At 50.8% G+C, this 68,628-nt stretch overlaps 4 protein-coding genes across 8 annotated transcripts in view; all 4 read left to right on the forward strand.

The window, feature by feature from the left end:
• Positions 1-2,430: 2,430 nt before the first annotated feature.
• Positions 2,431-23,192, forward strand: Spire2 (spire type actin nucleation factor 2). Of its 2 annotated transcripts, none has more exons than XM_055621124.1 (14): positions 2,431-2,493; positions 7,046-7,402; positions 9,153-9,233; positions 9,349-9,513; positions 10,150-10,236; positions 10,580-10,703; positions 11,919-12,007; positions 12,608-12,797; positions 14,477-14,592; positions 16,186-16,320; positions 16,498-16,565; positions 19,768-19,795; positions 21,193-21,308; positions 21,673-23,192. In XM_055621124.1, the coding sequence occupies exons 1-14, from the start codon at positions 2,464-2,466 to the stop codon at positions 21,893-21,895; spliced, it is 1,809 nt and encodes a 602-aa protein (XP_055477099.1). In that variant the 5' UTR covers positions 2,431-2,463; the 3' UTR covers positions 21,896-23,192. The 2 variants fall into 2 exon arrangements, with proteins under 2 accessions (XP_055477099.1, XP_055477098.1); XM_055621123.1 differs by having other exon boundaries at positions 11,838-12,007; positions 21,673-23,188.
• A 2,581-nt stretch (positions 23,193-25,773) lies between these two features.
• Tcf25 (transcription factor 25) lies at positions 25,774-55,618 on the forward strand. Of its 4 annotated transcripts, none has more exons than XM_055620785.1 (19): positions 25,774-26,161; positions 32,713-32,874; positions 33,681-33,755; positions 34,489-34,607; positions 35,170-35,223; positions 35,342-35,407; positions 40,378-40,460; positions 41,463-41,593; positions 42,831-42,930; positions 43,645-43,738; positions 45,022-45,114; positions 45,241-45,346; positions 47,172-47,331; positions 48,666-48,753; positions 49,603-49,761; positions 50,663-50,753; positions 51,399-51,478; positions 52,559-52,631; positions 52,980-53,236. In XM_055620785.1, the coding sequence occupies exons 1-19, from the start codon at positions 25,970-25,972 to the stop codon at positions 53,136-53,138; spliced, it is 2,085 nt and encodes a 694-aa protein (XP_055476760.1). In that variant the 5' UTR covers positions 25,774-25,969; the 3' UTR covers positions 53,139-53,236. The 4 variants fall into 4 exon arrangements, with proteins under 4 accessions (XP_055476760.1, XP_055476762.1, XP_055476763.1 ...); XM_055620787.1 differs by lacking the exon at positions 52,980-53,236 and adding an exon at positions 54,962-55,618 and having other exon boundaries at positions 25,775-26,161; XM_055620788.1 differs by lacking the exon at positions 52,980-53,236 and adding an exon at positions 54,965-55,618 and having other exon boundaries at positions 25,775-26,161.
• Positions 55,619-59,278: 3,660 nt separating this feature from the next.
• Mc1r (melanocortin 1 receptor) lies at positions 59,279-60,232 on the forward strand. The gene has a single exon (XM_055621333.1). The coding sequence runs from the start codon at positions 59,279-59,281 to the stop codon at positions 60,230-60,232; it is 954 nt and encodes a 317-aa protein (XP_055477308.1).
• Positions 60,233-63,537: 3,305 nt separating this feature from the next.
• The window catches only part of Tubb3 (tubulin beta 3 class III), a 7,709-nt gene continuing 2,618 nt past the window's right edge, over positions 63,538-68,628 (forward strand). Inside the window, exons 1-4 of the mRNA XM_055621430.1 lie at positions 63,538-63,674; positions 63,728-63,825; positions 65,463-65,629; positions 68,002-68,110. Of these exons, the coding sequence (XP_055477405.1) occupies positions 63,538-63,674; positions 63,728-63,825; positions 65,463-65,629; positions 68,002-68,110 (511 nt within the window). The remainder of the gene's footprint in view (positions 63,675-63,727; positions 63,826-65,462; positions 65,630-68,001; positions 68,111-68,628) is intronic.

The raw sequence follows: 68,628 nt of genomic DNA on the forward strand, positions 1-68,628 counted from the left end.
GGCAATCTCAGCACTCGGCGCAGTGCTGAGGGTACCCTTAACATCTGCTTGTTTTGTATTATCTCCAGGCCTGGCCTCTGGCTGTGTAGTCACTGTTGTCCCAGGAACTCACAGAGCCACAGCTTGCTCATCAAAACCCCAGACTCACCTGGCATAGAGGCACATGCCTGGAATCCCAGCCCTCAAGAATCCAAGGCAGGAGGATTGTAACAACTTTGACTTAGGCAATAATGGTCTGTCTCAAAACAGCAATAAGCAGTCTCCCCAAATCTTTGCAACTTGAAGCATAAATAGATCCGTAAACCATTTGGCACATCTTTTGGTTGACATATAGACTCTTGTTCTGGCAACTTGACACAAGCTGGAGTCATCAGAGAGGAAGGAGCTCAGGTGAGGAAATGCCCCCATAAGATCCAGCTGTAAAGCATTTTCTCAATTAGTGATCAATGGGGGATTGCTGAGCCCTTCCATGATAGGTGGAGCCATTCTGGGCTGGTCGTCCTGGGTTCTATAAGAAAGCAGGCTGAGCAAGCCATGTGAAGTCAGCTGGTAAGTGGCACTGCTTCGTAGCCTCTGCATCGGTTCCTGTCTCCAGCCTCCTGCCATGTCTGAGTTCCTGTCCTGGCTTTTTTGATGATAAATAGCAATGTGGAAGTGTCAGCTGAATAAACTCTTTTTCTCCCCATTGCAGCAATAGAGACCCAAACTAAGGCAACTATTTAAGCTTTAAAAATATTCTACTTGGGGCTGAAGAGATGGCTCAGAGGTTAAGAGCACTGACTGTTCTTCCAAATGGTCCTGAGTTCAATTCCCAGCAACCATAGGGTGGCTCACAATCTGGTACCCTCTTCTGACATGCAGGCAGAACACTGTATAAATAATAAATAAATCTTTTAAAAAAAATTCTACTCGTGGGTTAGGATCAGCTCAGTTGGTAGAAGACTTACACAGCATACACAAGGAGGCCCTGGGCTCCATCTCCACCAGGTAAAGTGGGTGTGTCTGCACACAACTGTAATCTTAGTACTGGAGAGGTGAAAGAAAGGGGGTCAGAAATTTAAGGTTCTCTCAGGTACATGGTATGTTTCAAGGTCAACCTAGGCTACATGAGACGTTGTCTTAAAAAAAAAAAAAAAAAAAAAAAGTCCAACCAGAAAGCTGCTCTGGGCTGAAGGCTAGGCCTGGCTGCATGCTCAGAACCAGCTAATGGCCACCAGCTGCCCTGCCTTCCTGACTCCCAGAGTGCCTCAGAGAATGACCTTTGCCAGGAAGCGCCCTTATTCTTGCTCAGTTTTCATTCACCTTTCCAGTGTCTGAATCCAGACACAGCTACAAATTTTTGTTAAACATCCAATATGGGCCGGGGACAGAGTCTCTGGGGTCACAAATGACTGACAGCGTGCTCTTTGAGCTCTTTCTTTATTGCCTCACTGATGTTGGGAATGGATTGTTTTCCATTATTTTGATGGATCACGGGCAGTCGCTATCTTTGGCAATCTTCCTGGTTCTTGATGCAGTTTGAACATATTTGTGGAGCTAGCAGGTTTACTTAGCAGACATTGTCATGTTTGTTATTTTTTAGGCTCTCACTTTATTCTAGAACTTAAGGAAGATTTAGTTCATATCCTTCCGTGATTCTGCCTTTACACATGATTAAATGATGGGTGGTGAGGGATGGAATCGGGTAATTGGGGTGTTGCTGGTGGCCAGATTCTAAGGTCTCTGGCCTGCCTCCTTGAGCCACCACCACTTGGCAGCTGTGATACCTAAGAAGCTGGACTTCACCCTTTACCTTCAGCTCCACATCTATGAAATGGGTGCTGGAGCTATCCACCTCCTGGGCTGCCCTTGAGTAAGCCCTTGAAAGTGCTGACTCGGCTCTTGGCATTTACAGGGACATGTTTAGTAAATAAACTTGCAGAGTGCAGCTTCCACCTGCTTTTCAACCCAGGAGCTCCTTTGAGAGGGGCCATTGGAGAAACCTCAAACCAAGGATCTGCCATCAGAGGTCGGTTTATTTACCCAGGGCCAGGGTTTCTTATCTTCCGTTGTGTCCTGGCTCACAGGACCTCTGTTCTAGGGAAGTGGAATATCCATTTCAGACCACTGGTCTTTCCTGCAGTGACAGCTCACACAGACAACCCGGACAGACTCGCACACAGTCCCGCTGACTGGCCTCTGAGCTGTTGCTGTGGACCAGAGGGTAGACAGCTGTCTAGGAGCAGGGTCCACCTCACATATCACATAAGGTCTGCAGCCTGAATCCTGCCCAAAGCTGGCTTGGGTTGGGCCCTGGGTTTCTGTTCAAGGGGCCAGGTATCTTGGGGCTATTGTGAGCTTTCTAGTGTCGGGGTGTGCCGTGTGCCTCAGGGAAGATGGAGAAGAGGGAGAAGGGATGAGCAGCCGGCCTGCCGGGGTCCAATGTCATCTTGACTGTGTTCTCTTGCAGAGCCGACGACGACGATGGTGCCTCCAGCCAGCTCGGAAGCCCAGGTATTTTAGATGATTACTTGGAAGACAATACAATTTATATGTTGTGCTGGTTAGGTATTTTTGTTGTTGTTTGTCAACTTGAGTCATCTGAGGGGAGGGAACCTCAACTGAGAAAATGCCTCCAGAAACTCAACCCATGGGCGAGCTTGAGGGGTGTTTTCTTGGTTCCTGCGGGGTCTGGGGTGGGAGTGGGGGCAGCCCACCATGGGCAGTGCCACGCCTAGGTGGTGGTCCTGGGTGGTGTGGGAAATCAAGCCCTGAGGAGAAAGCCGCCCCGGAAGCAGCACTTCTCCCCGTGCTCTGCTTCTGTTTCTGCTTCCAGGCTCTGGGAGTTCCTCCCCTCAGGGAAGGGAGCCACAGCCTGAGGGGTGTATGCTGAAATGCACCTTTCCTTCAGCTGCTTTTGCTCCAGGCATTTTATCACAGTGGAAACCTATAAGACACTTGTATTGAAGAATGAAAATTATAAAGTGTACAGAGTTACATGGTCCTTTAAGGGAGGCAAGGCACAACTAAAACACATGGAAGGTCTTAACTGAGAGATTGAAGCCGTTCACAGGGGCCAGGCAGGGCGAGGAGCCAGATACTGATCCCACCCCCAGATGGGGGAGTGAGGGAGAATACTGCTGACCTCACTTTTTGGGCTACCAGAGAGAGATATGGTTTGCAGAGCAGGCTTCTCAGCATGGAGTTCAAGGGCATGAGAAACCAGCCAGTGACCAGTGATCCAACCTCTTCTTGCATTCCTACCCGTTGTCTTGAGCTAATGGTTTGAGTCTGGTGTCTGTCTTTGTTGTTGCACATGGTTTCCAGGCAGGGTAACCACTGCTGGCCTCAGCTTATCAGGTACTGAGCCCGGGGGAGGCTTTGTACTCCCAGTCCTTAGTGTCCTAAGTAATGCTGGGCTTACAGCTGTGCACTGCCATTTTGCCTTTCCACTGCTTTTTCACTTTATTTCTTTCAGGTTTTTTTTTTTTTTTCAGTGAGTGATATTTTATCTACTTGTCTCTTGAAAGGCAGTCCCACTTGTATCCTGGGATGAGAAGGGACTTTTGGGGACCAGAAGAGAGCTGCATCTGAGTGGCAGAGTCAGAAAGCGGGGTTCCAGGACATGTTGATTGCTCTGATGTTTTTCCTCCTTTGAATTATGGCCATTCAATGCCTTCTGAAAGCATAATTTTAGTGTAATAATAATTTATAAGGCTGTATGCAATGGTACAATCCTGTAATTCCAGCTACTTGAAAGACTGAAGCTTTGAGGAAAAATAGAGATGTGAAGAAGGGGAGGGAGGGAGGAAAGAAACCTTTGCATTTACGTATTTAGCATGGCAGCCTTCCCAGGTTGAGGTGAACGCAGACCAAGGGGGTTCCATATGTTACATAAAAACAGTGATAACACCAGCTCAGAACCTGTGCCCCCGTGCTGCTGCTTCCTCCTCCTCCTATTTTTTTTTTTTTTTAATGTGTGTTGGTGTTTTGCCTGCATGTATGTCTGTGTGAAGATGCTGGAGTTACAGACAGTGGTGAGTTGCCATGTCAGGGCTGGAAATTGAACCTAGGTCCTTTGGAAGAGTGGTCAGTTCTCTCATGTGCTGAGCCATCTCTCCAGTCCACACACATAGTTCTTAATGCCAGTGATAAGATTATCCTGCTCCCTTGGAATGCTGTCACCTAAGCAACACTACTGAGCATTGCTTATGAACTCTGTGAAAATGGTATTTTTTAAAATATATAGTTAGCTGAAAATTGGGTGAAGAACAATTGTATTTCTAAGACATCTTCGTCATCACGTGGCTGCCGGTTATCTGTATTCACGGGTATATTCTACTCAGATAGTTTATTTCCCTGAGTCCAGGTCTGCTGGCCTGGGAGATCAGCTGACCCTTATTGCCCAGAGGTGCAACTGCTCCGTGGCACTTGGCGTGTAAACACCGTAAAAATACTGGTAGAGAACTTTGAATGAGGGAGTCCCGAATGGACCGTTCTCAGAGGCCATGTGTTAGCCTGGAAGCTCCATCCCCAGGAAACAGGGTGAGACAGCCACTCAACATGAAGCTTCATTCCAGCCTCTTGGGTTTCATGCACTGCCTGGGCAGCCCCTCTACCTTCAGTCAGAGCCCAGGCTGATGGCCATGCGTGAACTTGCAAGGCCAGAGGTCCTGAGACTGGCCGGCTGCCGGGCTTTCCTAAAGGAAAGCATTCTTTGTGTTCTAGAGAAAGTTTCCAGTGAGTTGGGGCCCATAAAAGCTTTTACCAAAACAGCCATCATCCAAGAGGCTTGGGTTTAACCCTTCCCCTGGCTTGTTGCTGATGTAAGCCAGCAACCAGGCCCGGGGTTGGGTTGCTTCTCTGCCGTGTGCCCTGGGGTGGGTAGGAGGCCTTCTGGCCTTCTTCTCAGTCTCTCTTACTGCCCCAGCAGTGCCACACAACTGAGCATCACAGAGCTGTGAAGCACACACGGGTCCTGTGCCACCTTGCTCTTACCTGGCACCTACTGTGTGACTTCTCCGTCTTTCTGTCTCCTTGCCTTGATAACCTTCCCTTTCCTTTGGCATACCCAAGAGTCTACAGAGTCCTCAGGCTCTGTTCCCAGGGCTCTCTACCCTGGCTGATGGCTGATGACTAAAGCTATGCTATCTGCCACCTGTCAGGTGTGACCAGCCTAGATGCTAGTGCCATGCCCTCTTAATCTGCACTCAAGGGTGTGCCACCTGTGACTCTAACCTGCTTAAGGGACAGATAAAACTGGAGTGAGGGCAGCAGCAGGGGTGGGCCAGGGCTTTGCTCCATTGTGCCTTTACCCTTTCCACCAGTGCTCTTGAGCGGAGGGCTGCCTTCCCCAGGCCCTTTAGGCTCCAGCATCTTCTGAGATGTCCCTGTAGGACCCAGAAACCGTATCTCTTGCCTCACCCTGGCTTTGACCTGTTGCTGCTCTGCCTGCCTCAGGCTCAGGTTTCCTGGGATCCCCTGCTATCCAGAAGCGAGTGGAGGAACCGCTGGGGCAAGACAGTGCATGGCCTCCTGATGGGGCCTTGGTGGTGTCAGTGCACGGCCTTCTGATGTGTCGCAGCTCCTTCTGCTGCAGTGACCTCTTATCTAGGCAGTGTAACAGAAAACTTAGAGCACAGCACAGACAGACCCAACTCCCAGCTTCCAGCTGTGATGAAGTGGCCTAAGCTATTCCCGCCTCTGTCCCTCTGTGTGTGAGCGGGTTGTTGTGAAGGTTGAAGAGGAAGAGTTTTGTGCAGGCTCAGCACAGTATCTGACATAGTAGAGCTGTGATGTGTATGTGCCTTTGACATTCTTTCTTCTTCACAAATACTTATTTTGTTTTATGTATACAAGTGGTTTTTGCATTTGTTTATTTATTCATTTATCTATTTATATTTCTTTATTTTGCTTGCATAAGTGTCTAGTGCCTGAGGAGGTCAGGGGAGGGTGTTGGATCCTCTGGAACTGGAGTTATGGACGGCTGTGATCCGCTATGCAGGTGCTGGGAATTGAACCCAGGACCTCTGGAAGAGCACCCAGGGCTCCTAACCACTGAACCATCTCTCCAGCCCCAGATGGCCTGTTAAAGAAGGACAATATGAAAACCATTTATTTAGTACTATTGGAAATTGATCCTCAGGTCTCGCCTGTGCTAGGCAGTATCGCCAGCCTCCGTTAATCTTTTTATTTTGAGATGGGATTTCATTAAATTGCCCACGCTGGCCTCAGACTTGCTCTGTAGTGCAGACAGATCTTGAACTTGCAGTCTTCCTGCCTCTGCCTCCTGAGTAGCTGGAATTAACAAGCTGTGTCACCGGGACCAGCCTGTAACAATAAATATAATATTTGTTTTAAGATGGGTTTTCATTATGTATCCCAGACTAGCCTCAAGGTCAGGGTTATCTTACCTCAGCGTCTCCAATGCTGGGATCACAGATCTGTGCCACCTCACCCCAATTTATGAAAGCCTTTTAAAGCATAAAAGCAAGTGCTATGCAAATTAGGGGCACTGTTAATTCCCCTATGTATTCAGCCATGCTGGCAGCCATTGCAGTGAATCGGCTGGGCCCTGGCTCAGGGAGCTACCACCTTTTCCGTTGGCGTGAATGGGCTCAACCTGCTCAGAGTCAGGCTAGCGTGACCACACTGTATAAAGGCCTTCCAGTCTGGTATGTGTGGTCTGCGTTTCTACAGTGCCCCACTGTGGCATATGCCACCTTGTCTCCACGATGAAGAACACATGAGCAGTCTGTGAACAGGTCTTGTGTGGCTGTACTTTTCCGTTTCTCTGGGTGAAATACCTGGGAGGGGAGGAATTTTCCTGTTCTCCACAGTGGTTGTGCTGTTTGGGGGAGCATCTTTTCAACAGTGGTCCGTGTTTGGGCCTTGATGATTGCCCTCTGGCAGAGCGGTGGTATTTCTGAGATCTTCCTGTCTGCCGTTCTGCCTGGCGTCTCTGTCGCCCTTGCGGTGGTGGGTGCTACTGTTTGCGGGGTCCCAGTGCCCTCGTGGTGGCTCAGAATGCCGTCTCTGGTGACCTTGCGACTCCCCTGTCCCTTAGATGGTGCAGTCACTGGGCTTCGCTGTCTACCGCGCGCTGGACTGGGGGTTGGATGAGAGCGAAGAGCGAGAGCTCAGCCCGCAGCTGGAGAGGCTCATCGACCTCATGACCAACAGCGACTGCGAGGACAGCGGCTGCGGGGCGGCGGACGAGGGCTACGGGGGTCCGGAGGAGGAGGAGGAGGCCGAGGGCGGCCCCCGGGCCGTGCGCACCTTTGCCCAGGCTATGCGGCTGTGTGCTTCCCGCCTGACCGACCCCCACGGTGCGCAGGCTCACTACCAGGCGGTGTGCAGAGCTCTCTTTGTGGAGACGCTGGAGCTTCGTGCCTTCCTGGCCCGGGTGAGGGAGGCCAAAGAGGTGAGCAGGATATGGGCTGCCAAGTGATTGGGCTGGTTCCGGGTGGAGAGAGGGAGAGAGGGATGGGAGGTGGGGAGGAGGGTAGGGAGGCGATGGGGCCCACTCTTGGTTGGCCAACAGGGGTTAAGAGCCTGTGCCTGACAGTACCTTCCTAGGAATACCCGTAACCTCCCTGCCCCTCCCCTCCCCCACGCTGGGCACCGTTGTTACCTCCACGCCTTCTTTTCACGTGTTTTCAGAGAAGGAAATCCGCGAGTGGCTCCTAGCCTTTGCTTCTGCCGTCTCACTCCTGCCGCCTCTAGATTAGCCATTACCCTCCCTGGCCCCACTTCCACCCCTCAGGGGGGAGACCTCCTTACTGTCTGGCCTCTTTGAAACCACAAATCCTTCAGAAAATGTGATGCAGACCCATGGGCGTGGAGATTTGGGGCAAGTAGGCGAGAGAGCCCCTTAAGGCTATTTGCTATGCCTGCCAAAGGCCTACGTCATATTTTGGTGGTTCCCCCATTTAAAAACGAACAGGTACCACCTCTGAGAGTTAGGGTACCCCCACCCCAGTGCCGAGTCTCTTTTCCTGTAGCCTAGAAGGGTCATAGCTAGCACTGTGACCCCTTGGAGCAGCCTGCATGGGCTTTTGGGGAAGTTTGAGTAATGGAGTCTGGGACCTGGTTAAGCCCGCTGATGTAACTGTCACATACCAACCTTGGGAGGCTCTTCTCTTCACCTCCTGCCTTCCCTCTCAGCATCTCTCTGGCATCTTAGAGACATTCTTCTGGCTATGGTCCCTGTGGCTGGTGGGTGGTCCTGGACTCCTGTCCTTTCCTGGATATGGTCTGTTCTCTTGCTCAAATCAGTTCCTCACCCAGACAAAAGAGCTGCTGCTTTAGCCAGAGCTGGCACCTCTGCAGTCCATTCCACGGATCCTAGAGACAGTCACGGAATGGGTGCTGGGGGTACAGGGTCCTGGACGGATGCACCTGGACCAGCCTGGGCTGGCTTTGTGGGCAGGAGCAGGTGCTCGGGGTCAGATGTAGCTGTTCTAAGTAGGACAGGGGAGCTATCCTCTAGCCCCTTGGCCTTGGGGTCCCATGCAGCAGTGTGTCTCAGAGGAGTTTGGCAAGCAGCCTGAAAGCCAGGGTCACTAACCGGTTCTGTCCCCACTGGGTGGGAGCTGCTGAAGGGCTTCTCTAGAGTGAGGGGTTGTGAGCTCCCCAGGCTGCCACCCAGGTCCAGAGCCACCAAGGCAAATGGGTCCAGCATCTTTCTCCAAATTCCCAGCTGCCTCAGTCCTGGGCATCTTTCCAGGGCGCTCACTGTGATGTTATCTGGGACTGCCCCCTAGGACCTGCTGGCAGCTCACTCTGTCACCCAGCAGCCACCAAGTCCACCCCTGTTTGCAGACTAACACTTGCTGCACCATGCTGGACTCAGGCAGTAGACAGCAGCTGAGGGAGCACACGCAGCTTCTGAGATGCTGGTCCTTGGTGACCAGCACAGAGTGGGCTGTGCATAGAGAAGCAGCCACAGCTGTGGCAAGAGAACAGCTGGGCTCCTGGCTTGGCTAGGATGCTGGGTGACCTGAGGTCTGGGGGGCAGCAGGCGATGCCCCCTCCTCTGCATCAACAAGCCGTCCAGAGAAAGGACAGTGCCTCTGTGGATCAGGTGGGAGCCAGGGCCACGTGGACACCAGCAGGGCCCTGCTGTGTCCCTTGCCCTGCCACTTCTTCACTAACTAGACATCTGGTCCCAGATGCTGCAGAAGCTGGGGGAGGATGAGCCACGGGTAGAGAAACCGCTGGCCGAGCTTGACCACCTGGGACACACGGACTGGGTAAGACGTGGGCCCCTCCCGGCCTGGGACAGAGAAGGGTACAGTACGCGTGGAAGGGTCTGTGCTGGAAAGGCCAGGCATGCCAGAGCCAAGGCCAGTTTCTTCTCTGGGCCAGGCCCGGCTATGGGTGCAGCTCATGCGGGAGCTCCGCCACGGGGTGAAGCTAAAGAAGGTGCAGGAGCAAGAGTTCAACCCACTGCCCACCGAGTTCCAGCTCACGCCCTTTGAGATGCTGATGCAGGATATCCGTGCCAGGAACTACAAGCTGCGCAAGGTCATGGTGAGCCCGCCCCACCCCTCGGTCCTCTGCAGCTCCCTTCTGCGGGTCCTCCACCCGCTGTCCTGCCCCCTGCTCGCTGCTAGCATCCCTTGCCCTTTTCCTTGTGCTTGATCAGAGTTTGATATTCCCCTGCAGCTGTGACTAAGGCAGTTGCAGCTGATCTTCCACAGGTCTTGGCTGCACTGGCGCACAGTATACTTAGGGCAAGGAGAAGGTCCTTGAGGATCGGGAGGGGCCTAAGAGAAAGACACATATTTCCATTTAGCACACATTTGATCCCCTGATGTGTACCAGTGTTACTCTTCAAATGTCATCCAAAGAAGTTCATTTCATTCTCCTGACAACCCATGAGCTGGGTCCTTCAGCCCCATTTCCTGAGGAATGTTTGGTTCAGATGGTTCTGGCAGCTGAGTTTAGGACTCATTAGGCCTTGAGTGCTGTGGCCACTGCTGGGTGTGACCCATGGATCTGTTACGTGTGTTAGGGAAGCAGCTGGGTCCCAGGGAACAGAGGCCATAGGAGGGAAGTTAGATGTGAAGACCAGGCTTTAGCCAGGGCTGTGTGGGCCTCTCCTGGTCACTTTAACACCAGCAGCTGGCTCTTGCAAGCTCAGGGTGTCTCTGCTCCTCCTGGCAGGTGGATGGAGACATCCCTCCCAGAGTGAAGAAAGATGCTCATGAGCTTATCCTCGACTTCATCCGTTCTCGACCCCCACTGAAGCAGGTACCAGCTCTACAGGCCCTCCTCTGAATATTCTGGGGCCTGCTGCTCTCCCAAGAGGTGTATGAGCAGGCCTGCTTCCTGAGGGTGGCTGTGGAGGACTCTCGAAGCCTGGAAGGCTGCAGAGATCCCCATTGCAGAGTCTGTGGGTCTGTGTCTTCTTCCTCTCGGAGGGGGGGGGTGGTTTGGCCATTCACACCTCACAGCTGCTGTGCACAAGGCCTCCCTGGGTAACGTTTCCTTTGGGGTTATGTGAACACCAAGTCTCCTGGACCGTCTAGATTTCCCCAGGGAGGGCCACGTCACCACCTGCCTCCCCTTCCTACTTAGCGTGTCATGTCGGCAGGTCTCGGAGAGACGGCTTCGCCCTGTGCCACAGAAGCAAAGAACACCGCGAGAGAAGATCCTGGAGGAAATCAAGCAGGAACGGAGGCTCCGTCCAGTGGGGGTCCAGCACCTGGGTGCCCGTGGTGAGCAAGGGCTGCAGGACAGGAGAGAAGGCATCGCCCAGTGGACCTAGCTGGGCCTGTGGAGCAAAGCCCTAAGAGCTTATAATATGGGATAATAATAGTATGGGAAAGGGACCCAGGGCATCTTAACTTTATGCTATTTTTATTTTTGTAAATCGAGGGGAGTTATAATGGTCTTGCAAAATCTTAAGCAGAGGTCTGTAAAAGTGAAATAATCTTGTACTCTAGACTTTGATCTGATTTCGCCCTTGTATGTCGTTGTAATAGACGACAAATTTCAACATTTGAGAGGAAAATGAAATAAGCAAGTTTCAGAGTGATTGGGAGCCAGGCATGTATTGAGATGCTGGAGGTCTGGCCTTTCTTGCAAAGTGAGGATGGTGACCTTCAACCCTGCTTCTGCTGGGCCTTTGGGAGGCTGGGTGGTCCTTTTTGGGCTAGAGTTACTCACTGTTAAGGCGACCAGCCTTCTGCTTCCTTTCTCAGTGGAGAATTAAACCAAGCAGGTGCTCATGAACCTGCTCACTTCCATGGTGGGGTTATCTCCCACTCAGTGTCCACTTCTGCACTTTCCTCCTCTTCCTTTTTGCTCACTGTCCACTCCTGCCCTGGGCAGCTTGCCTTCCCTAACCATCCAGTCTCCCCAGTCTCCCGTTGACCTTCATGCCTGCCCTATTCAACATCTATTCTTCTTTTCTTTCTTTCTTTCTTTCTTTCTTTCTTTCTTTCTTTCTTTCTTTCTTTCTTTCTTTCGAGAGGGTCTCACTGTGTAGCCGTGGCTGACCAGGGAGATCACAGGGGTGGATGCCTGCCTCTGCCTCCCAAGTGCACTTTCATCCCTAAGTTCAATGTCTGTTCTTGCCCTGGCCTCCCTGTCTTCCCCACTTACTCTCTGCTCCTGTCCTGGCTTCCTCACCTCCCCTGTTCACTGTCCACTCCTGCCCTGGGCCCCTTGTGTTCTTGCGGATCATCCACTGTGCCTGTGTGTTCCTTTCCCTCCCTGACCTCACCCCACCCCCACCTGGTCTCATTGCCTGCTCGGTGCTCATTTTCGTGCTGGCCCCCTCCCCCTCCCTTCCCCCCCGCCTGTTTTTTTTTTTTTTTTTTTTTTTTTTTTTTTTCCCCTGCCTTCAGGATTTGGTTCTCTGCCCTGCATCCTCAACGCCTGCTCTGGGGACATCAAGTCCACTTCTTGCATCAACCTGTCTGTCACAGATGCTGGGAGTGGAAGCCAGCGTCCACGGCCCCGGGTCCTGCTTAAAGCCCCCACCTTAGCGGAGATGGAGGAAATGAACACCTCTGAGGTCAGAGAACAGGGATTCTTCAAAAGCTCATACAGATGGTCTGGGAAAGGCTTAACAGGACAGGGGTCTGTTAGCTGAGTAGGTGGTCTCTGCAGCAAACCCTTGGGTGGCAGGTAGCTCACTATCCCTTCAGCTCAGAAGTAGCCTTGGACATATGGGGCAGTGACCTCTGAACAACAAAGGCAGAAGTGGAAGTGATTTTCCTCGTGTTGGGCAGATGAGTAGCTGGGTAGCCCCCAGATGTGAGAAGCTGGTCCCAGTGAGGACCCCTAGCCCACCGGGATAGAAGAGGACCTCCGTGCTGGCCTTTTCAGGGGCCTCAGCCTTCCTCAGAGCTGCCTCCTGCAAGATTTTCTGGAGGACCTCAGGGAACAGTTTGATTATTGAGACACTTGCCATGAACCATCCAAAAGACAGGAGGGCTAGTGACATTTAGAGGATAGCCCAGGGCCTCAGTGGGCCCAGTTAGCCAGCACCCTTGGATTCCCCACTGCCTTGGTCCAAGGATGAACAAGGGAATCTGGAGAAAGCCATCAGAAGTGGAGGTGGTTGGTCAGGAGGGGCCATGGTCAGGAAGGACTGTGCCTGATGCTCTTCCAGGAAGAAGAGTCACCATGTGGAGAGGTGGCGCTGAAACGGGATCGCTCATTTTCCGAACATGACCTGGCTCAGCTTCGGAGTGAGATGGCCTCTGGCCTACAGTCAGCCTCTCAGCCCCCAGGGGGTTCAGAGCCACCTCGGGCCAGAGCAGGCAGCATGCACTCCTGGAGGCCCAGCACCCGAGATCAGGGTAAGTGTCACCTTTACCAACACCGGCTCTTCTCACCTCCATCCCACGGACCTTGTGGTGCAGGCCTGACCTCACACCTTTAACAGGCAAGTACCCAAGGTGTGAGGCATGTGCCCTGCTCGAAGAGTCCAGAGTCTGTTGCCACCTAAAGCAAGCATCCTTGCTTTCCATCTGAGGATATAATCAACCACCTAGTCTGTATTCTTTACAAAACACCTTCTAAAGAACTCAAATCCCTGAGGGCCGGACAGAGGGCTTTGTGGTTAAGAGCACTTGATGCTCTTGCAGAGAAAAGGGGTTCGGTTCCCAGCACCCTCACGGTGACTCATCATTTCCTAGTTTCAGCTACAAGGAATCCGATGCCGACTTCTGGCCTCTGTGGGCACCAGGCACACAAGTGATGCACACACATACACTCAGACACATAGAATAAAAATAAGTAAATTAGGCCCGGCATGATCGCACACACATTTAATCCCAGCACTGGAAGGCAGAGGTGGGGGTGACTCTCTGAGTTCAGGGCCAACTGGGTCTACAAGTGAGTTTCAAGAGAGTTAAGGTTACCTTTCTTGAAGAGGAAGAGAAAGAGGAAGAGGAAGAGGAGGAGAAGGAATAAGTAAATGTTTTTGAAGAAAGCATTCAAATTCCTACAATTCTCTTACCCAGAGATAGTTATTATCAAAATCCTGAGATGGTAAGAGAGCTGGCCTGACCCTTTGTTCCTTTTTCCTTTGGCTCTTGAAGCACCTGCCTTGTCACCAGCCACTGTTCCCCCGCAGAGGACTCTCACTGGAAACAGTCACCGGCTTGGTTGCACAGGGTTAGTCCATCAGTTAGTGGCTGCACTCACGCTGAGAGCGGTCAGGGTTAGGAATGGGTCTGGGGTCTCGGGAACCTACGATCCAGTATTTGTTCTGCAGAAGGGTGCGAGGCCACATCAAATCAAGCAGTGACCCCCAGTGAGTTTCCATCTCTAAGGGGGTGCTGTGTCTCTGAGTGGTCCGGGCTCAGCCTTGTGTTCCTGCATAATTGGCTAATTGAAAGCCACAGTTGATCAGCAGAAAGCAGTTTTCAGCACTGAGTGCAACCCTGAGCACATATTTTGATACCAGGAAGTGAAAACTGTGGAGGAATCTGAGTTTCTGTCATGCAGCTTTCCTTATAATTTTTTAAAATTAATTTTTAAAATTTAGTTTTTACTTTTGTTTTTCAAGACACAGTTTCTCTGTGTAGCTCTGGCTGTACTGGAACTCATTCTGTAGACCAGGCTGGCCTTGAACTCAAGAGATCCACCTGCTTCTGACTCCTTAGTGCTGGGGTCAAAGGTGTATGATGCCATTGCACAGCTTGATTTAATTTTTATCTTATGTGTATGGGTGTTTTGCATATATGTATGCACCATACCATGTGTATGCATGTCTGTATTTGTGTGTGTACCACATGCGTGCCTGGTGCCTGCTGAGGTCAGAGTCAGGTACTGGATCCCCTGGAACTGCAGTCATGTAATGACCCACCATGTAGGAGTTGGGAATTGAACCTGGGTCCTCTGCAAGAACTGCTGAGCCAACTCTCCAGCTATCCACTGGACTTTTAGGTTGCTCTCCATCCCCAGTCCCCATTGTCCAGGTGGCACGGCTCTCCTGCCAGGTACTCTTCATGGGCCTGTGTTCTTCCTCCAGCTTTCTGTCCTGTGAGTGACCAGGCCCAGCCTTATCCCAGCTCCGCCTTGCCCAGCAGCTTGAGCTCAGTGGATAAAACAGAGGCTTCTGCGACAGACACCAGACACCTGTGGCTGGTAAGTGACAAAGGTAGATTGCCTGGATGGCCTCTTCTGCGTCAACCTCATCTTTTCCCAGGACAAGATACCAGCAAGGGAGTCAGGCAGCCTCAGGATGTATCTGGGTTCTAGTCCTTGTACCTGGTGAGGTTGTTCTTTGCTGCCACTTTCTGTTAGACGTTGGTACTGCGACCCCAAACCCACAGACTTGCTTTTCAAGTGGCTCCTCAGGCGTAAGTGCTTTGCTCAGTTTCTGTGGGGTCAGGATAGATTGTGAGCCCTGGCTCGTGGGACTCAGGGCAATACAGCATTGTAAGTAGTATGTTATTTTGTGTTGTGAGATCTCAAAAAGCACTTTCTGGAAGACAGGCTTTCAAAATCAGAGCTGTCCTGCTGCGACTTGAGGTGCCAGGGTGGGCTGGTAACCCTTGGGGGCCTCCCCTTATTTGAGAAGGAGGGGGGACAAGAAGAGAGGGGTGTGAAAGTGGGACTGGGAAGAGGAGGGAGGGGGCTGGGATCAGGCTGTAAAGGGAGTAAATAAATAACAAGATGTAAATATGAGATTTGGGGAAAGGAGAAGGAAAGGCTATAGTTTATTAATAAAAAGATATTTGTCTGTCAAAAAACAAAAACAAACACAAAACTGGAGAACCTGGTGGCCTTCAGTCCTGCCTGAGTCCCTGCATTTGACATGGAAACTTTTAAAATTTACTTTTATGTACATTTGGTGTCTGGCATACATATATGTCTGTGTGAGGCAGTTGGATCCACTGGAACTTGAGTTACAGACCAGGCAGTTGTGAGCTGCCATGTGGGTGCTAGGAATTGAACCAGAGTCCTCTAAACCGCTGAGCCATCTCTCCAGCCCCAGCATGGAAACTCCTGACTGCAGATAACTAAGAAAAGAAAGAAGCTGGGAGTCCTGATGCTGTTCCAGGACTGAACAGTTCTGCCCAGGTTACCCACGACACACCCAAGGAAAAAATGCATGATTCCCATCCTTGTGGCTTGCTCATCCCTACCCTACCTCCACAAAAGACAGCTATCATGTTGAGTTCTGTGTGCCTGGTGTTAAGGATTATATGTTGTGTTACCTCAGGAGAGCCAAAACAACGCCATTTTACAGAAGAAGTGGGCTTAGAAGGTCTAGTGTCGAGTTTTACGTAACACACTAATAAGGTTAAACCAGGATCGCTTAGTATAATGCCAGTTAGGGCAGATAGTATGCTGGGGACAGAAGAGCACACTCAGGGCCAGGCAGGCGGAGGATTCCCAGGGCTCCTGGGGACAGTACAGATCGGGGGCAGAGCAGGGAGGGAAGATTCAGTGGTGAACACTTCCAGGGAGAAAGAAGGTTGGAACCATGGTATGTGTTTGCAAGCAGGAGATGGAGTTTTTCTGGGATGGATGGGAGTCAGTGGGGGCAAGGTCAGGGTCTGGGGGCCACAGGACTGGGAGCTTTGCTACAGCAGCAGGGCCTTCTTGAAGCAGATCCAGTAGTAACTGAGCTGATACACAGACTTCAGTAAGTTGCCAGGTTGTTTGGACTGAGACCAGAGAACCGGGATCCCTAGGGTGCTGAGCAAGCCGGACCCTACCCGTTGCCCCTAGGAGTTCAGCCACCCTGTGGAGAGTCTAGCCCTGACTGTGGAGGAGGTGATGGACGTGCGACGGGTGCTGGTGAAGGCCGAGATGGAGAAGTTTCTGCAGGACAAGGAGCTCTTCAGTAGCCTTAAGAGGGGGAAGGTGAGACTTGGGTGCCCAGGAGCAGGGCAGGGATGTTCTGGGCACTGGAGAGTGGGAACAAGCGTCTGGGGCTTGCTCAGTGGTTGTGTAGAAGGCCTGAGGCAAGCGCTTGCCGGGACTGGGCTTGGACTCCAGTGGCTTCACACACTCATGCTCTAACCTGGCCTCTTCCTGCAGATTTGCTGCTGCTGCCGGGCCAAGTTTCCCCTGTTTTCCTGGCCACCCACCTGTCTTTTCTGCAAGAGGTGAGCCTCTGTCAGCACACAGACAAGGGGGACAGTCCCCCACACACAGCCAATTCATTATTCTCTCTCTCTCTTTCTCAGATAGGGCCTTACTATATACCCAGATTGGCCTCAAACTCATAAATGGCTGCCTCAGTTTCTTGAGTATAAGGGACTATAAGGTTTTTTGAGATGGCGTCTCCCAGTTTATAGCCTTGGCTGGCCTGGACCTTACCATGTAGGCCAGGGTAGGAGCACACAGAGATCCACCTGCCATTGCCTCCAAGGAACTGGGACTAAAGGCATGTGCCATCACGTCTGGCCTAGGTTAAACTGAAATAGTGAAAGGACACCCATGTTTAGCCAAGATGGGCTAACAGCCACTTTCTAGTTGAAACAGCCCTAAATAATCACACAAAGGCTGTAAAACAATAGTCTTTAAGACACTGGGCATCAGACAACTGTGGGAAGCAGATGAGGGGCTTGTGCTGGCCTGGGGACATTTCTCTTCACTAACCGGGGCAGGAGGCCAGGGCAGCTGCAGGTCTTAGGAAAGGGGTGGGAGAGGGGAGAGCAGCAGAGAGAGATCTGGAGAGCTGCCTCAGAGATGTCCTTGAGCATGGAGCACTCACATGCCCCAGTCCTCCAGGAACTGAAGCAGGACCATGAATCTGTGACTAGTCTGAGGTGACAGAAAACTCATTTGAAAACTCGACTAGTTCAAAATAAGGCAGAAAATGAAAAAAGGAACAAATACATGTTAAAAAAAAAAAAAAAGCAAGATGGTAAGTTGAAACAGAATCCTGTCTAGCTACTATGTCAGCTGTAAATGGCCCAAACAACCCAATTAAAGTGTGCGCTGCCGCCTCTAACCTGCCACCTGCCGACAAGCTTTGCAGAAGAGCAATGAGTGTAGTCCAAAGTGCAAAGTTTATAGATGACAGTGTTGACAGGCTGGACACAGGAGCTGGAGAGATGAGTCAGCAGGTAAGAGCTCAGACTGCGTCTGCAGAGGACCTGAGTTTGATTCCCAGCACTCACATGGCCACTATTACTCTAGTACCAGGGCACCTTTGCCTCCACAGGCACATGCAGGCAAACACATGCACACAGAGTAAAAATAAAGGCTAAGCATTAAAAAAAAAAAAAAAGGTCTGGAGTCTGGACATGCCTGAGTTGTACAGTTTCTGCGTTTGAATTAAAAAAAAAAAAAAAGCAAGACCAGGCTGGAGAGATGGTTCAAAGGTTAAGAGCACTGGCTGTTTTCCCAGAGGTCCTGAGTTCAATTCCCAGCAACCACACGGTGGCTCATAACCATCTATAGTGAGATCTGGGACCCTCTTCTGGCATGCAGATATACATGCAGGCAGAATATTGTATACATAATAAATAAATATAGTACTTAAAAAAAAAAAAAGAAAAAAACCAAGAGCCAGGTATAGTGGCTCCTAACTGTAATCCTGGAACTCAGGAATCTGTGAATGGAAGGGTTAGCATGAGTTAGAGACCAAATCTTGTCTCCAAAAAACAAAAACAATGAAGACAATAGATTTTAGAGCCAAGACTATTATCAGCGATAAAGCAGTTCATTCCATAGAGAATTACAATCTCTATCAGTAATAATGACAGATACTCAAGCAGCAAAAATGATGACTGCGAGTAGAAATAAATGCTCGTTCATAATTAGTGACCTCAGCATTTCTCAACAACCAATAAAACCAACAGACAGAAACCAAAGGAAACAGATTTGGACAGCATGTGCTTGAAATGTTCCAACAGCAGCTGAATTTGCATCTTTGTGAACTCCATGTGGTACATTTATCAAGGTTATTGTCTTGGGCCACAAAATAAGTCTCAATATTTAGTTCAAGCTGAGCATGGTAACGCACGCCTGTAATTAACCCTTGGGCAATAGAGGAAGGAGGGTCAGGAATTCAGGGTCATTCTTGCCTACACATTGAGTTGGAGCCTCTAAGCAATGCTTGAGACCGTTGTTAAGTGGGTCTGTGGGGGTGCTGGAGAGATGGCTCAACAGCTGAGAGCACTTGTCGCTCTTAGAGGACGTTGGCTTGGCTCCCACGCCCACATGGTGACCCACAACCATTCCTAACTCCAGGTCCAGGGGATCTGACGCCTCTGACCTCCACAGGCAGCAGGCATTACATGTGCATATAGACACACATAGGCAAAACACTAATACACCGAAAATTAAATAAGTAAGTCTTTAAAAACTGTAAGGCATGGTGGCATATGCCTTTAATCCCAGCACTCAGGAGGCACAGGCAGGCAGATCTCTGAGTTCGAGGCCAGCCTGGTCTACAGAGTAAGTTCTAAGACAGCCAGGGCTACAAAAAAACTGGAAAAGAAAATATATATATATATTAAGAAAACCCCTGCAATATTCAACTCACACAAAATGAGTTTCCTGGCTATAACGAAATAAAATTAGGTTAGCCCAGGGATTCCCCCTCCATCTTCACTCTGATGCTTAGTTTAGGGCTGGTGGGCAACACTCTGCTGTTGAGCCACACTCCCAGCCCAGCCCAGGGATTTACTGACAGGAAATTAGTTAGAGGAATCCTTTCCAGGGAACATGGTCCATCGTCGCGGAGAAGGCACTTTGACAACTTTCATTAAAATGGAGACGAGCCCCTGGTACATTTATAGAATGGTTTGCACAATGTCTCATTGTAACGTATCATGTATGTTTCATTGGTATTCTATTCCAGGACAGTCTAAAAGCTGGATCTCTACAGAACGGTTATCTAGATTTAGGGTTGAAGTTTTACATGAAGGAATTTGTTATTTATTATGAGACAGGGCCTCAACTATATAGCTCAGGCTAGCCTCTCATAATCTTCCTGCCCTTTGGAATTCTAGGTCTGTGTCACCACACTTGCCAGGCATTTACTTCTGAAACTAGATATGGGATTTTTTAAAAAAATACTAATTGCTGCATAAAATTGGACATCCTACTTAAAGCCCTTTTATTTAGATGATGCCTCTATGGTAAAAGGTACCAGAAATACCCAGGCCATTGAATGTCATCCTAGGGAGATGAAAGATTCTGGAGTAAAATGAAAGCAAAGTACTGAGTCAGCAGGGATCTGGTGAAAAGTGATGGTGGCTGACTCAGATATGTGGGGCGGACGAAGAAGCCGGGAAGGTGCTCTTCCTCCCCAGGCTTCCTTACCACTGCTGTTGCCTTCTCTCTCCCTCCCAGAGCTGTGTGCCCCTCCTGCAGCGTAAAGGTGAGGATCTGGGGAGCCTTCTGGTCGTGGTGGGATGGGATGGGGGCACTGCTGTTTTCAACTGGATGTGTCGGACAGTCCGCCTCCCTGTGAGGCACTTCACCCACTCCCTTCCAAGAATCTGTTCTTCTACTTCCCAAGACTGCACTTAGTCTTGACTGTAAGATGATGTCTCATAAAGTCTAGGTATCTGAGGATGACTCTGAACTCTAGTTCCTCCTGTCTCTGCCTCCCAAGTGTTGGGCAGGAACCACACACCTGACCCAAGGCTGGATAGAGGTAGGTGTGTGTGTGTGTTTCTTTTAGGCAGGGTCTCACTATGTATCCCTAGCCGAGCGGGAACTCACTATACCTGGCCAAGACTACAATTTCTTAAAACACTCATAGGTAGTATTTTATATTTTTGAGATAAGGTCTTACTGTGTATAACACTGGCTGGCCTAGAACTGGCAACATAGACCAAGCTGGCTTTGAACTCAGAATTATGTCTGCCTCTGCTTTTTTTTTTAAACCCCATTTATTTTTTTATGTGCATTGGTGTTTACCTTGCATGTATGCCCGTGTGAAGGTGTCAGATTTTGGAGTTACAGTTGTGAGCTGCCATGTAGGTGCTGGAAATTGAACCCAGGTCCTTTAGAGGAGCAGTCAGTGCTCTTAACCACTGAACCATTTCTCCAGCCCCAGCCTCTGCTTCTTGAGTGCTGGTTATAGGTATACACCACCTTGCCAAGTCCTTAGAAACAGTCTTAAAGTTTGTTTTTAAGAGAGATGGCTCAGAGGTTAAAATCACTTGCTGCTGTTACAGAAGACCTGGGTTTGGTTCCCAGCACTTACAGCCAGCAAGTTTCTAACTCCAGTTCCAGAAGAGCAGACACCTTCTGTCTTCCAAGGGCTCAGCATGCGCACAGTGCATCAACACAAATACAGGCAGAACACCCACACACAGAAGATAAAAATAAACAAAAACATTGTAACCATTCCCCCCCCCACACACACTAAAAAGTCTCCTTCAGCAAAGCCAGGTTGCATCTGGATGTGTCTAAGGGACAGAAACCCCTGGAAGTGCACTAACCCCTCAGCTCAGAAAGAGGAAGCTACTTTTCTCAAATTCTTTATAACCTGTCCCTGGACCACAGGAACACTTCATCCTTGTCAGTGTGAAGCACTGGCCACAGGCAGAACCTAAAATTACACCCTTGTGGTTTAAAAAGATAACAGTTCCTAGCCCCTAAGAAATTACAGCTCTGATGAACAGGAAATGTAGTTGGGGTGTGACAAGGGAGGCACCCACGCTGGGTCCTCAGATGACAGCGAGGGGCACCACTTTCAGTCTCTGGTCCCGAGGGGTGCGGAGGATAGCTTGCGGCACCTTGTCCACACCCCTCCTCGTGTTGCAGATGAAAATGCCTTCCAAGAAGTGTGCACACATCCCTGTCTACACGCTTGGTTTTGAGAGTCTTCAGAGGGTGCCAACTACCAAAGCCACGCCAACACTGAGGAGAGACGCCTTCCAGTATGTCCTTGTTGCTGTACCCTGTGGTAGTAACTGGGAAACCGGGGAGAGTTCCTATGGCACTGTGTGGATTTCCCCAGGGAACATGTCAAGTCATCTGGGTCTACAAAGTTGGAGGGAACTGAGGCTTGGGTGGTCTGTGCTCAGACCTCCGTGCCTGCCGAGAAAGGGCATTTACCAGGATAGACACTGTCTTCTACAGATGAGACCTGAGGAAGGAGGAAGAGGCAATCTGGAGGAGGGGTGGCTGTGGACACGGAGAGCAAGATTTGGGGTGCCGAAGGGGAGGGGCAAGGCCTCTGGGGGACCCTGGCCCTAACAGGGCTCTTTCTTCTCACGGTTCTCTCCTGGCATCTCTCTCCAGATCCCTGCAAGGACCCAAGTGGCGGAGCGTGGAGGAAGAGTTCCCCCACATCTACGCCCATGGCTGCGTCCTAAAGGATGTGTGCAGTGATTGCACCAGCTTCGTAGCTGACGTCGTGTGCTCCAGCCGCAAGAGCGTGGCCGTCCTCAACGCCACTCCACAACGCGGCCGCCAGACCCAGTCCCTCTACATTCCCAACACCAGGACGCTCGGCTTCCAGTGACTGCTGTGCTGGCCGCCCTGCACCCCATCTGGAACACAGCTGCCATGACTCCCTTGCGCATGTACATATATACATATATAGATACATTTATAATATATACACGGCCTATATATTTATATACATTGTCTCTTTGCCCCACAGTTCATTCAGGGCTAAGCTTACTCCAGCCCCTTCCCTGTTTCTCTTCTCTCAGGAGTCCCTGGAAAGGCTGAGAGGGCCTGGGGGATGCAGGGAGGGCAGGGGACTTCGGCTCTTAGAACTCTGGCACAGCTTCCGCCTCGGTCCTCTTCAGTAGTGAGCATGTGGCAGCTTCTCTCCCCTGGGACAGGGTGCCTTGGCTCTCAGACCAGGTCTACCCCTGCTGTCTTTTCAGGGCTCAGTCGGCAGAGGCACATGGGAAGCCTCTGGGAGTGTGGGGTTCTGCTGAGAGGAAGCCCGGACACCCAAGCCAGGCTCACTCTTGCTCCCTTGCTGGCGTTGACTCTCCCTAGGGAGATACAGACAACCCAGATAGGGCACTGACAAAGAATAACTTGGTGAACCAATTAGCTTACTGAGATTCACAGCCCTGTGCTGAGGGGCTACTCACAGGAACGTAAGTGACTCTGGCAGCTACAATACCGCAAAGCCCCACCCCAGCACGGGTGACAGCTCTCGAAAACCTTGTTACTGTAATTCACAGCCCTAGACAATTTCTTACTTCCTATACCAAGTCCATGGTGCAGCTGGGGGTGGGGGGTGGCAGGCATCTCCTGTGAGGCTTGATGAGCTGCTTCCTCCCGGGGAATGTTAGCAGCCCTAACTCATTATCACGGGCCTACAGATTGTTATAGTGTGGTGTTTTCTTCACTGCGTGGCCACAGGCCAGTGTGCTCGATGATGGTGGTCACGTTCCTTAAACCGAGGCAGCACCTACACCTGACCGGGAAGGGCCCGTGCGAAGCACCCGACGGCTTACACACAGCCAGGAGGTGGGCTGTGTTGTCGCCCCACCTTACAGATCAGGAAACAAAGGCTCAGTCAAGTATCTCAGAAGAGCCCAGACTTCAACTGCAGCCTGCTCACTGAGGCCTGTTGCTGACTCCGGGCTTTAACATCCTGCTTAGGACTAGAAGAGGCACCAGATGCACAGAACTGTGGCAGATAGGTCGGCGGGAAAGAGCTGTCCTTGAAATTAGAACACCCAATAAAGCGGCTAGCGCCCGACACTCCTCTGAGCACCTCACAGACAGCGTCTGTATTTTCTTTCCAAAATTTCAAAAGATATGCTCATTTACGTTACATGTCTGCTTGCATTAATTTATGTGCACTGCATTAGCCCACGGAAGCTATGGAACTGGAGTCGCAGGAAGTTGTGAGTCACCATGTGGGTGCTAGGAACTGAACTCAGTTCCTTTGGCCTGAGCAGCAGGCGCTCTTAACCACTGAGCCATCTTTCCAGCCCTTCGTTTTGTTTTAGAATAGGCAAAGCTGGGTGCGGTGGCACGCACCTGTAATGCCAGCACTTGGCGAGGCAGACACAGGAGGACCTAAGTTCAAGGCCAGCCGGGTCTACAAAGGGAGTCGAGGACAACCAGGGCTACACAGAGAAACCCTGTGTCTTGGAGAAAAAAAACCAAAAACTTAAAAACATAAATAAATAAAAATAAAACAGGACAAGCAGAGGTCAGGAATCACTGCTGTCACTCAACCAGCAAGAAAAACACGTTTAACCAAGTGTGGAGGCTCACACTTGTTATCCCAGCAATTGGTAATTAGAGTCAGGAGGATCATTAATTTGAGGCTAGTCTTGGCTCTGTAGCAAGTTCCAGCGAAGTCTGAGCTATATAGTGAACTCTCAAACAAGAACACCCTCGTGTTTGTGCAGTGCTTGCAGGGACAGCCACTCCGGGGACTAAGTACAGCTGCTGATACATAAAAGCAGCCACATATCCAGCTCACAGTCCCAAGCACAGGGCCACCCAGGCTCTGATCCTCAGAAAACACAAACAAAAGCAACACAAGCACATCCTGGGAAGCAGCCAGCTGAGCAGAGGGTAATGCCTGTGGGTCCTACCGTTCCCTAGAGAACATCTTGTCCTTCTGTCTTACTGCCCCCTGGGGTTGCTGGCCTCTTCTAAACATTTGGTTGCATGTCAGCCCACTGAGCCAGCCTCAGTGATGTCAAATAGAGATGATGTCAAATAGAGCCAATTAGAGCCGAGATTCCTAAGCACCAGCTCTACAGCAGTTCAGGGAGGCACATTTGGAGCTAGTGGTTCAGGGAAAACCAACTCCATCCTTCAGTATCCACAACCTCTGTCTCAGGAGAAGCAGTTCCAGACTGAGACCTCCCATCTTATTCATAGGTAAGGCTACTGGCCATACTGCTTGACCATGGCTGACACAGAAGCTAGCCTGGTCCTGAACAGACATGAGGGTGGTTGGTGTTCTGAGCATGATGCGGAAGAGGTTATGACTTTTAACAGTGACCAGTAGCAGGAAGGGGGCTGTGGAGGGACACCTTGAGATAGTAGCTATAGGCTATCAACTTTGAAATTCTAGCATAGCTTGGGCAGAGCAGCTACTTCAGTCACCAGGCTCAGCATCCAACCTAGGGAGGACCCAAGATCCCTGGGAAAGGCAGGCTAGAGCTCACGGACAGTGGCTTTACAGCAGGGATGGAACACGGATGATGCCCTGCCCGCCTTCTCTGTCCCTGCCAACAGCCTGCCTTGTTTGCACTTTGGGAATCACATAAATGCAAAACCAGGTTCTCTCTGGACTACTTACTCATTAAGTCAGTTTCTTCACGTGTAAAAGATCGGAATTTAGAACAGTGCCCTGCCTAGCTCAACAGTGAAGGCTGTCTCCACAACCGTACAGCCCTCTCCCCTGCCCTCAAGGTGGGAAAGGGTCCAAGCCAACACCAGTTCGTTTTACACTTACTTTGGATTTACTCAATCCTGGCCCGTCTAGGGACATTTGTCTACAGTATAAAAAACTGGACATGCAACAGCTTTGTAATCCCCGCCCGTCAGAAGCAGAGGATTCCTGTGAGTTTCAAGGGCAGCCTGGTCTACAAAGCTCCAGAACAGGGCTAGAGAAGTGGCTCGGAGGTTAAGAGCACCGTCTGCTCTTCCAAAGGTCCCTAGTTGAATTCCCAGCAACCACATAGTGGCTCACACCCATCTATGAGATCTGGTGTCCTCTTGTGGAGTGCAGGTGTACACGCAGACAGAACACTATACATAATAAATAAAAACGAGTCTTTAAAAAGGCTGCAGAACAGCCAGGGCCACCCACAGAAACCCTTTTTAGAAAATGCAGAAAAACAAAAGGAACGAAAAGAAAACCAGATCCACATCTGTGCAGAAACTCCCTATATCCTTCGCGAATCAGAATACACGAAGGGCTGACCACCGATCCACACCTAGAGAGCTACCCCTCACCCAATACCCCCGTAACATCAGTATCCCCTGTCGCGCTCGCGACCAGAAAAAGCAACTGCGAACGCCCAACTCGATCCCGTGCACCTCACGGAGAGGAGATGTCCGGGAAGGTAGCCAGTCCCGAAGAAGTTACACTGTTTCTATTAGGGCACACTCTGTCTCTCTGCCCCCGAGCAGCAGTCAGGAGGTGGGGAACACCGAAGGTCGCGCGGGTGGGCTACGCAGAGAGAAGAGTTGCGGACCCCGTGCGTCGCTCCTCCGTCCTATTAGTGTCTTCCCACGCGGGGGGTTGCGGGGCGCGTCCGAGCTCACTCCCTCCTCACCCGGCCCCGCCCGCCAGCCCCGGGAGTCACGTCAGCGGCGCGCAGCGCTCCGAGCCTGCGCGTTTCCATCCGCGTCCCGGCTGGCTCTCCGAGCGCCGCTCGCCTGGGAAGCCGGTGCCGCGCCGCCGCTGGGGCCCAACTCTCGCGAGATCTCCCCGGGCCACCTTCGCACCTTCCGAGGAACTTCCGGAGGAAGTTCCGGAGAGCCGCGGCGCGTAAACGCGACACGCCAGCCCTGCGCCAGCGCGCCGCCAGTGCGCAGGCGCCTCCACTCTGCTGCTCTTCCTCGTCCGTGTGTCCACTGCCGGCCGTCGGGTCCTATGTCGCGCCGGGCCCTCCGCAGGCTGAGGGGGGAACAGCGCGGCCAGGAACCCCTAGGCCCCGACGCCTTGCGGTTTGACCTCCTCGAGGACGATGACGCAGACGAAGAGGGACCAAAACCGGGGTTGGGTGGCCGGCGCCCCGGGGCCGCAGGGAAGGAGGGAGTCCGTGTCAACAACCGGTTCGAGCTGGTGAGGAGCTGGGCCACCGGAGGCGGGGGAACAGCGGGGGCATGACGTCATACGAAGAGGCATAAAGTTGGGTCTGGACCGCAGTCGAGTGGGCGGAGAGAAGGGACTGCGCCGCATCGGTGGAAGGCGGGTCTCCGGGCGGGCGGGTGGGGGGTGGCGAGGCAGTGCGGAATTGCGAGTCGGGGTGGTGTCGAGGGGCGACGTTCCCCATCCTAGATAGGTAGGGTAGGCTGCTGAGCGGAGGGGCTGCTAACGTTCTCGGGCGGTGCTGTCCAGGGGCTGAGCGATGGGACTTCACTGCAGCATAGGGCGTGTCTAGGGGCAGTGCCGGGAGGCGTGGTGTGACGTCGGGGCAGCACAGGCCCGTGACGTCAGGATGGGCGTGGCGTGACATCCGAGACCAGCTAAGGCGGAGGGCCAGCAGGGATGGCGAGTGGGAGATGGGGTTCTGATGAGGTCGAGGCTGTCATGGATGGTGCTGTAGTGGGGTAGGGCCTGGCTTCATATCTGCGACGTGAGAGAGATCCCTGATTCTAGCTCTTTACAAACACTTCTGCTTATTCGTCACAGCACTTGTGTCTGTCGCAGCGGGTTATATACCTAGCTCTTGCCTCTCAGCAGGAGTCTGACACAGAACAATGCGTAGCGCTTTTCAGTCCCTTGTTTTTCCTCATAACTGACTGACCTGTGTCTGCAGTTTCATATGTGAATGAATTACGGTTCTGGCTTCATGTGTGGACAGATAATTTGCCTATTTTGCTCGTTTGTATCTCCAGCGTGGTAAGGCTTCGATGATCATTTTTTGAATAAGTGAACATTTGTAATGAGTCTAAAAGTCCTCTGTAATACTCAGTCTTGTGAGTTGTCCCCAGTTTTTTATCAGTTGGCAAGTTTAAAAATAGCAAATATTTTGAGGAATGTGGGAAATGCTGTGGAAGTCTGTGGTGCTGGTGAAACAGGTCTCTCCTCGGTACTGTCAGAACTCTTTGATTTTTCAGCCTGAAAGAAACTCCCCTTCCTACGCTGTTTCTTGTCCTTTCTTTTTAACTTGAAAAAAAAAAAGATTTGTTTATTTATTATTTATATGGTGTTCTGTCTGCACACCAGAAGAGGGTACCAGATGGTTATGAGCCACTGTGTCGTTGCTGGGAATTGAACTCAGGAGCTTTAGAAGTACAGCCAGTATTCTTAACCCCTGAGCAACTCTCCAGCCCAATTTTAACTTTTTATTAGGTTTAATTAAATTAATTGTCATTATTATTATTTTGATTTGTTTTGTTCTTTCAAGACAGTCTTTCTGTGTGTCTCCTTGGTTGTCCTTGAATTCACTCTGTAGACCAGGCTGGTTTCAAATTTAGAAATTCACCTGCTTCTGCCTCCTAAATGCTGGCATCAATGGTGTGAGTCAGTACGTGCTGTCTAGCTTTAATTTTAAACACACAAAAAAATAGGAAACTACAGATAACCGGTATGTGCCCATGGCCCAGTAACTGGCATTCCATCAGTCTGCCTGTTTTTAATATTGTTTTATTCCCTTCTCTCCAAGAGGTGACTTCAAATCAGATCTTAGATATCACAGCATTCACCTTTACACAAGTCTTCCTCAGTGTTGGGATTCCTCCCTTGACAGCAGCTGGTGTTAGCACTCAGACCTTAGGTATCTGGGTCCATTGGCCTGGAAGATTTTACAGCTCTCTGGAACTCTTCCTCCAATGACCAAGGCCTGCATTTTGTCTTCCCTGCCTCCTTACAATTTCCTGCCTTGAGCTTCAACTCTTGGGTCTCTGCTTCTGCCATGCCTTTGTTCCTTCCCTGCCACTTTCTCAAACTGTTCAGATGCCTCTTTTTTAGGTGTCAAGCAGCTGGCTGCCTTGCCACTTTTGGCTTCCGGACTGCTGACTGCTCAGCTGCTTCTTTGTAGTACAAGCTTAGCCCACACTACTGAAGAGGGCAAGAAAAGGGGCTGGAGAAGTAACTCAGTGGGTTTCCAGAGGACTTAGGTTTGGGTCCAGGGGATGACCTACAAATCAAAAATAAGGCTCCTGATAGTAAAAGTGATACAAACTAGCCCTTCTTGGTGGCCCTCTCCTTTAATCCCAGCACTTGGGAGGCAAAGGCTAGAGGATCTCTGAGTTTGAGGCCAGTTTGGTCTACAGAGTGAGTTCCAGGGCAGCCAAGGTTACACAAGAAACCCTGTCTCCAAAACAAAACACACACACACACACACACACACACACACACACACGGGTACAAACTGAACAATATTTTTGAGGCTACATGCATCTTAGGAGTCTGAGCAATCACCTGTGATCATAGTGTAGTTTTTCAAGGCTTCTGGAATGTTCAAAGGAATGTTGAATATGGATAGTGTGGCTTACTGTTTAACAGACGGCTATTTTCCTCAAAGCATCTAGGGAAGAATTCAACAGTTGCCAGTTAGAGAATCAAAATGCTTCATCCCCCAAAGTCTTTGCTTAGTTATAGGAAAATTAACATCAGGTTTTTGAAGATGTTACTAACATTCATAGTGATTCTAACTGATTTTAACAGTGTCTAACATTGTACAGTGCCTGGGGCAGAGTGAGACCCCTTCATCTGCCTGAACTTCAGCTGCACAGGGAGTCTTCTCTGCTGTTCCTCCACATTCTATCCTGAATACAGAGCTGGTAGCTCTTCTTTCCCAGCAGTTCTCAGGGCCAGATTTGTGCCATCTGCCGAGACCCTTCTCACGACCTCATCCTTTTCTAATATTGCTCAGTGTTTCAACCACCCTGGCCTCCCTTTGCCTCCCGCTCTGGCTGCAGCCCCTTTGTTGAGATATTGACATGAGACTTTGTCCCCCTCCATGGGCATGCTTTGGTGTTATCCTGCTACTGTCCACTCTTACCATCTGACTAAAAACACAACTATCCTCATTCATGTTCCTTTTATTCTAGTCTTTTTCCTTCTCCCCTGGCAGTTACCACCAAACACATTATTCTTTGTGTGTGTGTGCTGTTTGCCTCCCTCTGCTGGAATGTACGTTTCTTAGAAACAGACTTTGTTACTCACTGATGTAGCACTCAGAATGTATGTCCATCTGTGCTGAATTTAATAAGACAAGTTACTAGCCAGGCGGTGGTGCTTGTCTTTAATGCCAACACTTGGGATGCAGAGGTGGGAGAATCTCTGTGAGTTTGAGGCCAGCCTGGTCAACAGAGTGAGTTCTAAGACAGCCAGAGATACACAGAGAAACCCTGTCTCAGAAAACAACAACAACAAAAAAAAAATTGTTTTAGGCATGCATGCAAGGCTGTGGAGTCAGCGGAACCTAAATCTGTATCCTGGCTGTCCCTCTTTGTAGTTGAGAACGCTTGGACAGGCTACTGGATGAACATTTGGGGATGCTTTTGCTAACTCATGGTGTAGCCTGTAGCATATGCTGGGCATGTGATCGGCACTCACCAAATGTAGATGTGTGCTTTTGGAAGTAGAAGGGGACAGAAGAACTCTAGAAACACATGACTGTAAGTGGTTCATTCGAATACATTCTTAGGGGCTGATGATGTCCTCCTAGGGAAGGAAGCAGGGTAAAGATGGCCTGGGGCCACTCCTGACTGAAAGAAACCAACTTATTGAAGTTATATAATAAAATGTATCTGCTTGAAGGATCTAGTATGAATTTGACATTTTCAGCTGTGCAAATTGTTCATGTTTTAGACATCTGGTATGTGCTCACTTGTGCCCGGCCCCTTGCTCAGAATATGCTTATGAGATTATTCAGTTTTGAGTGTTTATCGTTTGTTCTTTCTTACTGCTGAGTAGTAAGTAGTATATTGTTTGTTTTGCAGGGGTGGGGATTGAACCCAGGGTCTTGTGCATGCTTTACATTCTTTTTTATTTATTTTTAATTTTTAAGATATGGTCCCCTGGGCATGGTGGCACACACAGAGGCAGGCAGTTCTCTGTGAGTTGAGGCTAGACTGGTCTACATAGTGAGTTCTAGAACAGCCAAGGCCATTTATAAAGTTGCTGTTTCCGAAATGCCTCTACTATGCACTATACACAGACTATAATATATCATATATGATAGTCTGTGTATATGTATATATACTATGTATGATATATATTACATATATGCTTAATGTAAACAGGTAATATAGGCATATATAAGTAAATACAATATAAAGTAAATAAATATAAAAGTATAAGTAACAAGATAGTTAATGTGTAAGTGATAAAAATACATGCTTAGTGTAAATATATAAGTGCTATAAATATATATTTCTATTACATAGTTATTTATATTAAGTATATATTTATATGTACTGTGCATATATATGTACATACATATAAACTTGGGGAAAAAAGACAACAGTTTTTTAAAAATTTGACTCAGAGTTGGGTGTGGTAGCATATGGAGGCTAATTTGGGAGGATTGGTGTGAGTTCAAGGCTAGTCTTGGTTACATAGTGAGATTCTGCCTCCAAAAAAAAGCTTGGATGGGCTGGAGAGATGGCTCAGTGGTTAAGATCACTGGCTGCTTTTCCAGAGGGACCTGAGTTCAATTCTTAAAACAACTGTCTGTAACTCCAGAACAGCAATGTGCATAAAAATAAATAAATGGTGGTGGTGGTGGCACGCCCCTCCAGTCCTAGCAGAGGCAGAAGCAAATGGATCTCTGAGTTCTAGAACAGTCAGGGTTACACAGAGAAACCCTGTCTCAACAAAAACAAAACAAACAAAAAGTTAAATAACATGTTGTGCATGTCACAGTGATTTTATTATACCATAAAAATTTGTAAATCAGGTACTAACCTCATATAAACCTACATGAGCATGATTTCCCCCAACAACTGCAGAGTATGAGGGAGTTCATGTGACTGCCCTTCTGACACCAGTTCCAAATGTGGGGGTTCTCAGTGCCATCTTCCAAGTTCAATAATGTGTGAGAAATACAAAATTCACTTTGTTCTTGTAGCCTGCAGCAGGGAGCATGTACAGATTATGCAAGGGCAGCCCGCAGAGTGGCGCTCCAGAGGTGGTGCCTGCGCAGTTGTGCACAGGCAGAGCCTGTGGTCCTCCTCACATGCTTGACAGGGCCAGAGTATTCCCAGCCAGGGAAGGGGACCTGAGCTTCCACGCAGGTGCTCTGTTGTCAGCATCAGAGGCAACAGGATGACCGTGTACACAGTGGGTTGGTGGAGCTGCCTTGAAGGGGCTTTCCTGTACAACTTGCCTGGCTCCCCTGGGTCTGCGTGTTTCAGGAGCTTGAGTTTCTGTCTTATGTTCCCACCTTAGATCATGTTGCCACCATCTGATATGGCCTCGGGGCCCCTACAAATCCTCTGGTCAGCGTGGGCTGAAGCCCCAGTAAAGATGTTACTGTGAGAAATTACCAGAGGCTTAGATGTTAACTCCCCAGAAGCCAGGGCAAAGGCCAAGCCTTTATTTGGATGGGATGGGATTTATTATTATGTATCTCTAAAGGGAAACTACATTCTTGTTGCCAAAGCAGTGCATTCAACGGCATGAGGATAGCATGAGGATAGTGACGGGCATGTTCTTTTTAAAGACTTACATTTCCGTGTGTATGAATGTGTTTTGCCTGCATGCATGTCTGTGTACCACATGTGTGCTGCCCACAGAGACTAGAAGAGGGCATTGGAAACCTGGAACTGGACCTATGGAGGGTTGTAAGCAGATAGGTGGGTACTAGGAATCAAACCTAGCTCTTCTGGAAGAGCAACCACTACTCTTAACGGCTGAGCTCTCCCTCCAGCCCATGCCTGTTTTTGTCCTCCACCCTGATAAAGCTATCTTTAGCAAGGTTTGCATACTGAATAAGGCTGTGAGGAAGAAAGAATATGTTAGCATTCTATTTGTAAGAGTTTTTCAACATTGAAAAATAGGCAGACAGCTGCCATCCCTGCTTCCCTGGTGCATATTCACTCTTCACAATGAAGGGTTCTGCTGGCTTCTTCTGCCAGTGCAGAAAGTAACTTCTCTTTCAGTAGCCCATCACAGGGAATGTGGTACCTTGTCTGGCAAGTCTAACAGTTAAAAATAGTTTATGGAAGCTGGAGATGGCTCAGTGGTCAAGAGCATTGACTGCTCTTCCAGAGAACCCGGATTTGATTCCTACATGGTGACTCACATCTGGCCAGTTCCAGGGAATATGACACCCTCCTCTTGTCTCCATGGGCACCAGACATTCATATGGTGCATCTATATGCATGTACAAAAAATAGCCATACACAAAAAGAAGAAGAAAAAAGCTTAAAGTTTGGGTGGTGCTCAGTAAATGGGGTGATTACAGCGTGGGGGTTCTGAATGTCATGCCTAAAGACGAGGATGCACCATTCATGTATCTTAGATGCCCTGACTGAGCCAGAATTCATTAACAAGCTCAGAAATGTACTGGTCCTGTGTGAGTATTAGGTACCCCTTTCCTCTCACTGCCCCACCCTCAGCCCATTCTCAGTCCTCTCCCTTTTCAGCTTCATAGTGTCTCCGTGAACACTGGACTATGGTGCTTAGTTGCTCTCATTTCTTTCTTGTCTTCTTTCCAGATAAACATGGAGGATCTTGAGGATGGCCTTGTGGTAAACGGGGAGAGGTCGGATGCTACCCTGCCAGACTCTGTGTCATCAGGGAACAAAGGAAGGGCTCAACGTGGAAACCCAGAGACCAAGCAAGATGGGGATGTGGCCAACGCAGGGTTCCCGGAACAGGTATAGGTTATCACCTGGTGATGGGGAAACTGAGCGTGTCAGAGGTGAGCCCAAGATACACATACACTCTGTGCTTCCAGTGTCTTACCTTCTTATGAGCTTGAGTTCATTAACTGTTTGGTTGCCCTGGGGAGCCTGGATGGGATTTCTGTAGAAATCTGAAGGCCAGTGATGGCTTCATGGGTACCATACAGAGTGTTTGCTTGCCTCTTTTGGGAGTGTCTGTGCCCGATCAGAATATGCAGTCTGGTGAGGGCCGAGTTCTCCCAGAAAGTGTTGTGGGAGAGCAGGGCTGGGGTTCACTATGAGGCACCCTAGCACAATGAGTCCTTAACTCCAGGACAAGTGCAGCACAACAGGGAATGGTCGATAAAATGCTATTGGTCAGGTGGCTGGGTGGTCCTGTGAGCTGCCCCAAAGCACATCAGGGCAGGGGGTGAGATTCTGGGGAGGACCATGGTGTTTCATGGTGCTGAAATGCAAGTGACTTGGAAGGACTTGAGGGTATAGGAGAAGGAGTGGGGACTACTGCACTGGAGATTGAACTTGTTGCTTACATTTTTATTTATTTGTTTTGTTTATTTATATATTTATTTTGTTTTGTTTTTGAGACAAGATTTTTCTATGTAGCCTCGGCTGTCCTGGAACTATATAGACCAAGCTGACTTTAGACTCTAGAGATCTGCCTCTGTCTGCCTCCTAAGTGATGGGATTTAAGGCATGTTCCACTAGTCCTGGCTGTTGTATAGTTCCTAATGTTTGTGATTTTATTTCTTTCCATTGATTAAAACATCTCCTTCTATTAGTCCAATGCAAGTGGCAAACTCCGAAAGAAGAAAAAGAAGCAGAAAAATAAGAAAAGCTGCCCAGGAGAATCTTCGGTATGTTTTCAAACTGGCTGCTTCCTCCGTCTAAGCCTCACTGTTCCTGCTGGTACCTCAGGCTGGTACCTCAGGCTGGTACCTCAGGCTGGTACTGAGAAAGTGTTGTTTAGTGAGCTCTCTGATTGCTTCCCACTGACCTGAGAGGTCAGGAGAACAAAGAGCAAAAGCACAGATCTTACTTCTGGCTTGTGCCCTTTCTTCCCTGGTTGTCAGACCCATTCTTGGGTTCTGTGTTTTGAGGTGAGTGTCCCTTGCTCAACTTACGTCTTATCCTGATGGTTTCTGTTGGTAGTGAGTGTAGAAGCCACTGTGGACTTGCTGTCATCAGGCGGCACAGTTCCGCTGTTGCCTCATGCCCCATGGCTAACTGCTAGTTCTGGAAAAAGCCATAGCTTTGCTCCTGTGGTGAGGAGTCATGACTCAGCTTACCTGGGAGCCAAGCTGCTCTAGAAAATGCAGTGTGCTGTTTTGCCCTGTTATTTTCAGGGCCCTCTGAGCCTGTGCCCCAGCACTTCTGGCTTTCTCTAGTGACAGTGTCTCCTTCCTGAATGTACATGCAGTGTATGATATCTTTTAAAAAGTAAGTTAATAGAATCATTCTTTTTCAAAATAACTTGCTCTGTCGCTGATGGTTAGAATCTTGAAAGTAAAGTCAGAACCAAGTATGGTCCATGTCTAGGGACCTAGCAGTGAGTCAGCACAGTGATTAACAGGTTGTTCTGGCTTTTAGGAGAATGGTCTAGAAGACATTGATCGCATCTTAGAGAGGATTGAAGACAGCAGTGGGTTCACCCACCCAGGGCCCCCTCCACTGAGCTCCAGGAAGCACATCCTATATGTGGAGCACAGGTACAGCCTCGCCCTCACCTTAGGAGAGAAAAACAGTATGGGGGAGGGGGAAAGAGAAAAAAGTTTACTACTTTTTTTTTTTTTAGTTAGGTCTGGTGATAAACACCTGTAATCCCAGTCCCAGCCCTTAGGAAGTGGGAACAGGAGAATTAGGAGGTTAGTGCTAGCCTGGACTGCTTAAGATGAACTCAAAAAAATGAAAGAAAATGTAGCATTGTCTTTTTTTGGTAAATGGTCAGATCTAAGGGTGCAGTTCAGTGGTAGAGTGCACACCTCACGTGTGGAGTACCCTGTACCCTGTGCCACAAGCTTTATACTCAGTCCATCAGAGAGCAAAATAAAACAGTGCTGGGTGTGGGGGTTCATGCTTGTGACCCGCCAAGGGCAGCCTGAACTTCAAAACCCGCTAAATCACATTTATTATTAAACATTTAAGAAAAACGAGAAAGAAGAAACCGTTATCCATATTTCAGAGGACTTTCAGGCTTATGTATCTTGGATGCTTGAGCCGTGTAGAGCACTATTTCACAATGGGATGAGTAGGCATCTGTCGGTCTTACAGACAGTGTGCTCAAAGCTGCCCAGGATTCCTGCTGCTCCTGCCTCAGCCTTCCAGGTACTGAGATCACAGGCGTGCGCCACCATGCCCAGCTCCCCTACGTTCTTCTGTGACTTATGAAAGTGCAGAGTTATTGTAGAAGAATATAATTCTTGCTTCTAAACTTTTTTCTCAGACACTTGAATCCAGATACAGAACTGAAAAGGTATTTTGGTGCTCGAGCAGTCCTGGGAGAACAAAGGTGAGGCTCTAGTCAGTCTGTGTTCTTCGTGTCAGGTCAGTCTTTCTCAGGCTCCAGAGGGAAGGAAGGGTTGAGGAAGACTGAGGCAGAAAGGATGCTGTGAGTTCTTCGTAGAGGGAAAATACCTACATCCAGAGTGAACAAGTCAAACTCTTAGCACTGGGTCCGAAATGACTCAAAAGAAAAGATTTGTGACATCATCCATCCTCTGTCCCTCACACCTTCTTCTCTAGGATATGCACCCCATCTTTACAAAGATGCTAAAGACGTGGATACGAAGTCCCATTTTTGTTCAATCAGCAGCTAATGTGATCCAAAGTTGAAGTGAAATGAGACATTGTGTCCGTGCTGATTTAATAGTTCTCAGTGTCAGGGCAACATGCCACAGGGGATGGAGTGCGGGTGTCCCACGACTCCCTGAAGGAAAAGAGGGTACAAGGGTCCACCTCCGGGAACCCTGTTAGGACGCTGTGTGTGATCTCTCTGCCTCTTCATCAGAATGTCTAGAAAGCTTTATGTCTGCTTGTTATGATAGGGTCTGTGTGGCCCAGGACTTGAATTCTCTGTTCTTCTGCCTCAATCTCTCAAGTGCTATAAAGGCTAGCTTAGAGCTGTCTTTTTTTTTTTTTTTTTTAAGATTTTACTTATTATTGATACTGATAAGGTAAAAGTATAGTGCTTCATTATGAAAATGCACTCGTAAAGTGCTTGCGTGTTTGAAAATGTGCCTTGTACATGCAATACCCGCAGAGGCTAGAAGAAGGCATCTGGTCTTCTGGAATTGTGGTCTTCTGGAGTTGGGAGTGGAGTACACTGTGGTGCATACATGTGGGTGGAGAGAGCCAAACCAGTCCTTCTGCGAGAGCAGCAAGCGCTCTTAACAGCTGAGCCTTTTTTCTAGCCTCTACCGTTGTCTTTTTAAGTGTTTTTCTCCCTGGTGGTAAAACAGGTGCTAAAAATGTAATCAATTTAGTCATTCAACCTTTGACTCTCCCTCTCTCCCAGAACCCCCAGGTTATTTTTGATAATTGATGGATCAAGTATTGGAAGGAGCACATGGCGATATTTGCTTTACGTGGCCATGAGAGAATTCTATTGGCACTGTAACAGCCTGCTTTGCATATCTGGCTTTCTAGGCTGTCGTTCTCTGTGCTGTGGTGTACCAGGGTTGGCTATTTACCCCAGATGTTGGGTTTGTGTGGCTCTTGGCTGTAATCCCTGTGCCTGCACAACATTTTGTGAAAGTGAGAGCTGCCTGCTGCTGAGCCCCTCTCCGAGGAGCTTAGATTCACACTCCACCCGGTGTCAGCCACACCTCCTCATAGCAGACACAAGAAATTTGAGGGGTTTGGTGTCATCTCTACTTTATTTCTTAGATTATAACTAAGTCTACTTGTTTCTCTTCTGCTGTATGCTCCTACTTTCATTGTGTTTCCTATGGGTTTTTGTTTGTTTAGACTTTTTATTTTTTTGGTTGTTTTTGAGATAAATCTCACTATGTAGTCGTAGGTGACTTGGGACTTACTGTGTATACCAGGCTATCATGGAACTCAGAGCAATCCACTTGCCTCTATTCCCCAAGTACTGGAATCAAGGGTGTGTATCACCATGCCTGGCTTGCTTATTTATTTCTTGCTTTATTTATTTGTTTGTTTCGAGACAGGGTTTCTCTGTGTAGTCCTTGCTGTCCTGGAACTCACTCTATAGGTGAGGCTGGCCTCGAACTCAACGTTAGAGATCCACCTAGCTAGGATTAAGGATGTGCAGCACCACTGCCCAGCTGCTCGCTTTATATTTTTAGCGTTACATTTTTATTTTTATGTCTTCTTTTGAGAACATTGATGAAATGTTTATACATTAAAATGTCCCCTTTTGGGGCTGGGTTTCTAGGCTTATTTAATAGAGTGTTTGCCTAACATGCTTGGAGGCCTGAGTTTGTTCTTCAATACCACAGAATCTAGTCACAATAACACACACTGTCCTCCTAGCACTTGGGAGGAAGAGGCAGGAGGACTAGGAGTTCAAAGCCATCCTCAGCTGCATAGTGAATGTGAAGCCAGCCTGGATTACATGAACCCTGTCAGTCAATCAGTCAATCTGCTGTTTTCTTTTACCCTGGGCCAAGTTTTCTGTTTTCTTGTATTAGTTACTGTTCTTGCTGCAGTGACAAAATACATGACAAAAGAAACTTAAGGAAGGTTTCGTTCTGGCTCGCAGTTTGAGGGGACACAGTTCATCATGGTGGGACAGGGATGGTCACAAGAGTGTGAGGCAGCAGGTCACACTGCATCCACAATCAGGAAGCAGAGAGAGGCAGACTCGGGGCCCAGAGCCTTCCTCCTTTTTCATTCTTCACTGCGTCCAAAGCCCCAGCCCGCAGCATGGTGCTGCTCACATTCAGGTGAGTCTTTCTGCATGGAGGTGTGTCTAGGAACTCCAGATAGTGTCAGACTGGCAGTGAGGGTAGCCCTAGGTCCTGTTTCAGTAAGTGGTAGTTACTGATATGCATTAATAATTACATTTATTTCATTCTATCTGGTGCTAGGGTTAGATCCACAACCTTACAAATGCAGAGGACACATTGATCATCCCTCAGTCCTGGTCTTGATCTCATGAACTCAGCACTTGATCCTGGTCTTGAACATGGCTGGGACTGTAGACTGGCACCACCATGACCCCGGTCCACTAATTTCTTTCATGTTGTTTTACTTTGAATACAAATATAATTTTCATGTTATACTTTGTATGTACATATAATTCAAATATAAACATAAATCTTTAAAACTTTAAGTTGAGCCATCTGGGGAGATGGCTCAGAGGTTAAGAGCACTGTCTGCTCTTCCAGAGGACCTGAGTTCAATTCCTAGCATCACATGGTGGCTCCTAACCATTTATACTGGGATTTGATGCCCTCCTCTGGCATCCATGTATACATCAGATGAAACACTTGGGCATGAATTAAAACAAAACAAAAAAAAGCAAAAAACTTTAAGTTGAACCAGAGAGTGGCCCAGTGAGTCAAGTTGCCTGCTCCCAACTTCATTCGTAGAAACTGACATAATGGAAGGAGAAACCAACCCTCCCAAGTTGTACTCTAACCTTCACAATGGACCTACGGTACATATAGGCACATATGTGCATGACTGTGAACACACATGCGTAGATCAATTTTAAAATGTAAAAAAATGGGCTACAGAGCTGACTCAGCAGTTGAGAGCTTTTGTCGCTATTGCAGAAGACCTGGCTCTTTTCCCAGCACCCACATGGTGGCTCACACCCATCCATAACTCCAGTTCTGGGGATCCAACACCCTGTCCTGACCTTCACAGGTACCAAATGTGCTTATAGTGCACAGGTATACAGAATATTCATGTCCATAAAACAAATCTGAAAAATCATTTTACAAACAAAAGATTGGCTAGACATGGTCGGTTTGCCTATAATTCCTATGCTTAGGAATCTGAAGCTGGGAATCTCAAGTTCAAGGCAGCCTTGGCTACATAGAGTGGTTAAGAGCACTGGCTGCTCTTCCAGAGGTCCTGAGTTCAGTTCCCAGCACCCACATTGTGGCTCACAACCATCTGTAATGGGATCTGATTTCCTCCTCTGGTATGTAGGTGTGCATGCAGATAGAGCACTCACATACATAAAGTAGATAGCTAGATAGCTAGCTAGCTAGATAGATAGATAGATAGATAGATAGATAGATAGATAGATAGATAGATAGTAGATAGATAGTAGATAGATAAAAGATTCCTACTAGAAGCTCTGGTGTTTTCCCTTTTCATGCTCTACCCTTCTGCTCTGGGCAAATGCTGGGGCCTTCTCTTCTCCCCGTGTAGCCAGTGCTCTTTGGGGAACTCAACTTCATGTGTGACTGTCAGTTCAAAGCTCCTCCCCAAGCCCCTCTGAACATGTCCCCTACTCTGTGGGTATGAGAACCTCCAGGTGTTTCTCCGGACCCTTTTTCTGCACCTCAGGTCCCCTCTAGGGAGGAGGTTCGGTGCAGTGCTAGACAGCTGGCCTGTGGGCCTGCAGACTTGGGCAGCTCACTTGTCTGCCTCCATGGGGCAGCTGCGTGTCTCACTCCTCCAGATTCAGCTATGCTCATCAAATACACTTGGCTTTTTTCCCTGTAGTTATTTTATTTCTTTTTGAGATTTAAAAAACAAAAACAAAACAAGCTTTTGTATCTTGTTCCTGAAAGTGCAACTTGTTATTCATTCTGTTTGTTTGTTTTTGTTTTATTTTTTGTTGTTTCTGTTTTTTTGTTTGTTTGTTTTGAAACAGTGTTTTTCTATGTAGCCTTGGTTGCCCTGGACTCACTCTGTAGACCAGGCTGGCCTTGAACCCACAGAGAGCCACTTGCGTCTGCCTCCCAAGTGCTGAGATCACAGGCGTGGGCCACCATGCCTGGCTACCTGGCTTATTCTTCTTATTTTATTTTAGGCTTCCATTTGTTTGTTTCCTTATTAATGCTCTTGCCTTTTTGTTCAAGACAGGGTCTCACTGTGGTCTTTGGCTCTCTGGACTAGAGCTCTTTATGTAAGCCAGGCCAGCTTCAAACTCACAGAGATCCGCCTGCATCTGCCTCCTGAGTACCGGGACCACACCTGGCCCTTCTATCTTTTTATTGGACTGTTTGAGCTTTCCCTTTTATTTTGTGGTTGCTGAGGATGAACCTAGAGCCTTACATGTCCTGGGCACGTGTGCTGGACACGTGTACAGAATGTCACCTCCAGCCTGCATCTTTTTTCTCCTTCTCTGCTTATGTCGTGGCGGCTATTTCTGTGGCTGATGCTCTGTTCTGTTCGCCGTAGCCTTGCCTGCTAAGCACGCTGCTCATTGCTCTTTCCTGTATCTTCCCTGCCTGCAGTTTGACACTCACAGTTCTCGTGGCCGTTAGGCAGACCAGCCTGGTCCCTGTCCACCATGGAATGTAAAGCCGTGCTGTATTCTGTGCTTTCCAGGCCTCGACAGAGACAGCGTGTGTATCCCAAGTGTGCATGGCTGACAACCCCTAAGAGCACTTGGCCCCGATACAGCAAACCAGGTGAGGCTGCTTGGTTGGGCTTGGCGTGGATTCACTATGATACTCTCAGTTCCCCGGGGAAGGCAGAGTTATTATATTTCATAGCAAACTACCAACTACATGTCATTTAAGAAAGAGGGCAGCAGTTGAGAGGCAACAGGGCATGAAGTAAATTCCTCTGTAGGTGTTGGCCTGGGTGGCATGGAAAGTGTCCAGAGACCCTTTTCCATTATCTTGATTGACAGGCATGAGAGCCCCTCAGAGGGCTAGGGCAGGGAAACCTGTGGTGGTGTGTGATTGTGCTGGCCAGAGTGGTGTAGCGGCCCTGCCCCTTCCCAACAGTCCTGCCTCTCCTGTGCCTGCAGAGGCCTGTGGAGGAACTCTGGGCCTGTACACTGCTGCCTGACTGTGGCTCGTTTCTGCCAACAAGAGCACCTGTGCACTGACCATGTGATCCTGCCAGAGTCTGGCCTTAGGGAAACTTAGGAGCCTGAAAACTACTGGCCTGCTTCAGAGGAATTTGTCAGGGAAAGGTTCCTGCACACCCAGCATTGTCTACCAGGAACAGAGACAGTGTCTAGTCGTGATCACCATCACCTGTAGGACCTGGTGTGGTGTTCCCTGCTGCCACTTTGGAAGTTCATCCCCAAATCTGGGCATAGTGTCTCCAGGCAGGTCACCTGTGCTATAGTCTCTAGCACTGCTCCTAGACAGCCATGAGGACCTGGCACATGGCCCTTTTGTGTACACTCTGGGTGGATCTGATGAGCCAAACACCCAAGGCTCTCAGTCCTAGTGAAGCTCGCACAGTTTGAGCAGGCCTCAGCACTCTGCCCCAAGCTCTTGGCAGATGTCAGCTTATAGCATGCCGGTAGCATAACTCAGAGCTGGTCAGCCAGTACCACATACTCAAGTTGAACTGTCCTGGAACAACAGGAGGGTTGTCACTGCATAGAGCTGTGGAGTCCTGCCAGGTGCCACAGCCTGTCCCCCCACCCCCTTCCTGAGCAATATTCCTTACAGGTCTGTCAATGCGGCTGCTGGAATCCAAGAAAGGCCTTTCTTTCTTTGCATTCGAGCATAGTGAGGAGTACCAACAGGCACAGCACAAGTTCCTGGTGGCCGTGGAGTCTATGGAGCCAAACAACATTGTGGTGCGTGAGGCTGCAGCTCCTGATGGATGGGGGTGGAGCAGTGTGCTGCCTGGGCTTAGACTGGGTCCTTCTGTGGTTTGGGGAGGCCTGTCTGAGGGCAACTGCTTCCCCAGCTATGGAAGATGCCTTTGCTCAGAGGAAGTGTGCTTGGGACTAACAGTGTAGCCTGTCCTCAAAGGAGAGCCACACTGTGCACTCAGGTCCCTTCTGGGAACTGTGTGTAGAGCATTGTGGGATCTTTCCCAGCTGCCTTTGCCTTTAGCTTAGCTACAGTACATGGAGTGCCAGTCCCTTCCATGACGCAGCAGCTGTGTTATATCTGCTCCAGGGTCCTGAGTCCATGCCAGCTCTGTGGGCCTCAGTTGAGTTTGCAATCACTGAGGACAGTGTACCTGACCCATGAATGCTGTCACATTCCTTTGGAGAGAAGAAAAGTGATGGTTTTCTTTGCTTTTGGTCGGGACATAGAGAACCAATTAGGCCAGTTTCTGAGTTCCTAGAACTAGAACCTTGAATCAGATCAGCGCTTCACCTGAGCCACAACACCACATAGCTTGAGTTAAAAGTAGAGAGATGGCTCTGTGATTAAAAGCACTGGATGCTCTTCCAGGGGACCAAGTTCAATTCCTAGCACTCACATGGCAGCTTACTACTGTCTGTAACTCCAGTCCCAGGGAATCTGACACCCTCGCGCAGACATAAATGCAGGCCAAAAAAACAGTGCACAGAAAATTACACACTTTTTTTTTTTTTTAAGTAAACTATGAACTGGGCATGGTGGTGCATACCCATAATTCCTGGCCCTTGGGAAGCAGAGTCAGGTGGATCTCTGAGTTAGAGGCCAGCCTGGTGTACATAGTGAATTCTAGGCCAGCCATGGCTATATAGTGAGACCCAAGTCTCAGAAAACCAAAAAGTAAAAACAACAATTAAAAAACAAATTAGCCAGGTGTAGTAGTATACACCTTTAATCTGAGTACTCAGGAAGGCAGAGGCAGGCGGATCTCTGTGAGTTCAAGGCCAGCCTGGTCTACAGAGTGCAGGATAGCCAAGGCTACACAGAGAAACCCTGTCTCGAAAAACAAAACAAAACAACAGCCAAAAAAATGAAAACCAACCTAACAAACTAGCTGTTTTACTGGTGACCATTACTCCCAGCATGGGGCCTGGCCTGGTGCCCTCGGGATGTTTCAGGAGAGTGCTGCCTACACCTTTCTCTCGGCCATCTTTCCAACAGGTTCTGCTGCAGACAAACCCCTACCATGTGGACTCACTGCTGCAGCTCAGTGATGCTTGCCGCTTTCAGGAGGATCAAGAAATGGCTCGAGATCTCATAGGTGAGCCAGCTCACCTGGACCTGCCACGCGAGCGAGTGACTCCAGCTCTCAGGCAAATGCTACTCCATGAGATGACAATAGAGTCTCATGGAAAGAAATAGAATTCATATGCCACAGGAGTCACTTGTGTAGAATATGTACAATTTGTTGTTTTTAGCGTATGCCAGTTGCACAGCCATCACTACAGCTGCTACTGTGCTTTGCTACTGTTCTTGAAGTGTGGCTCATGCAAGCATGCGTGCGGCCTTTGTGTGGCTTCCTTCACTCACATCTTTATTACTCCTGTTGGAGCATGTATCACGCTTGCTCCCTGTTCACTGCTATATAATACTCTGTGTGTGTGTCGACAGAATTTTTAGTGTCAGTTATCAGTTGATGGACATTTAGGTTTTCTGGCTTTTGGAAATGGCGCTGCTGCGAATATGCATGTGTGGGTTTTGTGAGGATCCGTGTTGATAAACATGTGTGGGTACTTGGCGTTAGCACATCACAGCATCAGTTGTATCTCCTTGCCTATGAGGTATTTCCCTCTGGAGCTTATGGATGCATGTTACAGTAAACTTAGAGCCACTAAGGAATGCCAGGGAAGTCCTGTATGTGCCCTCTCTCTTCCAGGGTCCTAGTTACATGCCCCCTCCTTCCTTGTTCTGAGTTGCCGGAGGAGTCACAGCCCCTGTGTGTGTGACGCCCTCCTCTGCTGTTTGTGGCCCACAGAGAGAGCGCTGTACAGCATGGAGTGTGCCTTCCATCCCCTGTTCAGCCTCACCAGTGGGACTTGCAGGCTGGATTACCGAAGACCTGAGAACAGGTGAGTCTGCTCCACTGGAGAGCAAGTAACGGGCTCCCCAAGGCACGGGAGTGCCTGCTGAGTTTAGCAGGAACAGGCAATGCAAGGCCACCCCGTCCCTGAGGATGAGTCAGGGCCTGAAGGTCCAGGGTGCCTTTTAGGCTTCAGTGTGTTCACAGCTGAACTGCAGAGGGCTGGTTCAAGGAATCAGGCATCTGACTGGTCCAAAATTAAACGTATTCAAATTATCAGTGAGCCTGATTAGCCACAGAACAGTGAGATCCGGAATCATGCTGCCCATGTGTTCGGAAGAAAAGGCCCGTTCCCCTGATGTTAAGCTGTGCACTTTGTAGTTGTGGCTCCTTCTCCTTAAATCTGAAATGAGTGCGGCTTTGGCTTGACTTCAGTGGTCATGCGCAGCATACTCTGCTTTCTGGGTTTCCTAAGTCCTGGGCACCCTCTGGTTTTAGCCCTGTGTGACTCCTTCTTCCTCCCTCACATCTGGTACTCTGCCTCTCTGTTGTCCCTGCTTTGCCGCAGCAGGCAGTGCCCCACCCTAACCACAGCCGTTGTCCACTCCCCTGCCCTGAGTGCTGGGTCTGGGTCTCCTTCTCTGGGTTCCTGTGTATTGCTTTTTTTTTTTTCTAGTTAAATTCATACTTCTTTGAAACAGGTTCTGAAATTAAGTCACCAGGATAACTAAGGCCACCCAGCTTTATGCATCCATGTGTTTGGGCATAAGTTAAGATTATAATTACATAGGTTTTAATTAACTTCCTTTAAATGGTAATCAGTAAACAACTAGCAAGAAGACAGGTTTTGCCAGGTCTGGTGGCACATGCCTGCAGTACTGAGAAGCAGGCATCTCTTGAGGTCATCCTTGATTACACAGTAAGTTTGAGGTCAGTCTGGGGTACATGAGGTCTCCACCTAGGAAACCAGAAGAGAAAAAAGAAGGAAAGATGGGGTTCACATACGCTTGACTGTAGCCTAGCATTGTGGCACCTGTGTAAAAACTTGGCATTCTGAAGCAGAAGATCTCTTGAGCCAAGGAGTTTAAGGTCAGACTTGGCCACATAGTCAGACCTTGTCTAAGCCAGAAAAGCTTGCTTTTCATGTGCAAGTACTTTTTAACTGAATAACGAGGAGCACGAACCTCCTGCAGACACACATAATGCTCACAAGCTCTGTATATGGCCACTGAGGAAATGGCATCTCAACCCAGAAGGTGGATACGGGGCTGGGCCTCTCAGTTGTCCTGCTCTGTTACTTTTCTAACTCATGGGGAACTGTTTTTGATGTAGGAGCTTCTACTTGGCCCTCTACAAGCAGATGAGTTTCTTGGAGAAACGAGGGTGCCCACGCACTGCGCTGGAGTACTGCAAGCTCATCCTGAGGTGAGTATGTGCTGTGGCTGCAGGGCCACCTGCCATCAGCGCCGAGGCCCCCGGTCTGTGGGGTTCAGCCATGACAACGCTTCCTCTGTCTCCTTTGTTCTCCACTCCCTGCGCTGCTTCTGGAAGCCTGGAGCCTGACGAGGACCCCCTGTGCATGCTGCTGCTTATTGACCACCTGGCCTTGCGGGCCCGGAACTATGAGTACCTGATCCGCCTCTTCCAGGAATGGGAGGTATGTGGAAGCCAGGGACTTGAAGGTGCAGCTTTTTCCCTTACCTTTCTGATTCACGCCAGATGTGCACGTTTGGGGGACCATCTTGTGATAAGATGGGAGAGCAAGAGTTGGAGGTCGGGTAGATCCCCAAGGGCTTCCTGTTTTTGGCCTTGTTGTTACATCTGCTGAGCAGCTGTGTGGGAGCCACTGCTCACAGGCCTACCCGGAGCATGTGTGCACAAACATGGGTGCCAGTGATGGCGAGTTGGGAAGAGCAAGACTCGCTGTGGTGCACACAGGAATTGCAAAGCAGAGTGCCATATGGGATTGACACGGGAGCCACAGCACACAGACCCACATCTGCAGAAGTCCTGGACAGACACACATATACTCATTACCACTTGTGCCTTGCCAGACGTGCATATCAGTAAAAATCGAGGCTGGCCGGGCACCACACTGCTGCCATCTGGCCAGCTGCTGTGAATGCTAAGCATACCTCGGGTGCTGGACAGAAAACAGACTGTCCAGGAGAGAAAACAGACTGTCTTCCTGTGGTTGTGCACCTGTGTGGGAGTGACAATTTCAGGGTATTGGGTTAGCGACTGAGCCTTCAGACCAGCTCTGCTGTTCTCCGTAATGCAGCTGCTGGACAATTTAAAGGCACACGGGACTCCCATCCAGCCCGTGGCTGGTTCTTGAGAAGGGGGGTGCTGGGCTTAGTTGCTTCCAGCAGGGCCTAGAAAAGAAAAAAGGGGACAAGCCTTTGTTTTCTGTTTCTGTTCTTAAGTTTCTTTCACATACATATTTTTACATTAACAACAGCAACAAAAAAGATAAATCTTTTTGAGTTACATAGTGCTTAGTATAGTTGGCCAGGATATTTTGCTTCATGGGGTCTGGCTTTCAGAATCCTGGAGCTCATGAAAGCTTGGCTGCAGGAAATGCAAGTAGGGCTGCAGGGGAGCAGTCATTATGGCTTATGTGGTTGTGGAGTTCTGTGACGATGAAAACGGCTGTCAGGAAGGTGCCCACTGTGCAAGAATGAGGACATGAGTTTGGACCTCCAGAACCCACTTAAAAAGCAGGGCATAGGGATGCGTGATGTAACCCGTTACTGTAGGGCAGGTGCGCTGCTGGCTGCTGGCAGACGAATGATAAGCTCTGGGCAGGCGAGAGGCTGTGTCTGAGAACCAGAGATGGCTTAACAGGCACAGCGCTTGGCAGCATGCCTAATGACCTGAGTTTGATTCTTGGAAGGAAAGAGCTGATTTCTACAAGTTGTTCTTCACATGTGCTGTGTGGTATGCACGTGTACATACACACACACAAATAAATAAATAACTTTTAAAAAATCTAAATACTGAAAGAATTTAGAGAACAGTTGTGGAAAGACACCAATATCAACCTTCAGCCCCTGCACTCGTGTACAGGGTTTGTGCTCCATACATGCATAATAAAGAGACACAACAAATCATTTGTCTTCTCACAAACACAGAGAAGGAAAGGGAGGCCCTGGGAAAGCCTTGGAGGGTTGGTGCAATCAGATCCAGCTTTTGCTAGATTGACTTTGTGAGCCTTCTTCATTTACCAGAAGCAGGCTTCCCTGCTTCCAAAGCCAAGAGCCTGCCAGAGTGGCAGCACCAGTCACCTGAGTGGCTGGTTCCTGCCTCTCTGTGTCCTTTTGTCTATTTTGCATGTGGAAAATGGGTTTTCTTGTCGATTAAAGTGAGAGGCCCAGGAGGAAGCAGCTGTGGGGCCGGCCTGGTGTCCGCTGCACATCTGTAAACCACGTTTTGTCTTCAGGAGCTCAAGGCCCCAGACTTTGTTTCTCCATCCCTTCTAGGCTCATCGGAACCTGTCCCAGCTACCAAATTTTGCCTTCTCAGTTCCATTGGCATATTTCCTTCTGAGTCAGCAAACAGACCTACCTGAGCACGAGCTCACCTCTGCCAGGCAGCAGGCTTCCCTTCTGATACAGCAGGCGCTCACTATGTTCCCTGGAGGTGAGTGCCACCTCTTGTCATCTTCCTGGGGAATGACTGCAGATCAGCCCTCCACTGAGGACTGCATTCCCTCAGTGACTAAAGACCTGCTGTGGTTCTAGTTAGACAGCTAGTCCACCTAGCTCAGTTCTAGTTAGACAGTTAGTCCACCCACTCTAGTTCCTAGTTAGACAGTTAGTCCACCCACCTCAGTTCCTAGTTAGACAGCTAGTCTACCCATTCCAGGGAACCTGCTACAAGCTTGTTGAAGGGTGAATGGTAAGAGAGACAGCTGTCTTGGCTAGGATTCAGTTTCAGGGTGGGAAAGCAGGGCATTTTCCTGAACACACGGTGTGTTAGATGGCCTTCGGTACCAGAGGAAGAAATAAGTAACATTTAGAAAGGCCTTTGGCTAGCCCAAAGGCAGTTCGGAGGGCGTTGGTTATGAGTAGCTAAGAGGAGGCCTCTTGTGCAGGCGTTCTCTCAGGCGTGTGGCCAGGAGAGGGAGGAGATCCGTTACTTGTTCAGACATTTCCCAAGAGTTTACACAGAGCGACACCAGCAACAGAGTGTGGGGCCAGCTGCTCTTCTGTTACAAAGTCCCAGAACTGGTACCACATTGTACATTCTGACTTCCTTGAGCCTTAGCCAGAACTCTGCCTACCAGCCAGACCTGGCAGCCTCGGGCAGAAAGAGTGCGTATTTGCTGAGCCAGTTACAGTCAGTTCCATCCCTTAGAAGCTGCCTCTGATGTAGCTAGCAGTGCCTTTTCTGTTGCGGACCAGCTGGAGAGGCATGGACTGGGAGCAGGCACCACCTCCTCGCAGGCTGCTGCGCATGCCCCAACATCCCAGAAAGAACTGTGTTGTGGTAGATTACCAGCGTGCAAGCTACTTAGAGAAGCTGGCACTTAGGTGAGCAGCGCTGCACGCAGGGTAGGTCCAGGTAGGCTCTTTTTTAACAGGCCACTGATCTGAGCCTGGTCCCTACAGAGTTATTAGCTCTTGCAGGACAGCCAGCCCCACTCTCTCTAGTCTACCTTCAACTCTGACCTCCATGTGATTGAGAGGTGACAGGCAACTCTTCCTGGATACTGGTGGGACAAGAGTCAGCTGGACATGCGTCCCGTCCCCAGAGTTCAGAGGTGCCGTGGAGCCTAGCGTGAGAGACTCAGCCTAGGAAGATTTGTAAGTGGTAGTTACAGTGACCCCTGGCTCCCCAGCCCTTTACCTCAGGAGCACTTAAGTGGTGTATATGACAGGGATGCATAGACCACTTCCAGTGTCTCTTCTGCCATGGCACTGGGAGCCAGCACAAGGGCTGCACAATACATGGAGCCTTTACCTTTTTTGCAGTTCTTATGCCATTGCTGGAGTGTTGCAGTGTGCGGCCTGATGCAACAGTCTCAAACCACCGCTTCTTTGGGCCAGATGCTGAGATAAGGTAAAGATTGCTGCAGATGTGAGACTTTAGGCACGGTTCCCCTCACCTTTAAGGAACAAGAGGAGTCTGTCCTAGGGGACTAATACCCACCCAGAGTAGTGAAGGAAGGCACTGGAGCCCACTTCCATATGCAACACAGCTCCCCTCTGTGTGGCTGTGAGGAGCCTCTAGTCTGAAACATGAGATTCACAAGATTCTTCCTTACAATAGTTGGGGGCAGGGCATGAAGCCAGGAGACAGCCCATGTGAGGAAGGTGGAGGTTCATGACCTTTACTATCATTTACTTTTCCCAGAGTTCTGTATTGTCATATTTCTTATGAACAAGAAAAAAACACAGAAGGAAAGAATATATCATGGCTCCCCAGCCTTCTGCATGCCCTCAACGGCAGCTGGAGGTCATCCTTGGGTTCTGTTCCACACAGAAAAACATACTCATTCATATGGTTGTTTTGTTTTTTCGTTTTTTTCACATTTCTGACAAGTGATTTGTGCTACTAAACTCAAGCCATAAGAAGTGTGCCAAGCCAGGCAGTGGTAGCACACACCTTTAATCCCGGCACTCAGAAGGCAGAGGCAGGTGGATCTTTGTGTTTGAGGCCAGCCTGGTCTACAGAGTGAGTTTTAGGTCAGCCAAGGCTACACAAAGAAACCCTGTCTCTAAAAAAAAAAAAAAAAAAGAAGAAGAAGAAGAAGAAAAGTGTGCCCAACTACTCAGAAGGTGGAATGTCCCTGGTCAGCAGCTAAGGGATAGATAGCCTCCTTTGCTCCAGGGCTTTAGGCTTTTCCTGGAAGCCCTTTGCCCACCATGGTACTGACAAAGGCCCACTGGAATCCTCGCTCTTCCACAGCCAGCCCCCTGCCCTGAGCCAGCTGGTGAGTCTGTACCTTGGGAGGTCGCACTTTCTTTGGAAAGAACCTGCTACCATGAGCTGGCTGGAGGAAAACGTCCGTGGGGTTCTGCAAGCAGTGGATGCTGGGGACCCTGCCGTGGAGGCCTGCGAGAACAGGTGAGCTGAGTCTGACAGACACATTAGCACCTAGCTCCGAGAGGGCACCCTGCTGGCAGGAGGTCCTGAGCAGGGCTGCTGCTGTCCACACAGGGCTGTGGAGGGTTGTGTGGCTGTTATATACCCTTGAAGTTTTGTTCAGTTTGTTTCTGCTTTTGTGCTCTGTTTCCATATTTTCATGGTGATAGCTCTTTTTACCCTTCTTGACAAAAAAATGGAGCCAAAAGGAACCAGAGCAAGCTGCTGGCCCCTTTCCTGCATGTGGGGTCTTTTGTTGCTGGGGCTGCATTTGAGAAACGGCCGCTTTGCCCATTTGTGCAGTTTTGTTCGTGGTCCTCATCAGCCTCCTGCTCTGGGGCCAGCGACAGCCGGGCTGGCTGGTTCTGAGGGTTCTGCTCTGTCTTGGCTATGTCATCTCCCCGAACCATGGAAAGGAGGTCCATGAGGCCAAATTCTAGACTATCTGGGGAGGTGAGAAGAGAAAGTACTATTGCTTCCAGCCCTCTCAGTCTTATGAGTACTGTGTGGGCTGGATACTTCTCCCTGCACTGTTTCTCAGCCCCATGACCATCAGGAGGCAAGCCCCATTCAACAGCAGTGAGGAGTAACACACCCAGGGATTCCATTGTGGACACACACTCAGTGTCACCAGCCTACCACAGCTCTCCCCACTTTCATTTCATGGATGAAGGGACAGATATCAGGCCGAGCTAGAGTTTCCTTATCAGAGTCTACTTTTGCCACAGGGCTATGGGCTGGTGGCACAGCTTCCACCCAGGAGTGACAAGAGAGGCCTTACCAGAAGCCAGTCCCTTCTGGGTATTCCCCAGGGTGGATGTGGGTGACATGCATTGTGGGTTCAATGGATCAGTTTCTCCGCTGTTGCCTCCTCTGACCACAGGCGGAAAGTGTTGTACCAGCGTGCACCCAGAAACATCCACCGTCATGTGATTCTCTCTGAGATCAAGGAGGCTGTTGCTGCTCTTCCCTCGGTAAGAGAGGGGTGCTGAAAATGGGGGCTTTGTGGTGTACCAGGGACAGAATCGCCACCCACAAATTGGTCTGCATGCCAGGTGGAGCTGGAATGGGTCCAAGAGGACTCTTCTCCTCGGCCAGTTTCTCTGGGTCTTCCTCACTGTGTTATTGCCTCAGTGAGCTATTCCAGCATGGTGTCACACCCTCTGAGGGAGACCTGGCCCTTCCTCACAGACCTTGCAGCAATAGTTACATAGCTGAAGAGCCCTGGCTCTACTTTCACATATCTCTGTGTTTTCTGTTGGCAATCTGGGTGTGAGCCAAGGCTGGACCAGTTGGAAAACCAGCACCTCAGCAGGACCCAGTCCATGGTCTGCAGTCAGGAGAGTCATTTGTGACATGAATATAGACAGTGGCACCTGTGTAAAATGCCCTTTGCCCTGCATCCCACTGACAGGGGCAAAATGTCATACACATTCCCCTGACTGTTCTCTGGGAGAGCCTGTTCCTAGTTCAGCTGGAACAGAAATAGCCACTTCAGCCAGGTGTTGTGGCTGCCTCCTGGCAGATGGGTCAAGTCTGGTCTGAGACCAGCTGAAGCTTGGGAAGGCAGAGGCTGCCCGCTGTGCTCCATAATCTCTGTTTTGTGTCCCCTCCTAAAGGACGTGACCACACAGTCTGTGATGGGGTTTGACCCTCTGCCTCCCCTGGACACCATCTACTCGTACGTCAGACCAGAAAGGTACCTTTCTTGCTTTGTCCTCGCACCCACACAAACCCACTTTGGTACTCTTTGGGCTCACGGGGGTTGCCCTTATAGACTAGAAGGAAAAAGGAAAACAGGCTAAAAGGTCCAGTCTGCACAGGCGTAGGGAGACCCATTGGAACATGGAGCTGCCTCTGAGTCCAGCAGAGGTCTGCACACATCCCTGTAGGTTTGGTGGCAGGTTGAGAAGTGCAGTGGGAGCGAGAGAAGGAGCCGCCTGTAACCTGGTGAACACAGATAGCAACCTAGGACCCAGAGATAAGCATTGGGTCAAATCTACCTAGGAACCCATGGGAGAGAGCGACCAAGAAGGACATGCCACAGCTGCTTTGTAGAGAGATGTGCTCATCCAGACAGAGGGTGGCAGCTAGGCCTCTTCCTCTCGAGTAGAGTGTCAGGTCCAGTGAGTGCCGAAGGAAGGCTCGTGTGGCTGAGCCAGAATGGGGTAAGAGGTCATGCATTAATAGGAAGCCTGCTTCCCAGGCCACCATGGGCATGGGGGCAGGGTTTACAGTCATGAAGAACTCATTTCCCGTGCCTCCTGCCCTCACAGTTGCCTCCATGGTCCATCTCAAGCCAGGAGCACAGGCCTTGAGAGCATGAGTAGAATGACTCCCTTAAAGGGTTAGATGTCGACCCAGAACCATCCTGACATCTGTCACAACTGGCCGCCTTGGCCTTTGCTCTGCCCGTGCAGTCCCCAAATGCAAGTGTGGTGACGGCTGAGCAGCGCCCCTGCAGAGACCTCCCTGGAGTGCCCTGACCTTTCCTGCCTGCCCAGCCTTCGGGCGCTCTAGTCACCGTGTCTTCTTTCCATGCGACCTAGCCGGCGAGGTCCCTAAAGAGCCAGCACTCTGGGACACTTTTCCCTCCTTTCCTCATGGCCCTCGGTGGCCACAGCTCCACCCTAGGCTGGTTAGTAGTCATCACTGCATACCCGGATCCTGATCTGCACTTCAGGGCTTGGAGCTGTAGCTCCACTCAGAGGCTGCCTGTCCCCAGCAGTCGGAAGCTTGGGTAGAGACAGCTGACAGTGTCTGCTGACCTTCTTTTCAGGTTGAGTCCAGTCAGCCACGGAAACACAATCGCTCTCTTCTTCCGGTCGTTATTGCCAAACTACACCACAGAGGTATGTTGATTGAACACATTGGTCTTTCCCTCCCAAGTTGATGTGGGCAAGTCCTGCTCAGGGTGGATGCAGGAACGGCTGAGTCTGAGCCTGCCAGTGGTGCCATGCGTAGGAAGTGGGGATGTGGCCTGCTGGAACTGCAGTAGCCATTCCAAGGTGAGTGGTGTGAGGCTCACGGTAGGTTGGCTCTGGTTAACCGTGTGCGTCTGGCCTTCTAGAGCTTCATCTTCTGGGCAGGGGCCTTGGGAGGGGATAGGACCATTCCTGGGTCTTGAGCTGCTTCAGACTTCGGAACCCCGGATCTCAAGTCTGTAGACAGCCTCCACTTAGATATGTCTCATTGTTCAGGGGGAGAGGCTGGAGGAAGGAGTGGCCAGGGGTCCGAACCGCAATCAAGGCTTGAACAGGCTGATGTTGGCCGTACGTGACATGATGGCCAACTTCCACTTCAACGACCTGGAGGTGCCTCGGGAGGACAATCCTGAGGGCGAGGGGGACTGGGACTGACCTGTCCAGATGCTGTGCCCGAGCTGTGCAATTATGTTCCTGATTTCTTTTCTGGTTGGAATTGACCAGTTCCCTGAGTAGAAATGCTGACCATGTCATTTCCCTGTGTCTTTTGTTTTCCCTTGAATGGGATATGCTCTGCTGTGAGTGCTCTCAAAAATAGTTCCAGGAGCAGTGAGCCCCACACTATGTGCACCCTGTTGTGTAGAATTTGTAACATAGTGCAGAGAAAGGGCTTGTTCCAGAGTCCCCAGTGTGAGGACCCTTTGCGCTCCTTCCTAGAGGGCACTGAGCCACCCCGCATGTTTGCATGGTGGGGATTAAACCCGGGCCTGGCACATCATCTACCACTGCCTGACAGTCCCAGCCTAGGAATTTTATCAGAAAACTTGGAGGGCTGGAAATGTGTCTCAGTTGGTAGACAGCTTGCTTAGCATGCACAAAGCTCAGGATTCGATCCCAGCACAACACAAACCAGGGTGGTACTGGCCACCTGTAATCTCAGTACTCATGAGGCAGAGAGAGCAGCAAGAGGATTATGTCATCCCTCTGTAGTGAGTTCAAACAGCCTTACCTACAGGAGACCCCATCTCAGAGGGGGTAGGGCCACGAGGGACCTAGAATTAGAAGAGAAGCCAAAGAAGCAAGTTTGAGGCGGAAAATTGTCCTAGGCAGATCAGGGATACTTTATAGAGATTAAAGGGTGTTTGATCTAGGGAGGAGTGGGGAGGCCTGACCAAGAGCCCCAGTCCAGTGCAGGGACAGAGGCCCATGTTTCATAAGCTGTGTGAGTGTGGGAAGGTCCAGGCTACTGAGATGTTATAGGCTGTGTCAGGTGTCTCCTATCTTGGCTGAAAGACTGCCAGTCTTGGTCCATTGATTGCTTCCTGAGGGTTCAGATATTGTTTCAAACATCACTGGATGCATCTGGTGTGGACTAGGTACAAATAAAGCATGCTTCAGGAATGTCCTGAGGGCCATCAAAATGGCCCAGTGAGTAAAGGGACTCGCTGCCAACCCTGATGACCTGAATTCAATGCCCAGGGACCATATGGTGGATGGAGAAAGCTAACACCTATAGGTTGACCTCTGACCTCCACACACAAATTGTGGCATGTACACACCAAATAAATGGAAAAGGGGCAGCTTGGGGTTAAAAGCCCTTGCTGTGTTGGCTGCTCCTGCAGAGGACCAGGGTTTGATTTTAAGCCACCATGGTGGGTGGCTCACAACCATCCATAATTCCATCTCCAGCCTACAGACATATACAGAAATAAAAAATATCTTTAAAAAGCAGGTTTCCATAAGGGCCCTCGGGCAAGGGGCCCAGGCCACTGCCCCCTGCACAGAACATCGAGGGCTGAGTTGTACCCACCCAGAGTCGGCCTAAATGTCACAGCCCATTTCTAAGCTGGCCATTTGCAGGGGGAACTCTGTTCAACATAACTGCCTGGTGAGAGTCACATGTCGCATGAATTGGTGCTGCGTCTCTGTTTTTTCTCCAGCATGAATTGGCAAGGCCATGGAGTCTGGATACAGGTTCTACTACTTGTGCTTGTGGGTCAGCAGGGGCCTGGGGAGGGCAGGCCTGAGGGCACAGCCCCTACCAGTTGCCTCACCTACTCCTGGGTTTGTTGGGAGAACAGTCCTGGGAGCGGGTACTGTTGAGATGGTTCTAATTCAGTGTCTGAATTCCAGTTTCCAAGTTGGAATGCCTGTGGTGAGTTTCTGCTAAGGGGAGGAGGGATTGGCTAGGAATGGGTTTGTGTTCTGGAAATGACAAGCAAGCACAGAAAACCTGGCATCCTGCCTCTTCCTTTCAGCAGCTGTAAGTTCATCCAGATGAGGATGTGATATCTGGAGCTGCCGCAGCTATTCTACGACCACGAGGCAATGAACTCCAAAGTGAAGAGCCAGTGTACTAGGAACAGTGAAGCAGACGATGCCCCAGGCCTCCGGGAGACTTCCTGCCCCCGGGCCTGTTCCCGAGAGGCCAGGATGATCGGCTTCACAGGTGTTCAGACTCGAGTAATTGTCAACTGAATCCATTTCTAATGGTGAAAAATAAAAACCAGTCACTCACATCATCTGTGGATCATCGGGAAAAGTAACTTTTTGAGACAAAGTCTCAACGTGTAGCCCTCAATGGCCTGGAGCTTGCTATGTAGACCAGGCTGGCCACAGAGACCCACCTGCCTCTGCCTCCCAAATGTTAGGGTTAAAATCGTGTACCACCACACCTAATCTGCATGTCATCTAAGAGCTTTAAAGTCCGGCCTGCCGCCCAGGGCGGTGATAGTGTACCCCGCTCCTCCCTGGGCCCTCCTCAGTCCCAGCAGGAGGTGCCTGCCTATGTACCCCTGTGCAGAATTGTTGGTTATTGTGCATTTTTGTGTAGTCAGGGAGAAAGCCTGTTTGCTGTCTCCCGGAGAAAGTTCAGAGGAAATGAATGACTTTCAAACAAAGACATGGTGACTGGCCTTTTGGACTTTTATTTTCTCGCGTGTACAGGCGTTTGCCTGAGTGTGCGTCTGCACCATGCCCACACAGTGCCCATAGAAGCCAGAACAGGGCGGATAAAAAAGGACGTTGGATCCCTTGGGACTGGAATCAAAAAACAATCTTAATTTTTTGTTTGTCTATTTGATTTTCAAGACAGTGTTTCTCTGTGTAGCCCTATCTCTGTAGACCAGGCTGGCCTCAAACTCACAGAAGATCTGCCTGCCTCTGCTTTTGGGATTAAAGGTGTATGCCCCTTCCACCCAGCTATCACAAACATTTCTTAGTCACCATGTGGTTGCTGGAAATCAGACATGGGCCCTCTGTGCTCTTCACCACCGAGCCATCTCTTCAGCCCCAGGCATGAGCTCCTTGAGAAGCTGTCTGTCCTGTGTGACCAGAGCCAGAAGGGACAGTTCACACCACCCAGGGCTTTGCAGATCTGAGGGACGCACTGAGCCTCTCTCCAGTGGGTCTGCATGTTGGCGTGGGCCTGCATGTTGGAATGCAGGCTGCTTTTTGCTTCATGAAGACAACCCCTCAGGTAATGCCCACTGCTAAGTAGGTACTTAGTAGTAGAACTAATGACACTCCTATGTGTCATTTGTCTTGTATGTTTCCCAGGGCCACTGAGAAATCAAACTTGAAGTATAATTAGGCTTAGAGTACTCAGCCCCACCACAGAATAGCACAAGCTGCCTTTCTAGCTCTGCCCTACTGTTCCCTTCTCTGAAGGTTCTAGCACTTGTGAGTTTGCAATCCAAATGAGTCCCATGGCATGGTCACCCTACTCTCCACCCATCAGCAGGGTCTCGCCAGGGAGGATGTGGCTGCCTCTGGCAGAGACTGTTTGGTTGTCCTGCCCTTTGAAGTCAGATTGTCTGGAGGGCGCGCTGCGGCTACCTCAAAGAGTTCATTCTGGAGCCAGAAAAATGAGCATCTCTGAAATGTGACAGCACAGGAAGTCAGGACAAGGAGTTCTTGCTCTTTCATGTCCCAGAAGTGAGAAGTGGCCTGCAGTTACAGGGTGCATGGGCATCATGTGGCCAGCTGTGGCATAGACCCTCCTGCCTCCACAGCCATGGCTCTATGCATCCCGCCGACCTGGGGCCCTTGTCTAGAAGCAGAAGAAGGCCCAAGTTGTGGGCAGCAGACAGCGGGGATGAGTGTGGCAGTGCGAGCTCCCGCCTCTGTAAAGGCTTCTGAGCAGACGTAGGACGTGCAGGGCCGCTCTCTCGTCCTCCACCTGAGGTGTGAACGCAGTTGGTAAAACATGTCCACCAATCAGGGAAATGGTTTGGCTGGATCTGCTAAGGCTGAAGATTGACCCTACGCCTGCAGTGTTCTGGCGGTAGGTATTGCTCAGCATGAGCACACACCCGAGTCTGCTTGGGGGTGCGCCCAAGACCCACCTGCAGCACTGATCATGGTAAGGTCGGCCACAATCTGCAGATGTCCAGCCTGACTCATCCACATGGTGCACACACATAGCCTGAGTGCTGTAATTACCCAAGTAACAGGGTGACTCCTAGTATGAACAAAGTATAAACTGGAAGATTCTGTGTTACACTGTGCTATGACAGACAAAACTAGTGCATAGTGCTGAGGCCCAGGAAGGGCCCGACATAACGCTGCTGTAAGTTGTTGTATTTTGTTTATCCACCTGGGAAGATGGTCCTGACCATACTCAGCTTGGATCACGTCCCTTTTTATAGTTTTCATCTACTGCGGGGTTGCTAAGTGAAAACAGTAAGTGCAAAATGCAGATGTAAGAAACTAACAAGCTGGGCGTGGCGGTGCACGCGTTTAATGCCAGCACTCAGGAGGCAGAGGCAGGTGGATCCCTGGTCCACAAAACAAGTCCAGAACAGCCAGGGCTACACAAAGAAACCCTGTCGTGAAAAACCAAAAATAAGACTAGCATTCGTCAGTGGATGCTCACATAGTTCATGTGTGTTTTCACAGTCGCTGTGCTGTGTGGGTACCTGTGGCCAGAGGATGCCACGAGTTGACAAGAGAACGAATGGGCGGTTAGCTGGGCATGATGGTGTGCACACCTTTAATCTCAGCACTCTGGCAGCAGAGGTAGGCAGATGTATGTTTCAGGCTAGCCTGCACTACCAAGTGAGTTCCAGTTCAGGCAAAGTAAGACCCTATCTCAAAACAAAATAACAAGAATGAACTTTTAACACGAGTATTAACATGCACTGAAAGTGCACTCCAGCCAACTCCTGCCTCTAACTCCCCTGCTGCCTTTCTTGCTGTATTTTCTTCACCCACGTATGGAAGGGGACACCCTGTGCTAATGAGAAGGCACTGGGTCCCATGGAGCCAGCCCAGCAGCGGCTTGATACCACCCCTGTGTGCTGCCCTGACCACCATGAACAGTCACATGCCCAGCTGCTGGCCTAAGAGGCCGGAGACAGAGATCTGCCCTGCTGTGGTTCCTGGCTCCAGGGCTAGCATGTGCTCCTCAGCAGAAATCAGAGTCCTCAAGGGAAGGACTTTGCCCTGGGGAGTTGGGGGGGGGGGGTCCATGAGAGAAAAGAGAACTAAAGAATGCTGCTAGATAGCCTTAGGGTCCCCTCTAGTCAGTCAGCTCCCAGGAAATGACAAGCTTCCTGCCACACCCAGAACTGTCTCTAAAGGAGGCTTCGGCAAACCTGGGGCCTTGAGGGCCATGGCGTGGCCTTAGTCCTGGCAGAGCTCGCCTGAGCCCATTGGTATAGGGCTCTTGTCTATGTCAGCCCTGTCTATAGTGCCTGTAGTTGCTGCCGGTTGTGGAAGTTTTCCTTGGTCGAGCCCCTAAAGCTACCTTGACATCAGTAGCTGAGTTGGTGCTGTTCGTTCACATCCTCTGCTTCAGGTACAAATGCCACTGCCCTTGGCATGCTTGTAATGGAGAGTTGTAGTGAGGGTGAAAGGTGGGGGTGCCTAGTCCACAGCCTGTGACTGCTAGAGGCAGAGCATCATGGGAGAGGGAGTAGGTAGTGGACATCACAGGAAAGTGACTTTGAGAAGGGCTTGGCAGTTTAGGTAGGGCTACACAGGCAGGTCCTGGTAAGGGTGGATGCCTGAAAGGGACGTGACAAGTCTACAGGGCCCTGAGCACAAAGGGAGATGCCGTGTCCTGTGTGCGACTGCAGCTGGGTTTCCCAGCGTCTCCACACAGCTTATGCCCTCTAGAGGCAGTCCGAGGGGCTGGGCACTTAGGCACATGCCCATCATGTGGCCACCCTCAGGGGAAGGGCCTCCGAGGACAAGTTAAAAGATTCCGAGAAACGCTCCATTCTTCCCCAGACCTCAGCCCAGCCTGGCTTGGGGAGGCAGGGGACCAGATAGCAGAGGCAAGTGACCAAGAAGTTGGGAGGCCTCGGCTTTAAAAATGTCAGTACCTCGGGAAGAGGCAGGGAGAGCAGCAGCAGGCTGGGCTCAGGGTACTAGCCAGGCAGTGTCTAGACTGCCTATGCCATGACTAGGCTGCCTTGTCCAGCTGGAAAGAGTGCCTAGATGGAAAGAGGCAGGTGTGAGGGGTGTCAGAGCCTCTCCGACGACACCATGGGCTGAGGAGGATGCTGGGAAGCTGATACCCTTCAGAGCCGGAGCCTCCACTAGCTGCCTCCTACTTCCCAGACAAGACTATGCCCACTCTGGGGCCCCAGAAGAGGCTTCTGGGTTCACTCAACACCACCTCCATGGCCACCCCGCACCTTGGACTGGCAACCAACCAGACAGGGCCTTGGTGCCTGCAGGTGTCTATCCCAGATGGCCTGTTCCTCAGCCTGGGGCTGGTGAGTCTCGTAGAGAATGTGTTGGTCGTGATAGCCGTCACCAAGAACCGCAACCTGCACTCGCCCATGTATTGCTTCATCTGCTGTCTGGCCCTGTCTGACCTCATGGTGAGTATAAACATCATGCTGGAGACCACCATCATCTTGCTGCTGGAGGCAGGTGCCCTAGTGACCCAGGCTGCCCTGGTGCAGCAGCTGGACAATGTCATTGACATGCTCATCTGTGGCTCCATGGTGTCCAGCCTTTGCTTCCTTGGTGTCATTGCCATAGACCGCTACATCTCCATCTTCTACGCACTGCGTTATCACAGCATTGTGACCCTGCCCCGGGCACGACGGGCCATCGTGGGCATCTGGGTGGCCAGCATATTCTCCAGCAGCCTCTTTATCACCTACTACAAACACACGGCCGTGCTCCTCTGCCTTGTCACCTTCTTCCTAGCCATGCTGGCTCTCATGGCAATCCTGTATGTCCACATGCTCACTCGAGCGTGCCAGCATGCTCAGGGCATCGCCCAGCTCCAGAAGAGGCAGCACTCCATCTACCAAGGCTTCTGCCTTAAGGGTGCCGTCACCCTCACCATCCTTCTGGGCATTTTCTTCCTGTGCTGGGGCCCTTTCTTCCTGCACCTCTCACTCATCATCCTCTGCCCTCAGCACCCCACCTGCGGCTGCATCTTCAAGAACTTCAACCTCTTCCTCATTCTCATCATCTTCAACTCCATCGTTGACCCCCTCATCTACGCTTTCCGCAGCCAGGAGCTCCGTGTGACAATCAAGGAAGTGTTGCTGTGCTCGTGGTGAGCAGGGAGGTGGCCTTTGGTCTCACGGCCAGGGCACTGGGGAGAGGGTGACAGTGGCCTGCATCCTGTGAGACCAGATACTTGTCTCTCCTCCCCGATCTCCATGTGTCCAGGTGTGGACTAGGTGAACTTTAAAATAGAAACACAGACTGCCAGAGACCAGAACAAAGGGTCAGTATGACCGCAGGGGTCACCCACCCCACAGCAGCTGTGGGAAATGGAGGAAGCAGCGGGTGGGGACTGTGGCCCTGAGTGAGCTTCACCTCTACACACTGACAAGGCAACTACCACCCGGCCCTTCAGGTCACTCAGGCTGGACTCTCTACTGTTGCTGGGATGGCTAGGAAGTCCCTGAATTAAAAGAATGACAAGAGCCATGGAGGAGCACTGGTCCTGGTGAGGGCTTCTGGAAGGGAGATTTGTGGCTAGGAAAATCCAGCCTTTAGCCATGCAGTAGGCTCCGTAAGGAAGTGAGGCCCTTCCTCAACTAAGGGACCAGAATTGCAGAATGTACGTCTCGCATGGGGGTCTGCACATCTGCACAGGAGGTGTGGCTCATGGGAATCCCAAGAGGTGGGGACCCAGCTGCTCACACCCAAAAGGCTCCCCCAGCCAGTGCCTTCTCTGTTGGCCTATCATCGTCCACAGCCTGTGGCTCTGGGCCAGGAAGCAGTCGAAATGCTAAATTCAGATGGCTCCTCTGCACCACCTGCCCTAGCTCTGTCCAGAAGTTGCTAGAAGTGTGGGTGGGAGAAGGGCAGTGGCAGCAGCCATGTTCGGGAGTCTCAGAAGTGGTGGCTGCCTGCCTGAGTTAGGAACCATGGTCCCAAAGGGCACCAAGGACCCCCACCAGACCCCCTTGGCTGCCTCTATATGACTATAAACCCCAGAACAGAGCAAGGGGCTGCAGGGTCAAAAGCCCCCCCGCTTGCCTCGGTGGTAACAAGCCTCAGTTCAGGCTCCTTCCAGCTCAACCACACACAGCAGCAGGACCACAGTCTGAGCCCCTGATGTGACCCCTCTGTAACCTGGGCCAGAGCCTGTCCCTTTCCTGCCCCCATTGGTGTAGCACCTTCATCCAGCTCTGAGGAGCCCACAGCTGGAGCTGCCCTGAGGCACCTGTGGGGTGGATCAGGGACTACGATCTATTTGTGCCAAACACTGCCCTTCTGGGGATGGGGGTCAGTGCCCTGCCATGATGTCAGCACTCTGCCAACATTGGAGAATATTTAGACAAGGCCTCTCAGGATAGAGGATGGCACCTCCTCAGAACTCAGGGGAGTGTGATTCCAGGGGAGTGGCACCTGAGGTGAACCACACAGCTTGCTGCTGCGAAGTGCCAGCTCTCTGGGCCTTTCTCCTGCTCCGACCTGGGGCTCCTGCTGCAGAGCATACCTTGGTCCCCCACAGATGCTGAGCATTCTGTTGTCCTCCTCCTCAGGGTGGCCTCAGGCTGGGCTGAGATGCCCTCAACCTCCTCCACGTCAGGAGGTGGCACCAGGCCAGGGCCTGGGCACACTCTCAGCTGCAGCCCTGCTGGACTGGGGTTGGAAGCTGGTTCCCGGCAAGGCCAGCCTCTGCTGGGAGACAGATAGCTCCCTGGAGACATGGATAGCGCTGGCCTGGCCTGACGTCATCTGGAAGGGAGGCAGCTCAGGCCTCTGGATGCTTCCAAGCCACCTTCCCTGTCCAGACAAGGAGACAGAGCCAGATGCTCACCCAGTCCTTCTTGAACCAGGCCAGCTGGAAAGCAGCCACAGAAAGCCACATCGTGGACACATTGTGGGGGAGGGGCATCTCTTGAGAACAAAAGACCCATTTCTAGACTCAGCTAACTTGGAAGCTTATCATCAGAGAAAGTTGTATGTGCAGCCACTGTATCCAGCACACGTCGTGCAAACTGGACAAAGGCATCTGCAGGCTGTTTTTAGTTGCTGGTGTGAAATGAACGTTTGTGGACCAGCCGTGTGTGGTAGCACTGTCTCAGGTCCTTCCAGAAGGAATTCCTGTCATTGAAACATGAAAAAGTTCTCATACGGTGTCACTCCGGAGGAATATTAAATCAGCGTGTGTGTGTGAACCCACTGCACATCCTCTTCTGATCGGTTGACTCTGCCCCCCAGAGAGCCCGCCCTGCACACACACAGTCTCCTTACCTAGGTAGCTCCCGCTCGTACCGAAAGTGCAAGGGTACCCATGAGATCGGGAGGGTTCGGACAGAGCACACGGCTCAACACCCTCCGCTGACGGGGGTGGGGGTGGGGAGGTACCTGCTTTGTACTATGAGTCCTCACACCCCAGCTGCCTGTGCGCCCTCGCGGCAGCCCCCTCTCTTCCAGAAAACGGTGACCTCAGAGTTGGAGCTGCAATCCCCCACCCTCCCGACTTGCGTTCCCAGGGCTGCCCAGAGGTCTCAGCTCCCCGGCCTCGCCCACCCGGAGGGACCCAGCAAACCCAAAGAACACCGACCGGCCTTAAGCACACGAGAGGAAGAAAGACCCTCTCACAAAGCTGCAGGGTGGGGTTGGGGCCGGGACGAGATGGGGGGGCAGCCACTTAGGGTGGGGCACTGGGGGCCTAGGCTCTATTGTCCCCAGAGCCGCTCGCCCTCGGCGGCCCCTCCTCCGAAGGCGCGGCCAGACGGGCTCCGCATTGTGCGGGCGGATCCTGGATGCGCGGTGCTGAAGCTGCAGAGCCTGCCGCATTCTGCCCGCTCCGGCATTGGCCCGCAGCCCTGACATCAGCCAGCGAGGGCGGGGCAGCCCCTTATAAGAGGGCGCCCGGGAGAGCGCCGCTCCTCCGCAGCCCGCTGTCCGCCTGCTTCCGTCTCGAGCCGTCTGAGGTCAGCATGAGGGAGATCGTGCACATCCAGGCCGGCCAGTGCGGCAACCAGATAGGGGCCAAGGTGAGCCGTCCGGCGTCCCGAGTCCCCGGGAGCGCCGGCCCCAAGGAGGGAGGGAGACAGCGGCTGCTCCGGGAGCCCGCAGCCGAACAAAGGGGAGAGCCCAGCCTCTTGCGGGTCTCCTGGGACCCCGGGGTCCCCGCTCGGCTCCCCTCAGCCGCGTCGCTCTGCTCTGCGCCCAGGTTGCAGCGGACGGCTGGGGGAGCCCTTTTGACCCCCACTTCCATTCATTCTGCGCACCCCCCCCCACCCACACACACCGCGGTGTCAGCAGGTGCAGGGAATGTGGTTGGGGGCGCCGGCTGGGCGTGGCCTCCTTCGAGGCTGCCACTTTAAACCCTGAGTAAGATGGGTGTGTCGGGCAAGGTTGGGTGGGGCTCCCCCTAAAACCATAATGACCGAACATGCCCGAATCCCCGCTGGAGAACTGGACGGTCTTCAAGGCGCGGGGCCGCCCTCACGCCCCCCACCTTGCCCAGCTCGCCCTCAGTTTCCTTGCCCCACCCTGTTCCTTTGTTGGAGGGGTTGGGCCTGGACTCCAGTGACCTTGGTCCAGAACTGGACTCTTCCTATCTGCAACTCTCCCACCCCCAGCTGGGCCCTTCCGGGGCCTCGCAGCCGGGACGGAGCCCGGAACAAAGCTGACTCCAAGGATTGCCTTTACTTCCCCGCTATTGTTAGCCCACCTCCAGGTGTCGGAGCCGAGGGGGAGGGAGGGTGGCGCAGTGACTCTGCATTTCTACTGTGATTAGTGAGTAGTGAAAGAGCTGACCTGTTTCCAGTCCTAGCACGCTGTTCCTTACCCAAGGTCACACAGCAAGTGGAAGACAGACAGAACCACTCGATTCCTGCAAAAGCCCGACCTCGGCTTGGGTTGGGTCTGAGTGGGTGGGGTCAGCTTCCTCAGTCTTCTGAACAATGAGACGGAGCTTTGTCCAGACGGATGCTGGACGTAGCTCAGGGATGGTGTGTAGCTAGTTCCCAAAGGAGGAGGTGGGGTAGACGGGCCCTGGAAGGGAGGGGAGGAGGCAGAGAGAGGACCTCTGGAGGCTGTTGCCATAGAAACCAGGCAGGAACAAAAAAGCTAATTACCATGGGCTGGGGCCGTCACGTGGCTGACATGTAAATTGCAAGTTTGGCGCTAGGGCGGAGGTTCCTCTGGCTGGGGGGGGGGAGGGAAGCAGTACGGGGAGACTCCCTAATCACAGAGGAGACAGCTGTTCCCATTCCACGGGGGAAACGTGGTGGGGGAGGGGCATGCAGGGGGAGCCTGAGGCAGGCCCTTCCCATCAAATCAGGACCCCTGGGCTAATCGCTGACAGCTGCCCTGGCCTGAAGGGAGGGGGAGGGCGCATTAATGTGGCCACAGGTGCCGGGCCCCTGGAAGGGCCAGGGGTGACGGGGGAGGGAAGGCTTGCAATCCTAAGGGCTGCTGGGTGACCCTGCCAGAACCGCGGCTGTGCCTTGCTCCCGCAGGGTCTCGGGTTCAGCAAGGACCTAGAAGTCAGGCTCCCTCCCTCCCACGCCCAGGCTCCCTCATAGTTAGCACTTCCCACCCCGCCCTCTGCCCTGGAAGAGCTGACTGGAAGATCTCCCGGCGACCGGCCCGAAGGCCCAGGCCCTGTGGGGATTTACCTGCTGAGTGTCTGCCCCAGGCGATATGAATGAGATTCATTGCCTATTTTTGTAGCTGGCCTTAGGGCCCCTGGAGTGCGCTGCAGTGGGGAAAGTTTTTTCCCTGCCCCCTACAGCAACTGAGGGCACGGGCGAGGGTGGCGGACCGCTTCTTGCCATTATTGGTGCTTGGGTTGTGCCTGTCTTAGCACAAAGGGCCCCTGGCTCTAGGGAGGTGATGGGGTGGAAGCATGGTGGGGTGGAGTCAGGAAGGGAGGTGTGAGGCCACGAGAAAGTACTTGGAAGCAGCAGCAGAGGAGGCATTAGCAATCCGTGAGGTTAGCACCACCTGTGAGTGCGTTGACGAGCCAGGCCGGTGCCCTGTCAGGCCTTGTGAGGTGAGTGCTGTGGGTGGCGTCCTCCCTTAAAGCCGAGAAAGAGGAAGGTTCTGCGAGTTGAGTCACTTGCCTCTGCTCACAGCGTTCGGTGGATATGGGCAAGGCAGCAATTTTAGTATGGGTGTGTGTGTGGCTGTGCCAAGGTGACGTGTGCCCACACCACCAGGAGCACGTGGGACTGGGTCACTCTTTGTTGCCCCCTTTGTTAGGGCCTGAGACCCCAGATGCAGTCTCCCTCATAAAGGGTCCCTAGAAATGTCTACACCTCGTGCCTGTGCCCCACCAGCTGCCAGAATGCCTCCCCTCCCCCCAAATAGGAGCCTTCAAGGTTGGGACCCGCCTGAGAGCCAACCTGGTGAGGAGGGGACTCTTTGAGTCCTGTTGTGGGAGCCTCGTAGCCCAACTGCGCTCCCTCGCAGGCTCACTACCATGCTGCGCTCAGAGCAGGGTCAGCACCTCGGACAGCAGCGCCGCCGTCCGCCCTGTGAGACTTGGGTCTTAGCGAGGCTGAACCAGGATGGGTTCCTTACGCCTGGTGCTTTTCTTTTCTGTAGTGATGCTACTTAATTTAAACAATTCTTTTCATTTAAAGATTAAATATTCTTCTATGTAGTAATACTTCCTTATAAGGTTTTTTTTGTGTGTGTGTTATGTTAGCAGCTCAGTTGGAGCTCAGACTGGCCTTCTAACCACTAGCTTTACAGCTGTCTGCCGCTGCACCGGGGAAGATTTATTTTGAATTACATTTGTTATTTTTAATTTGCAAACGCAGTTGCTGATATATTTTTTCACGTGAAAGCTGAGACGCAGGCTGGAGACGTGGCTCAGCGATAAAGCCCTCGTCTTGTCTTAGGTTTGATCTGAAGCAGACTGAACAAAAACAAAATCTGGAGTGCTGCAGGGAGCTAAGCTCGCTACCGCACACCCGTAGCACCTCCCCCTCACCTGGGGAGGCTGAGGCAGGAGGCTCAGCAGGGCTTCATCAGCTTGGGTGAAGGAGCAAGATCTTGGTTCTAAAATAACAGTAACAATAAAGGAACACTGCAGAGGAGGTAACCCACCCATCATATGCTTTCAATGTCGTGTGTGTGTGTGCGCGTGCGTGTGTGCGCGCACGTGCACGCACGTGCGTGCCTGCGTGTATACATGCCTGTGCAGACAGAGTTCAGAAGAGGCATCGGATCTCTGAAACTGGAGTTATACACAGCTGTGAGCCACCGTGTGTGTGTATGTGTGTGTGTGTGTGTTGCTCAGAACTGAACTTGAATCTTTTGTGAGAACGGCTGTGTCTCCAGACCCTTTTTTTTTTTTTAATTTAAAAAAACGTATCCAGGTGGTGGTGATACACACCACACACCCTTACACACACTTAGATACACACACACACACACACACACACACGCGCGCGCGCGCGCGCGAGTGTGCTCACACATACAATCAAAAATAAAACAAAACTTAAAAAGTACACAAAAGAGAAGATGAAATCCAGGCCCCTCTGGCCGGAGGTGACCTCTCTGGGATGGATCCCTCAGAATGAGCTGTCGGACCCCTGTGGGTTCCCTAATAATGATCTGTTTGGCTGTTTTTAGGGGTTTAAAGAAAACCTGTTTGAAAGGTTTTTAAAAAATGTTTTCTGCGTGTGGGTGTTTGTGCAAACAGTGCCTACAAAAGCCGGGGTGAGTGCGGCGTCCCCTGACGCTGGAGCCCACAGGTGACTGGTTGTGAGCCATGGCTGAGGGGAAGCGATCCTGGGTCCTCTGCCAAAGCAACAAGTGTCCTCAACTGCTGAGCCATGCCACCGGCACAGTTACAGATATGTTTAAGCATGTTTTCTTTTCTTTTTTTAACAAAAGCTTATGTTCACGAGACCAAAAAATATATATATATATATATAAATATATATATATATATATATATATATATATGTATTTATCCAAGAGCACAAGGGTAGACAGTGAAAAGCCTCTTTCCCTCAGCCCAACACCCAGGATCTCTAAGACATCCAAACACAGACAAGCACCAGTGGACTGCTCTCTCGCCTGCTTTCAGCCCTGAGCAGCTCTTTTCTCCACATGATCCCTGGTCATCGGCCTTTAGTGTCTCTAGGCCGTAATGTCATCAGCATATCTGCAAGATGCCTGAGCGCTAAGGGTGGCGATGCTGAGGGCCCAAGGAGGCCCCACAGGCCTGGGAATCTGTGTGCTCTGCCAAATCGTTTCCCTGTCTGCGGACCTTTCTTTCTCTCACCTACCAGGGCTGCAGAACAGTGGCGCTTCTCTGCCACAGCTGCTCCTACACTCTGGGCAGATGACTGTGTTCTCACAAGAGCCTGTGGTCCTGTAGCCAGCCCGTTGTATGGATGAGGACGCTGAAACACATTTAGCCCCTGTGGGTCAGCCGTGAACCCTGGTCTTAGGCCATGATCTGCCTTGTCCTGCTGAAGCGGTGGTAGCTGCGTGTAAGGTGCCTCCTGTCCTTGCACTGGCACTGAGGGCCTCATGTGGTGGCTGAGAACTGACCCGTCTCTGCTCTGCCACCCGCTCTGGGCACTGTTCTACATTCCGTGTGCCTTCAACTCCTTTCCTGAAAAGAAAGAGTAAAAACAGTCCCGAGAGATAGTTTGTGTACAGGTACAGAGCTGGGTAGACTCTCTCTGTATCTGAGTCCTAGCTCTCCCTGGGGGCCTGGAGACGTTAGCCAGCTCATGCAGAGAGTACTCCTTTCTAGAGCCTCATATTGGGCCTAAGGGCGTCCCAAAGTTCTAAGTTTGCACCGTAAGCTTTCAGACTTCAGAAGGGCAATGGCCTGGAAGGGCCTCGGCTCTCTGCTGAACCCTTTTCTGCTCTCCTTGTGCAGTTCTGGGAGGTCATCAGTGATGAGCATGGCATCGACCCCAGTGGCAACTATGTGGGGGACTCAGACCTGCAGCTGGAGCGCATCAGTGTGTACTACAACGAGGCCTCCTGTGAGTACCGCCTCCCACCTGCTGGGCCCTGGCAAAGGGGCCTTCTGCACAAACAGGGCCCTGTGAGCCATGTCTCTGCCTCTCTTAGTTGGTGATGGCTTTGTGTAGTCCGGGGACAGGCAGGAGACTGAATGGTGCATCCAGAGCAGGGGTCGCTGGGAGCTTGGTTGAGGCCATTTGACAGCGGGTACAGTATTAACAAAAACTACAGACCATGTGACTCGATTCCAGCTGTCCTGGTGGTCAGCCATCACTGCCATGACTGGGCCAGAGTCTACTATGGGTCTATGCCTATGATACAAGTCCCAGCCCTTACTTAGGGTAAGAGCAGGCAGGACACTGTGTATCAAAGCAGATGCTGAGACTCATAGCCAAACTTTGGGCAGAGTGCAGGGGATCTTATGAAAGAAGGGGGAGATAGAAAGACCTGGGGAGGACAGGAGCTCCACAAGGAGAGCAACAGAATCAAAAAAATCTGGGCACAGGAGTTTTTCTGAGACTGATACTCCAACCAAGGG

Source organism: Psammomys obesus, unplaced genomic scaffold (genome assembly GCF_907164565.1).
Source record: "Psammomys obesus unplaced genomic scaffold, mPsaObe1.curated_primary_1811, whole genome shotgun sequence".
NCBI classification, from domain to species: domain Eukaryota; kingdom Metazoa; phylum Chordata; class Mammalia; order Rodentia; family Muridae; genus Psammomys; species Psammomys obesus.

Excerpts from the sequence above, each read along its gene's own strand:
- Mc1r (XM_055621333.1), top strand. The coding sequence starts at position 59,279 with ATGCCCACTCTGGGGCCCCAGAAGAGGCTTCTGGGTTCACTCAACACC.
- Spire2 (XM_055621123.1), top strand. The coding sequence starts at position 2,464 with ATGGTGCCTCCAGCCAGCTCGGAAGCCCAG. Across the intron at positions 9,234-9,348 it reads ACCTGGGACACACGGACTGG|GCCCGGCTATGGGTGCAGCT; the intron begins GTAAGACGTGGG and ends TCTCTGGGCCAG. Across the intron at positions 10,237-10,579 it reads CTCGACCCCCACTGAAGCAG|GTCTCGGAGAGACGGCTTCG; the intron begins GTACCAGCTCTA and ends TCATGTCGGCAG.
- Tcf25 (XM_055620785.1), top strand. The coding sequence starts at position 25,970 with ATGTCGCGCCGGGCCCTCCGCAGGCTGAGGGGGGAACAGCGCGGCCAG. Across the intron at positions 34,608-35,169 it reads ATCCTATATGTGGAGCACAG|ACAGTGTGCTCAAAGCTGCC; the intron begins GTACAGCCTCGC and ends TCGGTCTTACAG. Across the intron at positions 40,461-41,462 it reads GCCCCGATACAGCAAACCAG|GTCTGTCAATGCGGCTGCTG; the intron begins GTGAGGCTGCTT and ends TATTCCTTACAG.